General features: G+C 36.1%; 3 protein-coding genes and 4 long non-coding RNA genes across 8 annotated transcripts in view; 6 read left to right on the plus strand and 1 right to left on the minus strand.

Annotated features, from left to right (window-relative positions):
* Nucleotides 1–1,271, minus strand: part of LOC113040566 (zinc finger protein 879-like) — a 2,149-nt gene extending 878 nt beyond the window's left edge. The window contains exon 1 of the mRNA XM_026198870.1: nucleotides 1,259–1,271. Coding sequence (XP_026054655.1) covers nucleotides 1,259–1,271 — 13 coding nt within the window. The remainder of the gene's footprint in view (nucleotides 1–1,258) is intronic.
* Nucleotides 1,272–7,323: 6,052 nt separating this feature from the next.
* LOC113040272 (uncharacterized) lies at nucleotides 7,324–11,959 on the plus strand. Of its 2 annotated transcripts, none has more exons than XR_003275173.1 (3): nucleotides 7,324–7,657; nucleotides 9,657–9,985; nucleotides 11,606–11,959. It is a non-coding gene; the product is annotated as an uncharacterized LOC113040272 (long non-coding RNA). The 2 variants fall into 2 exon arrangements; XR_003275172.1 differs by lacking the exon at nucleotides 7,324–7,657 and adding an exon at nucleotides 9,129–9,321.
* A 1,503-nt stretch (nucleotides 11,960–13,462) lies between these two features.
* LOC113040271 (uncharacterized) lies at nucleotides 13,463–14,407 on the plus strand. The gene is made up of 3 exons (XR_003275171.1): nucleotides 13,463–13,572; nucleotides 13,657–13,788; nucleotides 14,388–14,407. It is a non-coding gene; the product is annotated as an uncharacterized LOC113040271 (long non-coding RNA).
* A 53-nt stretch (nucleotides 14,408–14,460) lies between these two features.
* LOC113040268 (protein NLRC3-like) lies at nucleotides 14,461–19,927 on the plus strand (the record flags this gene model as incomplete). Its single annotated transcript, XM_026198607.1, has 6 exons — nucleotides 14,461–14,498; nucleotides 15,851–15,958; nucleotides 16,254–16,361; nucleotides 17,579–17,663; nucleotides 17,805–18,000; nucleotides 18,093–19,927. Coding segments are annotated over 6 exons (2,370 nt in total), but the record flags the coding sequence as incomplete, so codon positions are not given.
* Nucleotides 19,928–26,474: 6,547 nt separating this feature from the next.
* On the plus strand, nucleotides 26,475–34,702 carry LOC113040269 (uncharacterized). The gene is made up of 3 exons (XR_003275169.1): nucleotides 26,475–26,536; nucleotides 30,197–30,367; nucleotides 34,638–34,702. It is a non-coding gene; the product is annotated as an uncharacterized LOC113040269 (long non-coding RNA).
* Nucleotides 34,703–38,071: 3,369 nt separating this feature from the next.
* LOC113040270 (uncharacterized) lies at nucleotides 38,072–42,173 on the plus strand. The gene is made up of 3 exons (XR_003275170.1): nucleotides 38,072–38,110; nucleotides 40,935–41,002; nucleotides 41,112–42,173. It is a non-coding gene; the product is annotated as an uncharacterized LOC113040270 (long non-coding RNA).
* Nucleotides 42,174–56,319: 14,146 nt separating this feature from the next.
* LOC113040567 (teneurin-3-like) overlaps nucleotides 56,320–60,090 on the plus strand; it is a 17,789-nt gene continuing 14,018 nt past the window's right edge. Inside the window, exon 1 of the mRNA XM_026198871.1 lies at nucleotides 56,320–56,340. Coding sequence (XP_026054656.1) covers nucleotides 56,320–56,340 — 21 coding nt within the window. The remainder of the gene's footprint in view (nucleotides 56,341–60,090) is intronic.

Raw genomic sequence — 60,090 nt, forward strand, 5'->3', positions numbered from 1 at the left:
ATGTGAAGTGAAAGTAGACAACAGCTGCACCAAATTATAATAATCTTGTTACAATTTTACAAAATAAGATACAATAATCTATATTACAAAATACACACTAATCAAATGTTTCTGAGAACTTTTCGATGCTTGATCGACTCCACAATTATAACACTATATTATACACATAATATTAGCATCAATATACTGTAATCAAAACTTACTTTGCGGTTAATAAATATTTTAAACTAAATAACTGACCAGTATTTTTCACTGACTACTGTTACAGCATCATTTTCATTCAATTTCTTCTTTTTTAAAATGAAAGCTTTTTTTTTTTTTATGGCAACACCCAGGAATCAATGTCATTTGAACATTCCAGTTTCAGTCCCTCTTTTGTACCCTGGAGATAGAAAGACTCCCCTATATTATTTATTGGATTGTTTTCTATTTTTTTTTACAACTCCTAGAGTATTTCTATGCTATAAACACTAAATCTGTTGATCTGCTGATAACTTTAATTGTTTTCCAGTCTCATTAATAAAGTATCAAGCATAAACACCAACCTGTTTGTTCTTCAGTGTGTTTGATTCTGCAGGGTTCTGGATCTCTCATGTTCTCTCTGTTCTTCAATAAACTCTGTCTCTGCAGATTTCTCTTCTTCATGATGCTTTGATACTCGTCTTCACTTGTAGACTGATGGGAATATTCCAGCATTTATTGATGAACTGCAGTGGGAGGAGCTTCACTGAAGGTGTGTTTGTTGTGGGAGGGGCTTCACTGAAGGTGTGCTTGTTGTGGGAGGGGCTTCACTAAAGGCGATACTGTTGTGGGAGGGGCTTCACTGAAAAAATCCCATGATACATTTCACTGATGGAGGAGCAGATCTGCCAGTTTGTGAGTTTGTTGTTCTACTAATTCACATATTAAGCATTTATGTTTATCTGGTATTTATACTAAAGTATCTGAATTTTTACACAAATGTACACATGCATTTCTGTTTTGTCTCTAAGATCTTAACATTTAATATTTACAAATATTAAAATGTTAAGAAAACAAGTAAAACAAGAATAAATAGAAGTACAGTTATGTAAACAAAAAAATCAGTGTTTCCATAATTCCTTTAATTTGAGTTAGAATTTTTGTTTATTTGTTTTTCCTTTTGTGTTGGTTTATATTAAACATAAGAAATGTTGTTATGAAGACATCATAATAGTAGGCTAACTGCATAGTTTCAGTCTGATGAGAAGAATGAAATGAACTTTTACTTGCAGTTTACAGGCGATCTCCATAATGAATGAGGTGAAAACAGGATCTATTATCATGAAATAAAGAGGATTTTGATCAGCTGATAATATTGATGAGTCTCAGACTATAAACACTCATTAAACAAGACATTCAGGATCAGCAGCAGATCAGCTCACTTTATTCTAGGTATTTTATTCTGAGTGCTTTCCATTAGCATTACAGAGCCCTTCTGAAAAAATTAATAAATAAATAAACATACTCCCCACACTGACATGTCTGACACACTTATCTTTACAGTTTATGTTTGTAGTCCTTTTCAAATGTATAAAATAATATAAAAAAGTAAAGCAACTGAAACTTTTTTATTGACAAACATTAATGAAAAGAAAGAAAGCTAAATAACATTGAAATCTTATCAGCATGTCTAATTAATTTTCCTCACAGATTCATCCTTTAATTTTTGGCTCCAAAACTTGAAACAATCATACACACGGATGTACAGAAAACAAACATTAGAAGGACAAAACAAAAATCAACCATGAATTTAAATGTAAAAAAAAATATATATATATATATATATATATATAAAATGCTTCTCACCAGGCGTACTGTATAAGACTGGTGATCCTGCTTATGTAACTAATTATAGACCTATCAGTATTCTATGAGTTGTTTCTAAAGTCACTGAAATGGTCATTCTCAATTAGTAAGTACAGTATTTATATCTTGGTCATTTTCCATTACATCCTATGAAGTTTGGATTTAGGGCACACACACCACTCTATGGAGACAGCGAACTGTTTTTTTTTTTTTTTTTCATTGAACAAATTATATCCAGGGGGATGTGTTGTTGGACCTATCTTCCTTGATTTTAAAAGGTATTTTATACCATTATTCAATGTTTTTTATCTAAATTATTAAGGTTTAATTTTTCTACTAATAAATTAACATGGATTGAGTACTTACATACTTAAATGGAAGAAAATAATGTACAAGAATGAATGATGCATGCTTACCATTTCTTGACTGTAATATTGGAGTCCCACAGGGGTCGGTTCTTGGACCAATTTTGTTCAGTTTATACATTAATGATCTGCCTACAGTTTGTCCAGAGGTCCAGGTTTGGATACAGTTCTTTATACTTATGCTAAGACAAAAAAAAAAACTTACTGCTGCATTGAACATAGTCATTCTTTTTCAGTTAGAGCAGCAGAATGATAGAAATTAATTACTGTTTATATTAGAGAGAATACAAAATGTAGTATTTTTTAAACTATGCTTAACGTAGGGCTTAAAGAAAGTCAAATTTGGGATCATTAACTTGACTTATTATACAGATTTGTGTATTATTTTTTAATTCTACGGTTTTTAATAGCATTCATTAAGTTTCTGACACAAAATATCAATATTCAAATCATTTGTAAATTAGATAACATAAAGGTATCACTAACCCCAGAAGAAACTGCTGGTCTTGAAGATTAACTTTATTCACTGTTGCAAATGTAAATGTTTTAAATTTTTGTTATGTCACTTCTTGTGGGTGCTTAGGACAGACTAATTCAGAATAATACAAGGTCACACACTCAAAAAAAATGGATTTGTGGCACTGTTCGTTTTACACATATATGTTTTGTTAAAACAACACAAATATATTTAGTTTTCCGCCAAAACACAATTGTATTGTGTTTAATCAACTTAAAATGTTTAATTTTAAATTTTACTTAATTATCAATCGTTAAAGTAACGTAAAGGGTTTAATTTCGTGATTAAAAAAAAAACGGAAGTTACGATTTCCAACGCATTTGATGACGGTGTGGAGGGGAGCAAGAGGTATCAGTCAGGTAAGAAAATCTAAAGTTTTTATTGTGTTAAGTCAAAGTCTTTAATTTCTCTTAGAGTTTCTGTTTTGAGGTGCTTTTGTTTTGCAGTCTAGTATTGTGTAATCGGTTTATTGCACCGTTAATAGATGATTTTGAAGCGTTGGGAGATGTGAAAGCGCACGACTCTCTGTAATGTATTTACTTTAGTATATATATATACACTAGGGCTGAAACAATTACTCGACATTATCGACAACGTCGACGATAAAAATAAAATTGTCAGCAAATGTTTTTGAGTAACGTTAGTGGTTTGATCTCGTATCTGCCTGATTTGAAAGCCTGCAATAATGCAGTTTGACCAGTGTGGCGCTGTAGCACAAGATTGTAATACACTCTCCTGATTCAATTAAAAAGAAGAAGATAGCACTTCAGTTTGAGGCAAACCGACCCGATCCGAACCTTGGATGAATATGTAAATATATACTGCACGCCTTTCTCTCAATAACTGCATAAACACAACAAAAACTGACCGCGATGTAAAAGCTCTTAAGAACACAGAGATATGGATGTTTGCACGAACTCTGAGGTTCTCCAGGCACTCCAGTAAAGAAAAGTCCAGTCACGTTTATTTATATAACAGTCCTTTATGCAATCGATAGCTTTTCAATATTAAACATGAAAATACAGAGTCAGTGTCGCTAGAATTATAACTTGATTTCCTTTTATAAAGCAGCTCTCCGGTATGGAGCTAGCTAATAATAAAATCATTTTATAAGTGGGGGAAATATTTCATTAAAGTCTTAGTTCTGCGCTAGATCAAACCAAACTGTTTTGATTATCATAACCCAATAAGGTATTTTAAGAGAGATTGTATTTATTAATAAAATGTTTATCCAAAAATAAAACGTCCTATCACTTACCTTTACTTTATATTATGCATATGGCTTACAATAAGAAATTGTTAAGAGACAGAATGATTTGTCATTCAGCTACTTCCTCCTATAGCTAGTCAAATGGCGAATAGGAGTTTCTCTCTTATCTCATTTTGTGTGCCAAATATATTTGTTTAAATTAATTGTATTAGTAATACATAATGACTTTCAAAAGTGGAAGTAATTACCTTTATTTGTTATAATATGTATATTTTAACTAATTTAAAAAGATAAATAATCAATAAATGTCTAACCATGAGATGTTGACCGAGTTTTGAGAGCCCTGGCTCAGCACAGTGAAAGTATTTGAAGCTTTGTTTATGAACATGGCGGTGTGGTCATACAATGACTTTAAACTGGACACTACTCTGAGCTGTTCACATTATACATATGCTCCAGATATGTAATCAGGTCCTCCTTTAGGAATGGTAAACATGACACTAGTCATCACTCACACAAATAAATCATTTAATATTTTTATCATTGAATTGGTTTTTGCTGTTCAATTTTTTTTTTTTTTTTTTTTTTAACACATTGCACTTCATGTGTACAGGTTTGTGCAGAATTTGAGACATCCAGAATTACCATAGGCCCATTAGAATCAACAATCTTTGCCAAACTGGATCCGCACTACAAAACTTACGAAGATGTTTTCATACTGAAGAAGAGACCTTGGACAAATACTGAAACCCTCTTGGTGCCCACTACACAGGTTAGAACAACTGCACTCAACGCAACCTTGTATTAAAACATTATTCTCTCACTGGTTACTGGAAATTGACAAAAAAAGACAGATAAGATAAGGTTTATTAATACAATAAATACAAAATATGTGGTATATCTATAAACTGATAGATTTATTTTGATGCAAGGCAGGGGAGTCCAGACCTGCTCTAGGAAAGCCAGTGTTCTGTGGGGTTCAGCTCTAACACACCTGACTGGAACTTCAGGTAAGACCTTTTTGTTTTAAAATTCCCAAGAACCTTGATTAGCTGGTTCAGGTGTGTTTAAATGGCTAGATCACCCAAAAATAAACATGTCATTACTCACCCTCATGTCGTTTCAAACCCGTAAGACCATCATTCATCTTCAGAGCACAAATTATGATATTTTTTAAGGATGCCCCGATCATGATTTTTCATGGCCGATACCGATTTCTTTTACAAGCAAACTGGACGATTTTTTTTTTTTATCTTTAAGCAACAAACAAGAAGGAAGGACAGTCCACAGTCTACAGTCCAATAATGAGGAAAAGCTCAATAAAGCCCCTTTCACACTGCGATTCCGGCAAATACAGGTCCCGTAACGACACGTGACATCAGGGCGTGACGTGTAATGTACGAGTCGAAAACATTAGGCAGGTAATACTTTCACTGAATCTGCCGAACGATCTCGATCTTTTTTTTTTCAGTGAACGTTGATCTTCCTTCAAAACAGCCGCTAAAAGAGTCGCACGATAAGGTGCGTCATCACTACGACACGGCATTAGATCTGGCTTTTGTTCACACAGCGCTTGTCCCGGGATTGAACCCAGCAATGTTACTACGTCCCCGACCCGAGTTCAATGCTGGAATCAATCCCGGGATGTGTTTGCTTTCACACAGAAGTAATGTAGTCGGAGCACGCGGGCGCACTTCCGGAAAAATCGGCTGAAAAAAATTCCAAAGACCGGCCGATTACCAATCGCGTATTTAAAGCAAAAACCGTCTGGTTTCCAATTTATGGCCGGTCAATTGGTGCATCCCTAATATTTTTATGAAAATGCGAGAGATTTCTGAACCTCCATAAAGGCTGCAATGCAACTGAAATGTTTCCAGAGTCATAGTAAGGACATCAGTAAAACAGTCCATGTGGCATCAATGCTTCAACCACAATTTTACAAAGGTACAAGAATACATTTTGTGCAAAGAAAACAAAAATATCGACTTTATTCAACAACTCTTCTCCAAATCACATATTCTGCCATTATGGAGAGTAACAAGAGGCATGAACATTGCTTTCCTCTGCGTGTAATCAAGGCTCAGCGCATGCGTGTTCTAGGTCAGCAGCACCATGCGCATGATTTATTTACGTGCTGTTGATAATGGTGGAAGATGCGATTTGGAGAAGAATTGTTGAATAAAGTCGCTGTTTTGGTTTTGTTTGCACAAAAAAGTATTTTTGTTTACTTTGTAAAATTATGGTTGAACCACTGGTGTCGCATGACTGTTTTACTGATGTCCTTACTATGTTTCTGGGTCTGGGAACATTCCAGTTTTGTTGCTTACCGTACAGGCTCCAGATGTGTGTACCATTTCCCACTGTAATGTTTGTGAGAATCCCATCTTGACTGCTTGCCTGTATTTCCCATAAGAAGATGAATGACTGACTTTTTTTTCATGTAATTTTAGAGAAAAAAAACAAAGGCTAAATTTTGTTGTTTTCATCTTCAGACTAATGAAATTGAAGTATCCAGTGAAGACCCTAGCAGTATGGAGTATATGGTGAGTTCAAGGTTAATAAATTATTTGTTAAAGTTAATACACAAGAATTTGAGTTCTCTATGCTTTTAAATACTTCTAGGATACAGAGGTTGCCAGCAATCAGGAGGTCATCCAGAAGACTCGTGGGAATCTATTTGAAGCTGCATCATTGAAGACTGTATTTTACTGTGTGTAATTATTTATTGCTTGTTTAACAAATACACTTTGATCATTTGTGACATCTTGTCTTTTGTCTCATTACAAGACAAAACATACAAAAAATGCTTTGTTGAAGGGAGTAACTTTAAATAGAAAATATTGTGTTAAAGTAACTAGAACTAATTGTGTGGAACCACTGTCCATAATTGAAATGAGTAATTTGAAACAAACCTCCTTATGTTGATAGAGTGAAACAAATTTGGCTAGATTGTAATAAACCAAAACATGTTGAGTTAACTTAACCAGTTTACGTTGAAGCAAAGTGAATAAATTGAGTTGGTTGGACATTACTATTTCACATAGATTCTACCTCATTCAGTTGTGTTGTCACAACACAAGGAGTTTGTATAGATTCAAAAAATTCCATTAATGTTATCAAAACACAATTTGGTTGTGTGGAACCACTGTCCATTATTGACTTAAGTAATTTAAAGAGTAATTTTTTTGAGTGAAGTGCACTAAATGTATAAATTAAATAACTGTTTTTCTATTTAATATTTTACTTATTGTCTTAGCTGTGGTCTTGATAGTTGTTTATCTAATTACCTTTTATGTGTTACACTGCCCCTTTACTGGTTTTATATACCTTACTGTAAACTGTACACATTTACCTCAATGTGATGCACAAATAATGAGATACAGAATTGATAAATTTTGCCATTTATTGTTGTAACAGGTGGTATGCAATATGCATAACAATGATAATGCTGTTCATGCATAGACAACATTTAATGTAAGGCTGTGAAAACAATTAATAGCATCCAAAATAAAAGTAGTTTATTTAAGGTACATTTCTGTATATGTATATAAATGCACATACATACACGTGTATATCACCCTCTTCACATGAACCCTGAGGTGATCTATCTGCCGTGTTTCCTCCACATCTTCTGCATCCAGCTGCGTCCTCTGGTGAATGCAGGTATTTTCACTTCTGCACACACGAGTCCAACACTGTCTCTGTCACATCCACCATCTGCCAACACCAAGTCTCCAGGTAATAGTTTATTAAGAAGGCCATTATTCTCAGCCACATGTTTGTCACTGACACGACCTCCCCACATGAAAGAGAGAGATCCTTGTGGTTTAATGCCAATGAGATACTTTAGGATGTGCTGGTGTTTGTAGAGGGGAAATGTCTGTGCTCCAGCTTTGAGATTTGATACTCTTTTAATGCAAATTTTTATAGCATCCAAAATAAAAGTAGTTTAGTTGTAAGCAACATCTCAAAATGACAGTCCTGACATTAATAAAGTGTGCGGTGTAACAATGACTCCATTGCTAGTGGTAAAAACAACAACAAAAGTTAAACGTGTTTTGTTTATAACTTACCACGTATAACTTAATATTTCACTGGAATCTGACTTGAGGGGTTTTTCAGTCTCTCAACAGTGACAAAAAGAGTACGAGTGTTATTTAAGTTACTGTTTATAAGGTCTGAGAAGAAATTCTGTCTAGCTGTGGCTAGTTTCACATTAAAAGCATGAAGGCTGTCTTTATAGATGCTATCGTGAATTTCAAGTTTCTTCTTTTCTGCATTGTCTTTTCATAGTCTGAACTGCTGTTGATCTTCTCCAAACTGATTTCTGTCTGTTTGTTTTCTTTCTGACTATTATTGGAGCAATATCATCAATAACATTCTTAACTTTTGAGTTGAAGGAATCAAGGAGAATATCAACAGAGTCTGCAGAAATGCTTGGTGTTAAAGATATAGCCTCCATAAATAGTTCACTTGTGTTCTCGTTAATGCATCTCCTTCTGACAGAGACAGATCTAGATTCAGTGCTAGCAGAGATCAATATATCAAAGAAAATACAGAAGTGATCAGATAGTGCTATGTCTTTAATAACAATGGATGAAATGTTTAGACCCGTACTGATGATTAAGTCTAGAGTGTGTCCATCTTTGTGTGTGTGTCCATCACACGCTGAATCAGGTCGTATAACACTGATAAATGCATGTAATTCACTAAATCTATCATGATCAAAAACATTTTGTGTTGTGATATATTTATATCTAATGTGGTTTGATCTGTTGTCTTGACAAACAGCTTCGACATCAGCATGTATATTATTAGATGAATGTGGTCAGTGTATCTTTTAGTAGTTTGAAGTCTTACTTTTTTTCTTCTGCTTATATGAACTAAACATTTTTACTTCCACTCCACACAAAATGCCATATGAAAATATGAGAGAGCACACAGTTACAACAAGTGATCTGTTCTGGATCCATAAAGCAGTTGGAGAATCTGTGAAATCAGTCTGAGAGGAGAAACTATTTGATCAGACACGAAGAACAAACCGACTGAAGACAGTTACAGGAGAAACCAGAGTCAAAGACTCTCAGGATCTCAGGATCAAACACTGCTTTAAGACATTTTTAACATCTATATTAGGCTCAGCTTATTTCTGTTGAAAATGACAGCATTGATCTCCAGGAAGCTCAGAAGAGCTGATGATCTTGTGCATCAATGCTGAATAAATAGAGGGTTATTTAGCTGACAGGAGAGTTTGACTTCACTTTACTACAGAGCAGCCTCACATCAGCTCATCTGTCTCATCTCTCATTACTGATCCAGTTTGTCTCTTCATATCTGTGGACTGAAACCGCTCAAGATGTCTGACAGAGTTTGCTTCTGGTTGTGTTCGTGGCATATGCTTGGTGAGTTTGAAATGAGTATTTTTCTTTTTCTCTCAAATATGTGTGTTTGTTTCTCTAAATATCCTTTCTATAAAAACAGTGAAGCTCAAACAGCAGCAGCTTTAGTTTCAGTCGTGACGTGATTCTCATCTGAAGAGTTTTCTGTGGATGAATTCAGCTCAAATCAACTTCAGTTCCTGTGTCGGCAAATGGGTTTTATTCAAAATCACCATGAAGATTTTTTTTTTCGTTTTGTTGTTTGGATATTATTGGTCCAAGATTTACATTTGACACTGTTTACTTCAGTAAACCTTGACCTTAATCTGTGACAAACTCTTTCTGTGTTTGTTCTTCAGGTGTGTTTCTGATTCAGATGAAGTGAAGTCAGTGTCTGTGATGGAGGGAGATTCAGTCTCTCTACAGACTAACACTGAACTACAGACAAATGATGAGGTATTCTGGACATGTGGACACTCAGAGACTCGTATAGCTGAAATTGATAAAGACACTGGAAGATTCTCCACATGTGATGTTCTTGATGTGAGATTCAGAGACAGACTGAAGCTGGATCATCAGACTGGATCTCTGATCATCACAAACACCAGAAACACAGACTCTGGACTTTATCAAGTGACCATCAGAGGGAGAAGATTGACCACATACAGATTCAATCTTACTGTCTCTGGTCAGTCACAATTACATTTGTGCTGACAGTTTTCATACAAATATTTTCATTGACCAAATCAAAAAGCAATAAAAAAAAACCTTTAAAAACATTTATTCAGAGACCATAAAGATGTCAATAGTGCTCAGTGCAGTATAACTTCAGAATGATCTTTATGGTCAGTTGAAGTATTTTTACACACCTAACACATTTAAAAGACGGTCCATGGTTTAATGTGAGATACAGATGAATATTTAAGTTGATGTAAACTCTTCTCTCCACTGCGTCTATCTGTCATCCTCCATTCAGCTTCAAACTGCATGTAACATATACGACAGTCAAGACAATCACATTCTCTCCCAGATGATTCACTCTTCCTATTATACTTGAACTGTAAATAAAGTGCAATGTTTTTATTTTATTTTATATAAAATAACTTTATCTTGCCAGAGTTTGGTGCTGTTTCTAAATCGTGTAACTTTCTGCCGGGTGTGTGTTATGTTAATGAGGAAACTTGCAAAGATGGGAATTCTGACGCGTATGTGTGTGTTTATGAAATCATTCAAAGCTAATAAATTAGCAAACAAACAATGCACACTCCTCTCACACAGAAACAGAGACGCACATACAGCTCTGGTGTTTGTGTTTCAATGGCTTAAAATCAGTTTTAAAACAAAAACACGTCTTAAAAATGTGTGTCCATGCTACAAATGTAGTCCCTCATTTAAAAGAGTTTTCTAACCTGCATTTGGGCCCAGACCCTGTTCTTTCTTCGGTGGTCTCTACCGCCCCGTGACAGAATTCAGCCAGCAACATGGGTCCAGCACGACCCTCCCGAGGCGACGGCGTCCGCTCACAAACCTGCCTGAGAAAACAAACATCTCATGAGCAGAAAGTTATCACTTCCAGTCATGTGCACACACTCTCAAGTCTGCAAGTGTAGGTATTTGGACAGACCCTGACCTCCTTCTAATGTTACTGAATTCTGACTCTTCTCAATAAACGTCCACAAAGCTATTTGCATAAAACACACCCAAACCATCTCCATTTAAGGGCTTTATGAACAAACCTGTGTTTCACGCTTATAGTCTTTGCAACTTTAGGGATCTTATCTCTTCACGAACACCTTGTAACACTCCAGAGAAAAAGAAAAGTTGAAATTGCATCATATCACCCCTTTAAGACCAAGTAGATTTCTCTTCCGTCTAGTCACAATCACTTCAGCTCACACCGAGTGGGACTTTAATTTCTGCAAATCAGTTTGGGGGAATGCAGAGATGTGATTATTGATGGGAAGCACAACATCCACATCTTTCACTATTGTTAGTTATCAATTAGTTAGTTAATCAATTTGAACTTTTAGTGTATTATTGAACTTGGACCTCATTATTAGTCCAGGGCCCTGCACACACACACACACACACACACACACACACACACACACACACACACACACACCTGTTTACTGTAAAAACACAAAACACAAATTGTGCACACAATTTAGAAATTGAGATAATGAATTAGCAAATTGAGGGAACAAAATAGTAACTGTCTTCACATTTTAGTACAATGAGGGAATGAATAAGTAAATCATGCACACAATTTTTTTTTTTTTTTGCATGTCATTTTTAAATCGTTCAGAGCTGAGCATCATGAGAGGCAGATCTGCGCCAGAGTGATCCTGACTGTCAGCTTCGATATGGTCAGCAGAGTTTCTGCTTGTCTCTAGTAAATGCATGTTCCTGTACTGTAACCTACACAGCAGCTAGAGACAAACACAGAGTTGCTCAGCATTATGAGCCGGCGGAGAGCAATCGCAGAGACTTTGGTCCTTCATGAGATTGATTCTTACTGTAGTTTAATCTCTATACTGTGGACCCTCTGTTATGCCGTTAATAATGTTAAAAGAATAATGGTGCAGTAGATTTTGGATATTTGACTGTTTTATTTGTAATTTTCTTTATTATTGACATGTATTACAACAAAAGCAGCCAAGATGGCTTCCAAATTGTTCCAAACTATATTCAGATGTGAAAAAACTGTACATCAATACACAGTAAGCTTCAAAGCAAAATAAATTAATTGTGCTGTTCAGTCTTTATGCTTTGTGTTTGTGCTTTGCTTTCTTTAACCTAAATTGATTTAGTTTTTTAGTTTTTTGTTTTCAATTATAAAATACATGTTATGTAAATGTTAAAATACCTTATCGATCTGTGATTTGTGTCGATGTGCACAAGAGAAAGAGGCGCTCGAACGGAGTACGTCCTCCGAAAGATGCCTTTTCAGAATTTGCTGCAGAATGGAGGGACAAAATGTGCTCAAACTGATTAACATTAGATATTAAACAATTATAAAGTAATTTGAATCATCTAACTTTTTGTAAACATTAGAAACATTTTGAAGTAAGAAGTATAAATGAGTACACCTGACCACATCTGAACATATAAAACATGTCCTAGATATAAAGATTCATTTCTAAATTGAGTTTCAGAGGGGTGTGATAATTCATGCTGTGTACTGTAATCTTTCTACAGGATAAAGTGCTGAAACCCTTTCATGCTGCATTTAATGGAAAATGAATGAAACTGACAATATATTAAACTGACAAAGAGTGATAACAAAAAGCTTACACAACAACTCTTTAGGATCATAGTTACAGCTATTCAATGGACACTTTTCACATTTCTGTAGTTGTCAGAACTGATATAATTGTGTCTGGGTAAACAGAGATACTGTTTAGTGGAAGTATAACGTTAGTGGTAATGTAGCAGGATATTACTATGTGATATATAAAATAAAACAAAAACAAACAGAAAAAAATCTCTTCTTTATCAAAGTGATTTTGCCATTTGTAAGGAAGGATGTAAATGAGCGAATTACTCTAGCCAGTGCTGTCATGTCACGGGACAATCATGTTTGGGTCAAATTGTAATACTCTGCTTCACAATGGTGAGGTACTGCCTAAATTTCTGCCATACTCATTGAATATCTGTCCATGTGAGAACAGATAAAGGTTGATCTCTCTCATCTCTCACACTTTTTACAGTCTAATGATTGAGATTCGAGTCTCAAACAAGATCTTTCTTCTGTGTTCCTGGGGTTTCTCTTCATCAGATCCAGAAATGTCTCTGTCTAAAAGCACATATATCTACATCACAGCAACCGGAGATGATAAATTCAGAAAATAAGATGAAAATAACTGGACATTTTCTATTTGTATGTAGTTCTGAACAATTTCAGTGAATCATACATTTCATATATCTTAATTATTCATCATAACCTACAGAATAACTGAATAAATCCTTCAATCTGAATTCATAGACTATTGCTGTAATGAAAGAAATGTAATGAAATTTCTTCAAATAAAAACAGGACTGTATATGATTCTGTTATATAGCATATAATCATTATCTTTCAGATTGATATGTTTGTCCTGGATTATTTGATATGATTTGTTATTATTCATTAACCCTTCAGAGTAGTCAAATGTAGCAGAAGGAGGTGAATGGAGCAGATTGAGAGGGAGAATGTGAAGAAACAGCAGGTGGCGCTAGTGCACTGTTTTAGTTTGGGATCTGCTGTTAGAAGGAAGAAGAAGGAGAAAGCAGGTGTGTTTGTGCTTCACATTCCTGTCCAGTTGGTGGCGCTGATGCACGAGATCTGTTGTTAACTGGACTTTGATTTTCTCCAAGATGAAGTCGTGTCAGGTGACAAACATCAATCGTGAAGATCGCACAGGTGTTTAACAGCGATCACAAACCGGAAGTGTGTGAAAGACTTCTGGATTCTGTTCCTGCAGCACAAGATCGTCTGAACTACTGCAAGTAAGTCTGAATACTTTCACCATTACACTTATTTAGGAGAATGATGAACGCGTTTCAGAGCTGGATGAAGCGGGATTTGTTCAGGTATAACTTATACCTGTCGACGAATAATAAACCACCGAGAAACAGAGAGATATTAATAAAACAAACCGTTTAAAGACGATGAATGTAAAAACATTTTTACACGTTTTTAAAAATATCTCTAAAAAATATAGACTAGCAGTCCGAATAATTCTAAAAGTGTTATTTCATTTCCTCCTTCTTTGTATTTTAAGACGCGAGACCGAAAGTGTTTTGTGATCAAATCAAACCTGTTCTTCTGGACAGACAGGTTAATAAACATGAGCAAAACAAATCTTCTTTTAAACTTCTTAATGCTCCGAAGCTTAATATATAGTAACTTATTACTGATAGTAACGTGTATGTAAATAAAGAAGTGTGTTGTTCGTGATCTGAAGAGATTATTACATGGCAGTATATGTGTAGCAGATTTTATTTGTATATTGATTGCTTGATAAGTCAGAGATTCAGCACTAGTTATTTTCTTCATCATTTGTTCCTCTGAACTCTCATGATCTTGATCTGATTGTCATGTCCAGGTCATGATGAGCATCTGATCTTCTTCAGAGACACAAAGATCTCAGTGTTGAGCTGTTCATCTGCAGTCTGTCAGAGAAGAGAGGAAAGATGAGTCTCTCACACAAACAGAGGTAAGACTGAGTCTGTCTTTTCAACAAGCAGTGTTTTCTCTCACTGTTGTCAGGTCAAATGATTTACATAACAAAGCAGAACTTCCTCTAAATGTTTTTATATTGTCTCGGGTTAAAAACAGCTGGAAACTTGTTAAATGTCTAATATACAGGAATATTTAAATCCTGTACAACCCCAGAATTAAAATGTTTTTCACTTTAGTTTCAGGTTGCACTTTTAGTGGATAGAAAATGTTAATAATATGGTAACTTAAGCGAGTCAAAATAATCATTTCAAACTGAAGTATATTTTGCTGTAAAGTGTTAAATAAACTAAAATGAGTAATAATTTCTTGTGGCTCAAGTGGTAGAGCATTGTGTCAGCAGCGGAAGGTTGTGGGCTCGATTCCCAGGGATCACATGTTAGGTAAAAAATGTTAGCCTGAATCTAGTCTTTTTTTTATGTCTCTACTGGAGCGTTCTTTGATCCATAGCATTGAATAACTCAAATATTATGGATAGGCCTATAAATATAATATTAAGGTTAGATAATCCACAAACTAATTTCAGAAGGAATCTCAGTGATTTGACTCTGGAGACAGATCTGTAATTATTTAACATAACACGCTGAATGTCTTAATTTTGCCCATATAACAAGTCTGTCTGTGATGGGCATCATTGCATTAATAAAACATCTACTAATACTACAGCAATAAATATTATGTATAGCAGTCAGAACATTGTTTATTTTTTGGCTCCGGAAAGATACTGTTTGTATTGTTTCTTCACTTTAATCTCTTTTATTCTTTAATTTCAATTAATAAGAAATAGCATCAATGTGTAACGAGACTTTGATGTTATGAGAGGCAATATCCAGTGAATTTCCAAATCAAAAAGATCCCACTTGACTGTAAAACTCTGTCATTCGTTTCAGATGACAGGTTTACATGGTCTTGAAGTATGATGCAGATGAATCTGATTTTGATTAGTTGGTTGATATAATGGAAGAGCACATCAGAAATGTCTGTGCTGAGAAACTGAATGATGCTGAAGCTGTAAATAATGAAGGATGTGAGAGTGGTAAAGCTGGGGTCTGTGTCACGATTGCTAGAGAAGATATAAACGAGGAAGGTGAGAGAAGTGAGATGACTGAGACTGAGGAGAATGAAGCTGAATGTGGCACAATGTTAGAAATGAAGCTTGTGTGTTACATGAGGATGATACTGATGTGACAGAAGAGAGCTTGGACTATACTCTGATGGAAGGGGACTTTTCTTTTTTTTTTTTTTACATTGTGGTTTCTTTTTTTAATTTATGAAATCAATTGTAATAATGTTTTAAAAATGTTCCCACTCTCTTCTTTGTGTCATTAGTGTAAGATCAGGCTCACATGTGTCCAGCTCTGTGTCTGTGACGAGTGACCGGTCAAAAGAAGGTGTGCCACCAGGATTCAGTGAGAAAACCCCATCAGATACTGAAAGGTATTTCATTTGGTTTGTTACAACATAGCATTAGCTAATGTCTTCAGTAGGATGTCTGTGATAGAAAATAAGTAAATAACACAATAAATCACAGAGTTTCTGCTTCTTTCTTCACTGAACTGTGTCAAGAGCTTCTTTCCAGTAATACAGTTACACAGACAGACACTAGAGAGCATAAATTCAATAATGTGACAATCAAACATGAATGTGCTCATCTATCTACAGAAATGATTGTTTACAACATTAAACCTTTTCCAATGAGACTGAAGAATCTCTCTCTTCTTTGTGTCATTAGTGTAAGATCAGACTCACATGTGTCCAGCTCTGTGTCTGTGACGAGTGACCGGTCAAAAGAAGGTGTGCCACCAGGATTCAGTGAGAAAACCCCATCAGATACTGAAAGGTATTTCATTTGGTTTGTTACAACATAGCATTAGCTAATGTCTTCAGTAGGATGTCTGTGATAGAAAATAAGTAAATAACACAATAAATCACAGAGTTTCTGCTTCTTTCTTCACTGAACTGTGTCAAGAGCTTCTTTCCAGTAATACAGTTACACAGACAGACACTAGAGAGCATAAATTCAATAATGTGACAATCAAACATGAATGTGCTCATCTATCTACAGAAATGATTGTTTACAACATTAAACCTTTTCCAATGAGACTGAAGAATCTCTCTCTTCTTTGTGTCATTAGTGTAAGATCAGACTCACATGTGTCCAGCTCTGTGTCTGTGACGAGTGACCGGTCAAAAGAAGGTGTGCCACCAGGATTCAGTGAGAAAACCCCATCAGATACTGAAAGGTATTTCATTTGGTTTGTTACAACATAGCATTAGCTAATGTCTTCAGTAGGATGTCTGTGATAGAAAATAAGTAAATAACACAATAAATCACAGAGTTTCTGCTTCTTTCTTCACTGAACTGTGTCAAGAGCTTCTTTCCAGTAATACAGTTACACAGACAGACACTAGAGAGCATAAATTCAATAATGTGACAATCAAACATGAATGTGCTCATCTATCTACAGAAATGATTGTTTACAACATTAAACCTTTTCCAATGAGACTGAAGAATCTCTCTCTTCTTTGTGTCATTAGTGTAAGATCAGACTCACATGTGTCCAGCTCTGTGTCTGTGACGAGTGACTGGTCAAAAGAAGGTGTGCCACCAGGATTCAGTGAGAAAACCCCATCAGATACTGAAAGGTATTTCATGTGTTTTGTATTATGGCACTAGCTAATTTCTCCACTAGGATATTTGTGATAGAAATTAAATAAAACCATAAATCAAAGAACAATATCTGCTTTGCTTTTTATTGATCTCAGTCTGGAGCTTCTTTCCAGTAAAACAATTACACAAGCAGCAGGAACGAGCCATAAATTCCCCATAGAGACATGAATATGTCTTTCCATCTTTCTGTTATTACTGTCAATAGTTTTTTCCATATAGGACATAAAAACTTACATTTGTACTTGAGTAGAACCTTCTTTTTAAAAGAATTAACTTATAGCTGCAGCATTAACAGCTAAAGTTTGCTCTGTGTTTGATTAAAAAAAAAAGAGATTTGTTTAATATATTGCCTTAACCACATTTAATTTTATTCACCATTTTAACAGTCTGCATTATGAGACATTAGACTCAGACTTCCAGATTAACAGGAACCGCAAGAATTTCACAGACAATCTCCTAGGAATCTTCCAGGTGAAAAATATTCAATTAATGATTCTATTTATAACAAATAAATTGATTATTGGACAATGTTTCTTGTTTCTTTTACAAATATTTTTATTTATGGATCATATAGTGTTCTTTTGCCTCTGTTTTTTGTTCTTTTGTTTGTAGGATCTTGAGAAGAAAATAATCACATTTCTAAAAAATGAACTGGACATGTTTAAGAAAATATTACAAAAAGAAGACATGCAGTACTTTGTGAAGGACTTTAATGAGAACAGATGCAGTATGAAAGAAGCAGCTCTTGATCTCACGCTCTACTTCCTGAGAGAGATGAAGCAAGATGAAGCTGCTGATACTCTAGAAGGTAAGAGACTCATGATCATCTGTAAACACTGTCACTTATAAATGTAGAGAGAAAATATGATTAATCTATATCTGTATTTTGTTTCTGTTTAGATGAACTGTTCTTCATTCATCAACTAAAGTGTAGCCTAAAGAAGAAGTATCAATGTGTGTCTGAAGGAATTGCAAAGCAAGGTGACTCTACACTTCTGAAGAACATCTACACAGATCTCTATATCACTCAGGGTTGTAGTGAACAGGTCAATACTGAACATGAGGTGAGACAGATTGAAGTTGCTTCCAGACATCATGAATCACAGGAGATACAGGTTGAGTGCAAACATTTGTTTGAAGCACCTGAACAAGACAAGCAGATCAGAACTGTACTGACAAAAGGAGTTGCTGGCATCGGAAAATCAGTCTCTGTGCAGAAGTTTGTTCTGGATTGGGCCGAAGGAAAAGAAAATCAAGATATCAGCTTCATATTTCCTCTTCCATTTAGAGAGATGAACTTAAAGGAAAAAGAAAAACTAAGTTTGATGGACCTTATAACTCAGTTTTTCCCAGAGACAAAAGGACTGAACCTTACAAGAAGAAATCAATTCAAAGTCTTGTTCATTCTTGATGGATTGGATGAATGTCGACTTCCTGTAAACTTTAGGGATAATGAGACGTGGTCTGATGTATCATCACCAGTCTCTCTGGATGTTCTCCTGACGAACCTCATCAAGGGAAATCTGCTTCCTTCTGCTCTCATCTGGATCACCAGCAGACCAGCAGCTGCCAGTAAGATTCCTCCTGACTGTATCGACCGGCTGACAGAGATACGAGGATTCAATGATGCACAAAAGGAGGAGTACTTCAGAAAAAGATTCACGGATGAGAATCAGGCCAAAGAAATCATTGATCATGTTAAACAATCAAAGAGTCTCTTTATCATGTGCCACATCCCAGTCTTCTGCTGGATTTCAGCCACTGTTCTCCAGAACATTTTAGAGGAGAAAAGAAATAATGTTGTGAAAAACAATCAGGCTGATGATGCCTCCAAAACACTGCAGGAGTCAAATACTGAAGACACTCCTAAGACTCTGATACAAATGTACACCCACTTCCTCAGATTTCAGATCCAGCAGAGCAGACGAAAGTATGATGGAGAACATACACCAGATGTTTCCTGGGATAAAGATGCCATCTTTTCACTGGGGAAACTGGCATTTGATCAGCTGGAAAGAAACAATGTGATCTTCTATGACACAGATCTGGAAGCCTGTGGTATTGACGTCTATAAGGCATCAGTGTACTCAGGCATGTGTACCCAGATCTTTAAGGAGGAAACAGGGATCACTCTTGGTACCATGTACTGCTTCGTTCACTTGAGCATTCAAGAGTTTATTGCAGCCCTTTATGCACATCTGTTTCTAGACATTAACAAGAAAAGTATATTTGTTCATGCGTCTACAAAATGGAAATATAAAAGTAAAACCATCATTGATTTGCTCAAGACTGCAGTGGACAAGGCATTAGAGAGTGATAATGGACACCTGGATCTTTTTCTTCGCTTCCTCCTTGGTTTGTCACTCCAGTCCAATCAGAGACTCTTACAGGGTCTGTTGAAACAGAAAAATAGAAATGAGAAGAGCAAAAAGGAAATAGTTCAGTACATCAAGCAGAAATTAGAGTCTAATCTGTCTCCAGAGAGATCCATCAATCTGTTCTACTGTCTGAATGAACTGAACGACCAAACTCTGGTGAAAGACATTCAGACCCACCTTAGCAAAGGAAGTCTATCATCTGCTGATCTTTCTCCTGCCCAGTGGTCTGCTTTGGTCTTTGTGTTGTTGACATCAGAGGAGGAGCTGGAGGAGTTTGAGCTTCAGAAATTCAAGAAATCAGACGAGTGTCTCATTAGATTATCAGCAGTCATCAAAACCTGCAAAAGAGCTCTGTAAGTTATTTAATATATTTTGTCATGTTTTGTTCTCATCTTAAAATTGCATTAATCTACACTGATACTAGGGGTGAAACGGTTCAGCTTTTTCATGGTTTGGATTGTTTCATGGTTTTAGGGTCATGGTTTCAGTACAGTTCGGTATGTGCTATGTTTATGGAAAAACTATACTTTCAAACAAAAGTAACGAAAATAAGAATATTCTAACTACAAACAACAGCACAAATGAATACAATGGAGATAAAAATAAAAGATTTGTATTAAATACAGATAAAATAAACTGTGATTTCAAGGCTGTGATTTTTTTTTATTTATACAGCACATTTCGTACACAATGGTAATTCAAAGTGCTTTACATAAAAGACAGTAAAATAATCAAGAAGAACAAAAATAAAAAAGCAATTAAAAAAAATTGAAAGTAATTTAAAAATTGACTTGAATGAATTTAAAACAGTTAGAAATGGAAAATGATTTTACATAAAATTCAGTTAATATGTAAAATACAATGCAATCAGTTCGGACATCACACAGTGCTCATTCAGTAAATGCACCGCTAAACAGATGAGTTTTGAGTCTAGATTTAAACGTGACTAGTGTTTTAGCACATCTGATCTCTTCTTGAAGCTGATTCCAACTGTGGGCGGCCATAGTAGCTAGAGGCGGACTCCCCTTGTTTTGTGTGAACTCTTGGTATTTCTAACTGACTTGATCCTAATGATCTAAGTGGTCTGTTAGGTATATATTCAGTGAACATATCTGCAATGTATTTCGGTCCTAGGTCACTGAGTGACTTATAGGTCCCTATCATACACCCGGCGCAATGTTACGCAAGGCGCAGTGCAAGTGTGTTTGCTAGTTTCAGTCTGGCGCCATTCGCATTTTCCCGTCCAGCGCCACACAGTGCCCATTGACTTTGCTTATTACACACAGGGATGTGCATCACACAAATATGCCAAATATTAGAAACAAAAGGATTACAGTGAAAATAATATTATTGTGAAGGCTACATGAGTATAACATTTTAATGATGGATAGTCATTGCGTGTATTAGAATTAGGCTACCTATTTGCAATTCAGCCTATTACTACTTATAATGATGAATGAAATTGGCAAATTAATTGAAAAAAATGTGCCAATACACACACACATTTATGAACTGACTCCTTGCGTGGAGCTTTGGTGGATTCCTGCTTGTCCCATAGATGATCTGCTCGTGCGTTTTAACTTCGTGCACGAGCAGATTGGTTTCTTCGCTTGAGAAGCGTTCAGCTTTTCCGACAACAAATTCCGCCATGTAAATAGCGACCCGCCATGTTGCGAGCGCATCTCGATCTTAAAGGGAATGGGAGATGACACTCTGATTGGATTATTGAACGTTACGCCCGTTACTTATTAAGAGAATAGGGACAACCCATTCCAAAAATGCGCCCCGGCACACGGACCGTTTTCCGTCTTTAAAATAGCAAAAGTGGATTTTGACACACCCTGAGTGCACCTGCGCTGTGCGCTTTACACTTTGCATTTAGATAGTTAAAATAGGGCCCATAGACGAGTAAATGTACTGTAAAATCAATCCTAAATGTAACTGGAAGCCAGTGTATGGACCTGAGGACTGGTGTGATATGCTCAGATTTTCAGAGCGGAATATTGAGAGGAGCGTCAAACCACGCAGACGAGGAGAGTGAAACATGCGTGCTGAACACTGCCATTTATTATTATTATTATTATTATTATATGTAGCCTGTCTTTTTTGCTCGCATTTTTGGCCATTTTTCTCTTCGATAATTTGCAGCTGTCGGTGCAAACCTAAACTGAACAAAATTATAAATGCAACACTTTTGTTTTTGCTCCCATTTGTCATGAACTGAACTCAGAGATCTCAGACTTTTTCTGTGTACACAAAAGTCCTATTTCTTGCAAATATTGTTCACAAATCTGTCTTAATTTGTGTTAGTGAAAACTTCTCCTTTGCTGAGATAATTCATCCACCTCACAGTTGTGGCATATCTATATGTGGCATATCAGGATGTGTTTGCCTTCACACAGAAAGGGGAACTGGCAATTTACTGGGTCCAACGTTCAGTGTGAAAGGGGCTTTAGGCTGGCCACAATAAAAGGCCATTATGAAATGTGCAGTTTTTACTGTATTGATTATTGGGGGGTATCCCGTCATCTTTATTTTACTAACTTACTGCATGCAGAACGTGTCCCAGCTGACCTCATCAGAAAAAAAAAACTCAACACTATATGCAGTTCAACTTCTTAAACAACTGCTTTAAAGAAGATATACTCTTGCATAACCTCAATGCATAAATTATTAAGCTCCACATCTCCACCTCAAGAAACTCATCAAGATAGAGCAGCCCTTTAAATATATACAGTCTTGTTCAAAATAATAGCAGTACAATGTGACTAACCAGAATAATCAAGGTTTTTAGTATATTTTTTATTGCTACGTGGCAAACAAGTTACCAGTAGGTTCAGTAGATTGTCAGAAAACAAACAAGACCCAGCATTCATGATATGCACGCTCTTAGGCTGTGCAATTGGGCAATTAGTTGAAAGGGGTGTGTTCAAAAAAATAGCAGTGGTCTACCTTTGACTGTACAAACTCAAAACTATTTTGTACAAACATTTTTTTTTCTGGGATTTAGCAATCCTGTGAATCACTAAAACTAATATTTAGTTGTATGACCACAGTTTTTTAAAACTGCTTGACATCTGTGTGGCATGGAGTCAACCAACTTGTGGCACCTCTCAGCTGTTATTCCACTCCATGATTCTTTAACAACATTCCACAATTCATTCACATTTCTTGGTTTTTGCTTCAGAAACAGCATTTTTGATATCACCCCACAAGTTCTCAATTGGATTAAGGTCTGGAAATTGGGCTGGCCACTCCATAACATTAATTTTGTTGGTTTGGAACCAAGACTTTGCCCGTTTACTAGTGTGTTTTGGGTCATTGTCTTGTTGAAACAACCATTTCAAGGGCATGTCCTCTTCAGCATAGGGCAACATGACCTCTTCAAGTATTTTAACATATGCAAACTGATCCATGATCCCTGGTATGCGATAAATAGGCCCAACACCATAGTAGGAGAAACATGCCCATATCATGATGCTTGCACCTCCATGCTTCACTGTCTTCACTGTGTACTGTTGCTTGAATTCAGAGTTTGGGGGTCGTCTCACAAACTGCCTGTGGCCCTTGGACCCAAAAAGAACAATTTTACTCTCATCAGTCCACAAAATGTTCCCCCCATTTCTCTTTAGGCCAGTTGATGTGTTCTTTGGCAAATTGTAACCTCTTCTGCACATGCCTTTTTTTTAACAGAGGGACTTTGCGGGGGATTCTTGAAAATAGATTAGCTTCACACAGACGTCTTCTAACTGTCACAGTACTTACAGGTAACTCCAGACTGTCTTTGATCATCCTGGAGGTGATCATTGGCTGAGCCTTTGCCATTCTGGTTATTCTTCTATCCATTTTGATGGTTGTCTTCCGTTTTCTTCCACGTCTCTCTGGTTTTGCTCTCCATTTTAAGGCATTGGAGATCATTTTAGCTGAACAGCCTATCATTTTTTGCACCTCTTTATAGGTTTTCCCCTCTCTAATCAACTTTTTAATCAAAGTACGCTGTTCTTCTGAACAATGTCTTGAACGACCCATTTTCCTCAGCTTTTCAAATGCATGTTCAACAAGTGTTGGCTTCATCCTTAAATAGGGGCCACCTGATTCACACCTGTTTCTTCACAAAATTGATGACCTCAGTGATTGAATGCCACACTGCTATTTTTTTGAACACACCCCTTTCAACTAATTCAACTAATTGCCCAATTGCACAGCCTTAAGAGCGTGCATATCATGAATGCTGGGTCTCATTTGTTTTCTGAGAATCTACTGAACCTACTGGTAACTTGTTTGCCACGTAGCAATAAAAAATATACTAAAAACCTTGATTATTCTGGTTAGTCACATTGTACTGCTATTATTTTGAACAAGACTGTAACTCATTGCCATTAATGATATAAGCCTATTATTAATTTACATATTTTATTAAGTTTTATTCAAGCATGCTAGTTTGTTTCATGTAGGAAATTTTATCAATACAATTCTAATATATATGCAGTGTATTTTCTGTTAATCTAAAAATAATTGGTTATAAAATTACATTTTTGTATTTAACAAATGTATTTTCATGTATCGAACCCTGTGATTTAATTTATTTCTCTTTTAGGCTAAATGATTGTGGCTTAACTGAAAAAATCTGTCCAGCTTTGGCTTCAGTTCTTGGATCAGATACCAATCTGAAAGAGCTGAACATGAACAATAATAATCTGCAGGATTCAGGAGTGAAGCTGCTCTGCACTGGACTTAAGGATATCAATTGCAAACTAGAGATACTGAGGTAAGTTTTGTGACAATCATTAATGTTTTGTTAAAATTTAGATCCATCTGTTAACATGGACCTAGATAATTTGCCACAGAATTTAGGACAGAACTACTTCAGCTCAGTGAAATTTGCAGGCTTTAATTCTAGCATGAACTCTAACTTCCAGTGACAGTTCGGACTCATTTATCAACAGTACATACACGCAGATGTGTGTGTTATGCGTGCGTAAGATCAGTCTCAAGCAAAGTGTGGGATCTACCAACTTGTACTTAAACGTAGGAATGTGTGTAAATATAAGCAGAACTCTGAGCATGCTTAAGCAGAGAATCTAGTGCTAGAATGGCAATACTACAAAAAGAAAGTGCTACTGTGTTTCCTGTGTTCTTTAATTGCAAATACTAAATTTATAAATTAATAGTTCCAGTTAGATAACATAATTTTATGAAAACAATTTAACAAAGGCATCAGTAAAGTGTTAAAAAAGTTTGTTAATACACTTTTGAGTGATTCTCAGAATGGAACATTGATGAATCATGATGAAATTCTAATTGGCTTTAAAGTGAAAAGTGAAAGTGAAAAAGTGATGTGACATTCAGCCAAGTATGGTGACCCATACTCAGAATTTGTGCTCTGCATTTAACCCATCACAGAGTAGTGAACACACACACACTGTGAACACACACCCGGAGCAGTGGGCAGCCATTTATGCTGCGGCGCCCGGGGAGCAGTTGGGGGTTCGATGCCTTGCTCAAGGGCACCTAAGTCTCTAAGGAGAGAGAACTGTACATGCACTCCCCCCACCCACAGTTCCTGCCGGCCCGGGACTCGAACTCACAACCTTTCGATTGGGAGTCCGACTCTCTAACCGTTAGGCCACAACTTCCCACTTTTCACTTTCACTTTTTCTAAACATCCATGCTCAAGATTATTCAACCCCCCAAAAAGTCCAGCAATAAACGCTGCCTGTAAGTACTAAGAAGCTTCTGTCACATCTCTACTACAGTCTTGGTCCATTCCTCACCTGAAAAAAATTCCAGATCACTGATAATCTTTGGTTTCCACTTTGCCACAGCTTTCTTCAAATTTAACCAGATATTTTCAATAGGAATTAAATCTGGAGACTGAACAGGCCACTCATCTACATTCTATGACTGATCCCTGAACCAAGCAGAAGTAGATCTGGATGTGTACTTTGGGATAACTGTCCTGAAGGAAAGTCCATTGATCCTCAGCTTCAATCTTTGCACTAGGGGCATCACAATTCTTGTCAAAATGGCCTGATACTTCAAATTATACATGATGTCCTTCATACAGTCATGGTTTCCACTTCCTGCTGCAGTAAAGCAAGCCCATAACTGGACTGTTTGATGATGGAGATGGTGTTCTTCTGCTTATGAGCTTTGCATGGGTTAACTCTGTGTATGTGTAACAGCTCAAGCTAATTATGTTTTTAATAGAGTTTCTAAAGACATAATTGTGTTTTATTCCCCACCATGCAAATAAGAGATAAGAGATACTCCACTCCAAAATGAAAATTTACCCCCATGTCCTTCCAAACCCGTAAAAGCTTTGTTCGCCTTTGGAACACAATTGAATAAAAATTTGGTTGAAAACCTGGAGACTTCAGACTGCTAAGTAAAACAGCAATGTTGAATAAGGGTTGAATAATTGTGACATAGCTCTGTTATTAAAATCTTAAAACTCATTATGACTTCTATTTATGCAATTATATATGCAATTTTTATTTTATCCAGGATCTTCAGAAAAGCTTATATTTGTAAAGTACAGCAGTCTCTGAGCGTTTGAGTAATTTTGATTGCAACTGTACTTTATAATTGTGGAAAATTAAAACTACAAATATTAAAAATAGCATTTGTTGTAGTTTGAGTTCTCCAGTATATAACTTTACCAGCTTTACTGTGAAAAGAGTCCATTGAGGCCAAAATTCCTGTAGTGCATCTTTTTATTTTTTTCATTCTAGAACATGTACTTGTGTGACAATCTGTGATATAATGAAGAATAAAATATTTTTCTAATAGACTTTCAGACTGCAGTATCAGTGAAGAAGGTTATAAAGCTCTGTCTTCAGCTCTGAGATCAAACCCTTCACACCTAATAGAGCTGGATCTCACAGGAAATGATCCTGGAGAATCAGGAGTGAAGCAGCTCAGTGATTTACTACAGGATCCAAACTGTCAACTCAAGACTCTGAGGTGAGACCTATATATGTAATAATATTAACTCCATAATCATCGGGAAGAAGGAGGCGGGAACCGGCGGACAATCAAAACGAAACTTTAATAATCACAAAATAAACACAAAACAGCGCATCAGCCCCTCACGGACGACTGATGCGTGCAAATAAAAAGCAAACATAAAATAAAGCCCAGGCCTGGTCCTCTCTCGTCCTTCACTGTCGTCGCTCCAGTTTTATATCCTTCCATCTCCTCCGTGGGCCTCAAGACCGGTGGGTCGAACAGGTGTAGCTCATCTCCAATCACTCCACCGGCCTCGCTCCTCCCACGTCCCTCGGCCCCGCCCCAATCGTCACATACCCCCATCGCCCCTCGCAGGCCGGGGGGTACCCACGAGACTGCGCTCTACTCAGCCCCCCCCCCCTCCCTCCGTGGGTGGGGACCGCTCACGGGAACCTGGGGGTAGGACAGACGAGGCGAGAGAAAAGGAGATGGAAGGAGGAGCGACAGAGGGGAGAGAGGGGAGAGAGGGAAAAAAAATAATAATAAAATTCCGGTTCCCAGACGCACAGCTGCTCGGCCCTCCACCAGCTGGGTGATCTCCTCCGCGGTGCCTGGCGGTGGCACTGGATGCCCCTCGGCGGACGGCACGACACTCCTCCACCGCCCGGTGGACGGCGATGGCTCCTCCGGTTTTGGGCAGCCGGCAGGAGTCCCCCGTTCCCTGCTCCTCCCCGTTCCGGCAGATGGCAGCCTCGCTCCTCCCACGCCACAATATATATAATATTTCACTAATTCAGCAAGGTACACAATTTGTTGTTGAAAAGGATCAAACATGAAAGATCAGATGCTTCAGCTGCTGTTTTTTTATGATAAATGTCTGCACACTTTAGTTGTGTTAAAAGTTACAGGTTAATCAGACATTTTGAGTCACTAGATGTGCTGGTGTTCAGTAGTTTGGTGTCTAAATAGTTAACATTTATGATTGTGTTATTGTGTACATTTGTGTATGTAACTCATGTAATGAGTTCTGATTGTGCCAGCGGTTCCTGTGTTGTGATTCGACAGCAGCTTAGCGCACGCTGCCCTCCTGGAAACGTGATTGGGCTAGTTTTGGAGTAGTTTTTAGAAGCAAGTGGGCAGAATTTGTTTTGAAAACATGGCAATCCTGATCTGAATGCACGTGCTGGAGATGTACTTATAATCACAGAATGCCTTTACTGACGTGATGCGCATGAAAATCGCATTCGATTTTTTGCACAGCCCTACCATCTAGTTAACAAAGCTAAACAGCGTTGCCCTTTGTGTAATAAGTTACAGAAACTGTTAAATGCACCAACTTAATAAAATACACTTGTAAAATATACAACAACGCCTTCTCCAGACAAAGAGGGAACTGCTCCATCTTTCAAGAATAATCTTTGTGCGAATCCGGCATTAAACTGATTGAGATTGAGGAAGCTGTCCTCAGCAAAATGTGCTGCACATAGTTTTACATGTGGATTCTAATTTTTGGGAACCAAGTTGACCTGTTAGCCAGCACCCCCCATTATGGGACTCACAGTTGAAAGTGCTCTACCAAACTTATAATTGTAACAGTTTCCTACTTCAGTGTTACAAACATAATTTTGGTGTCTTTGGAAAGAAGACCCTTTGGGCTTTACTTTTTATCAACCAGATTTGATAATGCTCAAAAATATTAAAAGTTATAGACACTGAAGTGCCTTGAATCTGAATAAGATATCATGAAAAATGAGACTCCTGCTAATATTTTTATGAGACTATGTCTACACCCCCCACCCCCAAATATATAAAAAAAAATACCAACAGCATTGAAGTTTTCTATAAGAATATTCAATAAGAATATTTGAGTAAGAAAAATAAGAATAACAAGAAAAAAAATATTTAACTTTGTTTGCCAATTACAGAAAATACTAAAATACTAATACTAAAATGTTCTGAAAAAAAATCCCTGTTATTGCACAAAGTTCCGTTTTTTTTTTTTTTTTTTTTACTGTTTTGTGTGTTTCATAATAACTTTACAACTTTTTAAGTATGGAATAATACAAATCCATTAAACGACAACACCATTTGATAAAGGTATTTCAGACAGGAACCACTTTGGCATGTTTACTTGAGTTTATTGAACAAAATTTATCTTTGGGGGTATGGTTCCTTATGGGGGTTCTTGCTCCCAGAATAATTGAACATACAAGAGCTTTAACATTAATCCCCTGGAACCATGAGTTTAGAAATACATGACAATTAAGACTTTTAGTAATGTCTTTAAAGCAAACAGTGATAATCATGTGGATGTGGCAGTGGGACGTCTATCCTGTAGCCTTATTATGAAGATGAGTGTCTCTCAGCAGTGAGGTCCATGCCAGCTAAGAATTTGAAAGCCTTAGTGATCTGAAACCAAGACGACGACGACAGCCAGAAGATGCACATTAATGTGCTCATGCTTATAATGGGGAGGGAGGGAGGGTTGCGAGCCATTGAGCATACTTATACCGAGCATTGGTGCTACATATATATGTCCCGTGTCTAGTAGGAGAGAGGTGGTGATTGGAGCGATTGACAGCTGACCGCATCAGCTGTTCACAGCCTTGCCTCCGTGGCCTGACTGAACTAATGCTGCGCTCGATAAACGGCGCAGGTGCACTCAGGGCGTGTCCAAATCCACTTTTGCTATTTTAATGATGGAAAAAATGGTTTGCGCGCCCGGGCGCATGGTCTAAACGGGTTGTCACTATTCTCTAAACGAGTAATGGGTGTTTTTAGGCGTAACGTGCAATAAACCAATCAGAGTCTCATTTTCCATTCCCTTAAATAGCCAGTTGCGCTCGTGCTATGACAGATTTGCTATTTACACAGCGGAATTTGACAAACGCAAAGACAGAACGCATCTCTGAGATTAAACAGCGCTGCTCTAGTGCGAGTAAATAGCCTAATTCTGAGACATGCAATGGCTATCCATTATGACATGTAGGCATTTATATTTATCTGTAAATATATCACGACCTGTATCGTGATATGTATCGTAACTAGATTCTTGGCAATACACAAGCCCTACTGAATGCACTGTACATAAATATCAGTCGAGCTAAGATTCACAACACTGTAGATCTACTACAGCAGATCGATCACAGACCACAAACATGTGATGTGTGTCAGGAGAGGATCAGTGATACACACACACACACACACACGTCTGAACCTGCAGGTCCTCTCATAATGAGCAGAATTACTGTAGCATCAACACAGACATCAGTTAAATAAAACTATCCAGAAATGATGTTAGTGGATCAGCAATCCAGTGTTTGGTGAATTCTGCTACATAATAATAGGAAGAGAGCAGACATCAAAAGATCAACTAAATATATCACTATGAATGCTTAGCTGTCACAAGCTAGTTCTCTCTTTGCTAATTTTTTTTTCATCTCCTGCTTAAAAGCCAGAAAGATCTTCAGATTTTTGAGAATCATGATCTGATGAGCTTTTGCCCCCGAGTTTCTTTTAAATAATTTACTTTTGACTTTTTTGAAATATTTGTATATTTAAATGTTCAACTGTTTAAAGAGAGTTTTTTTATTACAAACAATGTTTGATAATCTTTAAATGTTTTGTAATGCAATGCACAATGAATTGATTCCAGATTCATCTTTTTTTCTGCAGGTTTTTGGGTCCTGCTGCAGATGAAGGCTGTCAGTATGTGACTGGAATTGTGGGTAAAAACCCGTTACTCCTGAGAGAGCTGAATCTGAGGAGACGTAAACTAGGAGACTCAGGAGTGAATCAGATCTCTGCTCTACTGCAGGATAAACACTGTACACTCAACACACTGAAGTGAGTATCTTACATCATTTCACATGTTACATGACTAGTAATGTTACAGTCGTCTATTTTAATTCTCATTTGAGTCCGACCTCACGCTATAAAGCTTGGAAGAGCCAGGACATTTTTAATATAACTCTGATTATATTTGTCTGAAAGAAGAAATTCATATACATCTAGGATGTCTTGAGGGTGAGTAAATCATGGGGTAATTTTCATTTTTGGGTGAACTATCCCTTTAAGTGCACAGGGGTGGAGAAAATAATGTGAACACATTAGAAATAGACAGTATTTTATTAATGTGTTTAACATTGTCTTCAATACAGCTTCCAACCTTGTTATAATAGATTCATACAACTTTTGAATAGACTTCAGTTAAATTCTGTCTCTAACTTCTGCTGTGACTGCTGAATGTGATCATGTTTACTGACTACAAACTGAAGATTGAAGAATAACTTTAAAAAATGTATACATGTGTATGTATATGCATGTTTCTATATTTAAATGTAATTTCATAAAGGCAGGGTCAGTCTGGTGTCTGTCACTTCTGGGGCTTGATTGTCCAGGCTTCCTCTGGGACAACGGCCAGGGTTTTTTGGCCAACTGGGTCTCTGAGTTTAGGTTAGAGGAGGTTATGAATGAAGGTGGAGTTTCTCTGCGTCTGGAGAGCATCAGTGCAGAGGATCATTTCATAAATTTAACCTGTTAGCCTGCACCCCGATGCCCTCGTCCTGAAAGCCTTACAACTCGCACGTGTCAGTGATTATGAATAGATTAAATGAAACGGGACAAATTTAATCTTGACAAACTATGTATCATTATAAAGATCTAAGCCTCAAGCATCGATGACAGATCGCTGTTTTTCAATGTAAAGCTTATAAATACTTTGCTACATTTGTGTAAGCAGTACACATAAAAACATAAGCAATGAAAACCCTGTACACAGGGGCGCTGCATAGGCAGTCCTAATGGTTTTACCCCCAGTCCAGCGCCCCTGCCTGTACATACCAGATCCCTCGTAATAACGAGTCATAAACACATCCACAGCTGTAAATCCCGGTTTAGTTAGGAAGGTAAGGGTCCACTGAACGACATCTCATGAAGCACGTGTAGTCCAACGAAGCAATAACATTGTAATATGGATCATAATTCCTTTGTTTATGTTTCAGTTCTTCAGTGACAGAACTGTTTTTGTCCGTTATGGAGACACCAAAATTATGTTTGTAACACACTGAAGTAGGAAACTGTTACAATTATAAGTTAGGTAGAGCACTTTCAGCTTTGAGTCCCATAATGGGGGGTGCTGGCTAACAGGTTAAAGACATTAATAATAATAGCTCAGAACTCACTTTTAGACAGCAGCGAGTGTTTGCAATAACTTCTGTTTGAGATCTGACGTGTATTATGACTTGTCACCTTATAAGTCTGAAATATTTTTAAGAGATAAAGACTCTGCACACTAGCCATTAACATTACCATAGTAAACATGGTAAGACCGCTTGAAGAAATCAGACGTCAGCTTCTCATTCAGACGATCACAATAGTGTATTATTTAGTGTAGTGTATATTAACATGTTTTATCGGTCCTAACTCTTCTACGCTCCATGTATATCTTTAACAAAGCATGCAAACAAACATATGCTTTTATCATGTTTGTTTTGTGATCGTGCTGGTTCCAGTGACTTATCTATTATTAGTTTTCTGATAACTTCTTTGTTGGTGAAATGATGGAGTTGTGTGACGTTGTTCCAGAGAGGTGTGTAAAGGGTGTTTTAATGAAGCTTTGAGGAGTTTCTGACCCGACGGTGGAAACACAGCGTGATTCTGGGCTCGGTGCTACAGGTCTGAATAATTATGAGACACTGACACATCATCGAAGTATTATAGTCCTTTGACGCATCACAAAACTGTGTTTTAAACAATTAAAATTAATGAATGCTAACATTGTCTTCTATGAAGTGCAACACACACACCTCTGATACAATCTCAGAAAAAAGTAGTCTGGGGTTTCATGACCCTTTAAAAACTATCTTCCCATCACCCTCACTGACCGTTACCAGTGATGCGCGGGTCAATGTATAAACAACCCGCACCTGACCGATGTTTTAAACTAACCTGCCCGCAACTCAGAACGCAAAAACACACAAAAAAACATAATCTATCCTAATTTTGTCAAGAATTATATAAAAAAAAAACATCAATAAGCTCATAATTTGTACACAAATATTCTAGTCTGGCTATGTCTATTTAGATGTTTCTACAAGTTCAGCAGACCGTGAGGTTCGGGTTTGTTCTGATCAGAGCTTGTGAGCGGAGAGCACATTTCTGAATATCCCGCTCCGGTCACTCATTCCATGGGGTCGCTCGCTCCACTATTAGTTGTTCATTTAAGCCATTCATGGAGAAATCGCCCATTTATATTAATTAAATTACTTATATAGGCTATAGCCTACAGGATAATAAGTGTTATGACCGCACACATAAAGCTTACCACAAATAACCGGTTAAAGTAATGATTATGAATGTGTCTGAATTAGCAAGGAGACATTTAATTTAGTAATAAACTGGTGTTTTCTGTGTCGCTGTGGACTCGCCATGAACACCAGAGAGAAATGCACAGTTCATATGGATTACATAATCAGAGAGTAGCCTATTTATTTTGGTTTGAATATTTTCATTTAAAAGTTGTCATTTAAAGCTTTCTGTAATATATAGCCTATATTTCTCAAATCTGTGAGGCACATCAATGCAAGTGTTCGTGCCGGCGCTTCATTACGTTGTCTGCTATATATTTGCTTCTTATTTATTAAATACGGGCGATTGATTGATAAAACATTGATCAAAATTAAGATACAATTTATACAAAACGAAAATCTTTTTTAAAAGCGTTTTCTATAAAGCAAAACTTAATGAAGTCGTCAAAATCATGTTTTACCAAAAACAGCGCCGTTGCTCCCCAGTCTTCACCTTTTCTCTGTCCGCCTCCATCTCTTCCTGCAGACTGAGCTCGTGCGTCATCTTCACCAGTTATTCAGCAAATAAAGTGTAGGCTTATGGATTTCAAAATTGTGTCTAGTAATATATAACTTACAAAGGTTTAATTGGCATATTTATATCAAACGACCCGACCGACCGCGACCCGAATATCATTAAAAATGATGACTCGTAACCACAGGCACCCGCTCATTTTGGATCAACCTTGCATCACTGACTGTTATCTTGTTTTTTTGCACTATATATATATATATATGTATATTTTTTGTATAGTTAATCTGTCTATATTCTGTACTGTATATTTTACTTGTAAAGTTAGTTGTTGTGTGATCTAAACATTTGAAAGTTGTAATGAGTGTTTCTTGTTGCTCATACAGCAGGTCAAATACACAATCCAATATCCAATCATTTCAGTTAATAATAGCAAAAATACACAAACATTTCTCTTTTATCCAGTGGGACAGAACTGTTTTCATTGTGTTTATTAATGGGACACAACAGAATAGCTGCTGTATCAGAACATATTCATAGTGTTTATTGATTCTTCATATCATCTGTCATCAAACACCAGATTAATGAATGTGTAACACAACTGAACAGAACCGGTCCAGACTGGGCTTTATTCTGTGCAGGCATTGCTACTTCAGTCTGACCTGTTTCAGAGAAATATTACTGTACTTCACATCTACACACACAGACAAACCTACAGTTTTATTTAGATGTGTTGAATCTGTGTAGCAAAGCTGATCAAGTCACTGGACCGAGCAGAGCGAATGCATTTACGTTGTAGTGATGTGCAGACCAGAATCAGTTTAAACACAAATACACAGCAGTCAGGACTTTTATTTTAGACAATATGATCAGTTTGAGACAAAAGATGAAATAAGAATTATATGACAGAAATAAAAAAGATATGAAAGATTTTAACAGCTTTCACACAAGGTTGTTAGGAATTAAAACTTTGTTCTATTTCTATCAAGAATCAGGAGAAATTGTACATAAATCATGAGAAGTGTTAATTACTTTATTACGGTAAATTAACAACTTATTTGTTTTTTTCTGTTTTGAAGACCAAATTTGTGGGAAATTATCCAAAGGTGTTCAGACACTCTTCCTCTGTTTTTTGTTTTATCAAGACATTGTGACTTTATTAAATAGTTTTCTTCTATCTTCTCTCTTTCTCTCAATGTAGGTTAAGATGCTGTGGTTTGACAGATGAAGGTTGTTCTGCTGTGACTTCATGAACATAACGTGTCTGATTGATTGTGTTTTCTCTTTCTGTCTTCAGTCTGTGTGGATGCAGTATTACAGAGAAACAGTGTCTCATCCTGACTTCAGCTCTGAAATCAAACCCATCACACCTGAGAGAACTGAACCTGAGCTGGAATGAACTACTAGGAGACTCTGGAGTGAAACACCTCAGTGATCTACTGATGAACACACAATTCAAGCTGGAGAAACTAGAGTTAGTATCATTATACTCTACAGCAGTTACAGTCAGATTGATTTATCAGGGCACATAATTTATTTCCAAAAATGAATGTATCCTTGTGATCTTTAATGAAAATAACCATCACTTTCTCTCATAAACACATCTCTTCTCTCGTCTGATGATGTGAAGAAGGGAAAACCTGTCAGTCACATGAGATCACAGCAATAACAAACAATTATCAGCTTTTCATCTAAAATTAATTCCTGACCTGCAGTTAAAAGAAGAACAAAATATGATCATAAAATGTACTTGTTGACTGTAAACTTCAATCTTAAAATGTCTTGAAGTAAATTTAGATTTATGAACAGAATTTTCTTGATTTGTTACATTTAAAATCAATTTTTTAATGTTTTAATGTTATTGTAAAGTGGTTCTATAGTTGATCCTGTATCTTATTTTTTATTTTTTGGTCTGACTAAAGATTCTTCAGACTTGAAATGTAACTAATATCCTCAAATCCTGTTTTGTTTTAGATTAAGTTTATGGCTGAATGATTATTTATTTACTTATATTGTTTTTAGGTTTTATTTATCACACTGTATGGTGTTAACACATGATGAATTACTCCCACATGAACATAACGTGTCTGATTCATTGTGTTTTCTCTTTCTGTCTTCAGTCTGTGTAGATGCAGTATTACAGAGAAACAGTGTCTCATCCTGACTTCAGCTCTGAAATCAAACCCATCACACCTGAGAGAACTGAACCTGAGCTGGAATCAAATAAAAAACACAGGACTGAATCACTTATGTGACGTACTGAAGGATTCACGCTGTAAACTGGAGAGATTGAGGTCAGTAACATTCACAGACAAGAATCAAAATGATGAAAATCACTTTGTTAAACTCTTATGTGCTGTTCAAGGTCTTTTGAGACCCCAAATGATGTTTGCTGAAATAAAAACAAATGTTCCATTTATCTAAATGGCATGAGACTTTGTACGGTTGTCAACACTTGGTGCTCTACAAATAGAAAATTAAATTGGATTGATATCTGGTTGTGTGTTAGTGCGAAAAAAGTCACTCTCTGGAGACTCACATTGAAATTAATGAGGAAATGATCAAATCAATACTTTTTCTTCTTAATTTATCAAATAAAATCAATAAATCCACCACAATTCAGAACACAAAATACACAAAAGTGAAGTGCACAATGGAGAATGATTAAACTCGTAGATAAATTATGTTACATAATTAGTCAAAATGTCCGTCACAACACAGAAAACACACACAGTCTGAAGAGGAGACAGCAGCACATCCACGATGGAGGAAAACACACACGCCATGTTATCCACATTAATCACAATTAGGAATGAGGGTCTTAATAAAGACAATTTTACATAAAAAGCTATTTTTATATAAAAACCTATTTAAAATATATATTTTAATTAATACATTTTATACATTTAAAAAATATCATAAATCCTTAAAAAAAAAACTACATAAATGTAGAGTAAAAACATTAATAAATGACACATTTTGTAACAAAGTCGTTTTGTTGGCTGTGTTCTCTGGAGAGCCCAAACAGCACGAGTGTCGTCCCCAAATGAACAGCACATAAGAGTTCAACAAAACACTTTATACTCAATATCTCATGATGAATGTGTTCACATTATATTTGTGAAAGATTCTTCATCTTAATGATTTGTTTGTAAGATGATCTTTCTTCCTCTGTTTGTCTCTTTCTAGTCTTCAGTTCTGTGACATTACAGATGTTTCTTCTTTAACTCCGTCTTTGAGAAACACAAAAGCTCTGCAGTTTCTAAAAGAGCTTGATCTGAGAGTTAATAAGATTGGAGACTCAAAGCAGAAGCTCATTGATGTGCTACGAGACTCAAACTGTAAACTGATGTGAGTAAACTTCACTTTGTGATATTAAAGAGATTCATTTACCTCTGATATCTGAACAAATATATACTTTCAGATATTAGTGAAAAGAGTTGATCAAATGATCATCAAGCTTTATTTCAAAGGGTTTGTGTCTGAATGAAATGTAAAGTTGATAAAAATGTTGAACACAAAGGAGGAAAGAGAAGAAAAGCAGACTGTCACAGCTTTCTACAGCAACAGCTGCTTTATTAATGAGATCAGTAATAGTGAATCATTAGAGTTTGAAATAGATTTGTTCAGATTGTAGGAAAACGCTGGTAAAATCTGAGCAGATTCAGCTTCAGCTCACAGTCGTCCAGCATCACATGATCAATGTCTCTGTCTCTTGTGTGTTTTTACTTTGACAAGCAACACGTCACATTACTTTACACTTACTTTCTGTAAGAGATAATGTACCTCCAGCCGCTTGTTATCACAGAATAAACCCGACAGGGTGATCAGGACTTGTGTCCTCCTGAAGAGACTTATTCTGTGATAACATCCGACTGCATCTGCATTATCACACTTATTATATGCTTTCTTGACACACAAGTGAAGAATTAGACACAATTTAGATTCAGCTAAACACTTCTGCTCAGTTAGCAACAACTTGAACAACAAGACACACTTTGAACAATGTCTCCTCAAGTCTACTATTAACAGGAATCTCCTGCGGTTTGGTTTGAGGGTAAATCCAGTCAGTAACTGAGGCACAAGCTAATAGCAGTTGTGTTTGAATGAAACGAGTGAGAGCGCGGTGCTGTGATACGAGAGAAGTCAAAGAAACGCCCGACTCAAATACCGTATGACTGTGTGTTATTCTGCTGCTAATGACACACACCTAATGAATAACACACCTCCGAATGTCACGACTGACCAATCAGAATCCAGTATTCCAGCGAGCTGTGCAATCATTTCACTTATTTACTGAGACCAATACAAACATGTTTAAACTAGAGACAAACAGCTTTAACTAGTGACACATTTAACTGAAAGATTTGTGTTTTAAGACTAAATCACATTTGTGTTTGTTCCTTGTCATTGATTATATTTGCTGTACACTCGCTAGTGTGTGTTTCTCTTTATATTGACTCAATAGAGACACAAACATATGAAGCATGAAACATATGATAGTAACTATTTTGTACTTTGATGATTTTATTTTCTGTTCTACCTTACAGTGTTGATGAAGATTAGAATCTCTGATAGAGTTCAGTCACCAGAAGAAAGAAATACCTCATTGAGTTAAATCACCAGAAGCTGATGAATGCTGTGTCTCATAAAGCGAAGTGATCTTGAGAGGAGCAGTAAACATCAGCTGAAGATCCACAGAAGAGCTTCACTACTGTGTCTATGAGGAGAAATAAATGTGTGATAAATGTGTAAATGTGATCCATACAGGTGAAGAGACTCAGACTTTACAATCAAATAATGCAGCATGTGTGTTAGAAACATGATATTGAATGATTAATGTTGCTTTAGTATTCAAGCAGATGATCATTGTGTTTAATGTAAAGCTGGAACAGAGGAGGAAGAAGCTCAGATGAGTCTGTCTGGCTCTTCAGTTTAATAATATTTCTATTAAACTCATTCATAATGATTCAGATGTTTAAATGTGATTGTCAAGTGCAGCTCTTAAATGTGTCAAAAGATATAAAGCAAATATACAATGTGTGAAACTTCTCATGTTTTATACACATTATTATTCTATTTTACTTTATATTTAGTTGTGTGTCTTGTTAATGTACATATATCCAGTATATAGTCTTTGTTCTGTGGATGGAGTCTCTCCTTCATCAAATCAACATTAAACATTTTCACAAGTTAACAGCATTTGTGTCTTTCACTCTCCTCTAAATACTCAAACACATTTACTCTTTTTAACACTTTTATATTTTCATGTAAATAAAATGCTACATACAGATAAAAACAAGTGAAAAGTTTACTTGGCTGTTTTAAGTATTATTAAACGGTTTTAAATATAGTCTAACTTGTAGACATGAAACTTAAAGCATAAATAGCTAATGCATAATAACAGAAATGTTCCCGTTATATGTACAGCAGGTAAAAGAAGTCAGCATTTTTATTTAATTTATTTGTATTTTTCTCAGTTATTATATTTCTAAAGGTGCTGTACTTTCTTAATTGCGCCGCATGAGTAGTTGTTGGTCAGAGATGTTTTGGAGCAGAAGATCTACAGGATTCTGGAGGTTCATCATGTGGAAAGTTGATAGTTAGGTAAAGTGCTTCTGTCGTTCTCTAACATTCAGATCTGTAAAGTAAGGTGGAAAGGACACAGCTCTGATACAGAGTCATTCTAGTGTTGGACCTCCACATATTGTTCAGTGTTATAAAGCTGTTTCTGCTCTTGCTAATGCGTCTCTTGATGTAATTGTCTGTCCTCCACCATGTCTAATGATGAAGCCCAGGTCTACAAACTCCTCATTTCTACAGAGGTCTGCTCCTGTACTTTAATTGCTGAGGGGTTTGAGGTGTTCAGTGTTATCATCTCTGTTTTCTGCTTGTTGATCTTGGAGTCTAGTTGTCTGAGTCCAGATGTTTTCTCTGGTGAGGGTGTAAGAACAAAAGCTAATCATCAGTGAAGTCAAGATCTTCTCTGGATAATGCTCGACTTAAACAGACAAACACTTAATGAGTCAACTGTCAGCTTTCCTCACAACGGAGAGCTCAGACTCAGATGTTGATAAAATAATCTTATAATATTCATACACCAGACAGTTGAGTATCTAGAGTACAGTATGCACAGTGTGTAGTGTGTCATTCAGGATTTCATCTGGATAGAAATTAAATCCAAGCAATGGCCATTTAGTTTTATTAATGAATCAAATGAGCTTAATGAACTTTGATGCTTGAGCAGCAAATCAGCATATTGGTATGATTTATTTTTTCAGATCGCAAGCAGGACAAACAAATATAACTGGGACTGTCATAAACGCACTGTAAAACCCGTTGTTTAAATTGTTGAAACAGATTACATCGATCAAGTCAAATTAACTTAATATTTTTTAGTTCAGTAAAATATATATTTGTAAGTGTCTGTTACCATACACTTTAAACCCTAATAAGATCACAGAACTCTTAAGTTTAAAAATTACATTACATTAAAAATTACATTTCCAGTTGCCTTAAATTATCTCAGTTATCTTATAAATATTGATATTTCTCAACTTATAATTAGAGAATGCTTCACTCAAAATTTTCTTTATTTTTCAACTCATATAATGTAGGAAATACCCTCAAATATAGTCTGTTGTTGTCCATCCTAAACCTAACCACAGGCTCTACTCTTCACCACAACGGTAACACTACAAAAACAACATAATAGAAACCTTTGTAAGTTCTGACATAACACAACATTTAAGTACTAACTCCAGTCCCTCTATGTTAATCTTGTGTAAAAACACACAAAATAACACTTAATTTCTACATTTATTTTCCTTGTTTTCTGATGCAAAGCATGCTGGGAACTTGAAAACGCAATAATTTTAAAGTTCACCTTACTACAACAATTTTGAGTTTACAGAACTTATTTAAATATTTAAATTTACAGACTGTGGGATCGAGGTCGCTGTGTGATTGGCTGACAGAGTGGTCCTTCCACACATGCATTGATTATTACACCGAAGAAAAACATGCAGATCAACCGTTTTTGTTATGAATTGTATCCTATTTTCCGTTATTGTGTATAGCCTAATAAAATTAGTGTAGTATTTAAGGTTAAATGGAGAAAAGGGTTTTAAATTCAATGCAAAGAGGCAAATTAAAGTCATTCTGTGGCATTTGTTTACCCACTCTAATAAATATACATCTATGTACCGTATTTTTCGGACTATGAGTCCAAAAATATGTCATGATGAGGAAAAAAAACATACGGTAAATCGCACTGGACTATAAATCGCATTTATTTAGATCCAAGAACCAAGAGATAACATTACCGTCTCCAGCCGCGAGAGGGCGCTCTATGTCTTCAGTGTAGACTACAGGAGAACTGAGCAGCGTAGAGCGCACTCTGGCGGCTGGAGATGGTAATGTTTTCTCTTAGTTCATTTCTCTTGGTTCATGTCAAATTAATTTTGATAATTATAAATTATATAATTTATAATGGTTTGTGTATTCTAAAATATATTCCTTTTTGGGTGTTAATTTTGGTCACATTTACATAATGCTTTAAAGAAATCAAAATTATTTTCTTTATTTCTTGTAGGTGCAAAGAAAAGCAGCTGAAGTGGAGAAATGTTTGATGCTTCAAGACTCTGAAGCTGATTTTATTAGGTAATGTATTAGTTATTTAAATAATTTGATAAACTTGTAATTAAGATTACATTTTATATTGAAATACTGCATTGTAGGTTACATTATTGCTTATGTTTCTTAATTTCAGGTCCACCCAGTGGCTTTTGACTATTTGAGGGTAAGATGGTTGTGAATTCATACCTCAACTTTGTAGCTGGATTTACAGTCTGGCGTCCCGGGAGCAGGCATCTTTTGCACAGATCTATCTATCAAAATACTTCAAACTTTTTCAAGCCAACTTCAAAGTTGATCTAGTTTAGATTAGTCTTTTTTTATTTTATCAGAACAGAAGCACTTCTCTTATGGAGGCCACACGAGAAATAAAGATGACAATTGAGGTGTTGAAGGCTTTCAAGATCACCCCAGGGAAGTCAATGGAGAAAGCAGCGGAAGCTGTTAAAGTAGGAGAATTCAAACAAGTGCCCTTACGTTCAAGCAAGGAAAATGTAAATAGATTCCTATCGCCTTCAAGTCAGGAGCCTCTCTGAGGTACTTTTCATTGACATTAATGGCCCCCCTCTCAAGATGTTTGACGCTTACCCGTATATTCAGTCTTGGCTTAGGGAGAAGAGCTTTGACACAATTCGAACACTGTATAAGTCCTAGTATTAACGTTATGCTGTATTAATAAAATAAGGGATAAATGATGAGTTAAATCCCGTTTAAAAACCTGCTATCAGATGCTTCATTAGTGGCTGGGTTTCTCGACAACGATTGATCTGAGAGTTTAAGAGCATTTTCTGAGTCATTTTACGATCTTTCGTTATTGATTCACGTGTGTTTCCCAGAAATGCACTTAACACAATCTTAGGTATCTGTGCTTTAAGAGCTGCTTAGAGTCGCTGTCCGTTTGTCAAGTGCTGAAATCTCATCTTATAGAGTGACTCGTGATTGTAGCACACGCTCGTTTACTGAAATGTTCATCTAATGCTGTGTTCAGACTCTGTCAGCAGATTGTCATTTGACTGACAGCTTCTGATCAATGTGGAAGCAGCCAAATATCTCCAAATGAAAGAAAACTCGGGTTTATCTTTGCAACAATACCCTTCACAAGGTGTTCAGATGAAGAAAAAAAGAGGATAAAACTCCAGAAGAAGGACACAGATTCAGTTCACATTAAGAGGAGCATCCAGCAGGACACACAGAAGATCAAAAAAAAAAGAATTAAAAAAAAAAAATTTGGTAAATGTAACGTGTTTATATCTGTAGATATATTGGGATTAATCAGAGGATTACATCTTAAAGTTACTGAAATATTGAAGAAAACGTATCGTAAAGTCATCAAAGACATGAGAAGACATTTACAATTACCCATAGAAGGTAACTCAAAAAATACAGCTACATTTGTTGCAAATATTTTATGTATTTATTTATTTTGATAGCTCCCTCTTATAGATATGAAGATTTGTAATACATTTTTTTTTTTTTTTTACAATATAGCCAGAAGTGTCAATAATAAATGTCCAAGCACAGTGGCTTTTGTAGATGATACAGTTATATACTTCTAAAGGCCATGTCTCTTTTCTAATAAGAATCTTTAGGTGTCTAGTTTTAGAAATATTATTCCATTTAATACATTAAAATTATTCACATTTTATATTCACTTTCCTTTAGTTGGCCATATATTCAGTCATAGTTGGTGACATAAGTTTTCAATATCATTAGGATATAAAAATATTAATGATAGTATGTATTTTCGAGATTGTAATATATTACATTTTGGGAAATAAATATTTCTATGCATTTTTTACTACAAGTGAACTATTTACCATTTTCACAGTCTTTAAATTGTGATCTAAAAGAGTTTGTTGTGTGATTTCCTCTAGTGGACAACATTAGTATTACATCCTTCATCTCTGTTAGCTCCCTGAGCAGCAGAAATTCATCAAACTTGACTTATTTACTCAGAATGTCTTGTCCATGTGTATGAATTTCTGAGAAATTATGGATCCATCCCTTTATAACTTAAAACTGGTCATGTTTAATTGTTTCAGCTGAAATTGACATTTTGTGATCACTGCATCATGTTTGTTTTCCTCCTTCACTCTCTAGGTCTGTGATACCATACTCTCACACACCATGGACCAGTTCTCCTACACAAACACCTTGTTAGTGTCACTGTGCTTCAAGCAGACAATGGTGTTTCCTGAAGATGCACTGAGCAGGACTTTGAAGGTCTATCCAGAGCTCAGTGAGAGTAAGCTGAAGACAGAGCTTAGTCTCATCTACTGCAAGGAAGAGTTCAGAAGCTCTCGTGCTGCTGTGGACCTTCTCCAGCTGTTTATGGAGAACAATCTTGAGGAATATTTTAAGAGGAGGAAATATGATGAGGAAAAAAGGGAAATGATTCAAATAAAGACAGACATTGTAAATGATAATGTTCAGAAGCTTTAAGAAGGAAATACTTGTGTTCAAACATCTCATGATTTACCCCCAAACATACAGGATTGATGGAAAGAATAATATTAATTTCTAAATGTCCTATTTTGTCATACACTTCTCCACACTCCAGTCTCGTGTGTGGCATTAATGCACCTTTAAAATCAGCCACCAATCAAATCAAAAGAAGAAGAAGAAGCTTTTCCTACAAGAAAAATCCTGATCCATACTTTATTCCAGTTGGTGGCGGTAATGAAACAGTTTGGCTGCAATCCGCAAATAAACACCAGAGAAGAAGAAGTAGAGCCGATGACGTCAGCACTCGCGCACGCTTCAGTTTAGCGGTTTTCTGAGGTGAGTACTGTAGTTCGTGATTTACACCTTTTGTTTTGAGCAAACTCTTTAAATAGAAAACGGTAAGATGTGGAAATACTCTGATGTTATGAATGCGGTAAATAACATTAGAAATGTGTTCAGATTGATAAGGACAAATCACAATGTTTGATAAAGATGTGTTTCTATCAGCAAACAGTCAGAAAAAAGTGAGTTGATCTGCTGCTGATCCTGAATGTCTTGTTTAATGAGTGTTTATAGTCTGAGACTCATCAATATTATCAGCTGATCAAAATCCTCTTTATTTCATGATAATAGATCCTGTTTTCACCTCATTCATTACACTGATGACTTCAGATCTGTTCATTGACACATTAAGATCATTTTATTGCTGTCAAGATCAGAAAACAACACGGTTATCAGTTATTGTGACATTACAAGATGAAACTATCACAACAGCATTTATTAATTAGTCTGTGATAAACCATGTTTCATATAAAACACAAAACTAAAACACATTCAGTTCAACTCAATTCAGTGCTGCTTTATTTTTACCTTGCAAATTTGTTAAATTATAGAGTGAAGTTTTCCCTGGAAACCACAATTGAAAATTTGACATTTTTAAGTGTTAAAACGAGTAGTTCATATACATTTTAGTTTTATATTTGATATATTGTCTAAGTTGACTGTTTTTGCTCCATTTGGTTAATGAAAACGCTTCTCTGAGCAACACACAGCAGTGTTTCGTTACTGAAGGATTCGTGTTTGTGAATTTTGAATCATTTGAGACAATGATTCAGTTCTCCATTTATAAAGACATTCCCTGTGTCTCAATGTTCATACTATCCATCCTAAATAGTGTGTGAGATTAGAAGAAGTGTATAGAAATATAATGTAGGAACCAGTTAAATGTCCTTGTTAGTTTTTATCATATTTAGTCAACCTTATCCTGTTTAGTTTTAGTCGACTGAAAGTCTCAACATTTTAGTCTAGTTTTAGTCAATGAAAACTTGACATTTTAGCAGTAAGATTATTATTAATTAACCGCACAGCAGTATTAAGTTTGGCAGCCATTTTTTAATTCAGTCTTAGTTTTACTCAAATGTACATTTTAGTAATCATATTTAGTCAACCCTGTCCTGTTTTTGTTTAGTCAAGTTTAAGAAAAGGAAATGTATGAGCATTTTAGTCAGGTTGTATAATGGCTAAACCGATCAGAATTATTTTTGCTCTAGATTATAATCGTAAAGTTTGTTGTTATTTGAGAAATGTACTTTTGTGTTTCAGGTATTGCTCTTTCACCAGTAAACACAAGGCAATAGAACGTGGACTCATACACATGGTTTATTTAATCTCATGTTATGTGCTGATTTATTAGACTTTTTATTATATAAAATATCACCAAAGACTTCTGCACTCAGTCTGTCTATAATATGAAAACTGCTGAAACAAAGAAAAATATGATAACAGTGAAATCCCTAATAGTTATTCCATTATTTACAAATTGCAGCGTTGCATTGTCAGTGACAGCATTTGAAGATTGATTTATAAAAATCATTTCAGGTTTAAGAAGTGTTTCAACATTGCATCAACTACTGATGAACACATTGACTTTATTTAAATAATCACTCTGTAGTTTATTTAACCATGTGTTACTGTGTATTTGGAAGGCGTTTGTCTTTCAAACACATTAAAACACACAAATTTACAAACTTTTGTCATCTGATCCTCATAATTATCACATTTGCATGTTCATGATTCTTTGATGTTGGTTATGTCCACATGACATGCAGGTAAACAAATGAAATGTTAAACTTTTTTAGTAAGATTTTATTTTGATTGGTTTTAAAATTATTTATTTTAATGTATCCTTTTTTTATGATTTAATTAATTAGCTTTTTATTAAAGTCACAAACCCTAGTTTGGGAAACCTTGATGTAATGTTTAATGCACTTCATGTTAATAACAACAAATGGAATATATATATTTATTAGGCATGGGCAGGTATGAGATTTTGATGGTATGATAACCTTAAGCAAACATATCACGGTTTCACAGTATTGTTCTTACAGCTCTGAAATGATTGAGAATCATGAGTCAGTTCGGGAGTTCGGAGCGAGTTCGCGGATCATTTGAGTCAGTTCGGGAGTTCAAAGCGGGTTCGCGAATCATTTGAGTCAGTTTGGGGATCGCGAATCATTTGAATCAGTTCGGGAGTTCGTAGCGGGATCGCGAATCATTTGAATCAGTTCGGGAGTTCGTAGCGGGATTGCGAATCATTTGAGTCAGTTCGGGAGTTCGAAGCGGCTTCGCGAATCATTTGAATCAGTTCGGGAGTTCGGAGCGGTTTCGTGAATCATTTGAGTCGGTTCGGGAGTTCAAAGCGGGTTCGCGAATCATTTGAGTCAGTTTGGAGATCGCGAATCATACACAGCAAAAATTGGAGTTTATTTCAACACCCAAAGAGTAATTTTAACACATTCAGAGTAAAATGGTGTTTGGTGTTGGAGTTATTTCACAGAGTTGATCATCAGTGTTAAACAAACTCCACAGAGACGTAATTAGACTCCGCCCACGCATTTCCAATCGTCACTGGTGAAATCCATGAAGACGTTGCCATTATCCTCGTGTGGCTTTGAAAGGTAAGATAAATTTAATCATATTTTTACATTTATGATTGGTGCTTATTCAGTAGAGAATGTACAGCATAACGTGCTATGGAGCACTGTGCATAAACGTATATTAGGCTGTGTGTGTGCATTCGCTTCCACATTTCAAGTTAACGTACATCGTGGCAGCGGTTTACGCTCGAGCTTTTCGATTTAACAGCTTGGTCTCTAATAAATATGCTTTACCGAATTAATAAAACGAGCGATCTTTTACAAAGCCTCGTTTATTGCCATCGTCGACGTGATTAGCTTCGTTAGCTAGCTAAGTTACTGTACGAACAGCAGAAGTATGTGAAGCTGGACTGCATTTAAGAGAGGTTTAACTTTATGCAATTTCACATCAAAGGTTGTTTTTTTTTTTCTTACTCCTTTAAAATAACTAAGAATTTGATTAAAATCTGATAAATTCTGTGTATTGTGTTGTTGCCTCATTTCTGTATTTGCCTTTATCACATAATTTTCTGTAGAAGGGAATGTATTGATAAAATAAAAATTATTCATATTTACATTTTGCTTGCATCATAAAAAAAACATGTTTTCGGATCAGACATTTGTTGTGAAGCAAGAAAGGGCGTCAACTTAAATAATTTTTTCTTCTTTTTTCAGTCATTGAGAAATTTTGCTTGCCACCTAATGCAAAAGTTACATACAAGGATGCAACAGGGACAGAAGTCGATGCAGAAATATTCAGCGACCTCATTGGACAAGGCAATGTGGTGCTGACTGTTTTCTCAAATGATGGTGAGCTTTATTGAATGTTTATGTTGTGTTATCAAGCAACTCTGGATAAATATGATAAATTGGCTATTTCTGATTCTTGTGCTGGTCATCACAATATTTGTAATATTTTAATACTTTATTTATAATTTTCAGACTCTTTGTCTTCCATATCTGAGAAGTCTGACAAAAGCAACAGTTCAAGTGCATCGACTGTAATCTTTCATGAGGTCCCTAACAAGAGACAAAGAAAAGAGGACACGTCTGCACTGTCTGCAAAACAGGTTAGAACAAAGCTTTTTATGTCCTTTTGTGTCCTAAAGGTTCTGTTCACCCAGAAATGAAAATTATCCAAAATATAAAAATAAAATTTAACCCCTTTGAGTCTGTGTTAATTAATGAATCACCAAGGTCATTTTTTATTTTAATTTATTATTATTAACTTTTTATAAAAAAATTAGCTGCATGACCATTGTATAATTTAAGACCAATTTGATATCTTCTCTTAGGCAACTCCCTACTTAAGCTATCGGAGAACAGTATGCTGTTTGCATAGTGATACTGTTCCCTCAAAGATACATATTCCAAGAAAGGCTACGTAAGTCATCGTCTGCATGACCCTTTCATGTTATAATTGCAATGTTATGATATCGATATCTGACATAGAAATGTGATTCTTTTAAGGAACACTTTTATGATGCTGCAAGCAACATAGGATACATTGCTTGGCATATGAAAACAGTCCACAGGAAGATGAGACGAGGATCTTTGCCACTAGACAGCCCTCGTGATGTTTCTCCAGGAGGCCCAAAATGCTAAAAAGCTACTAATTTTGAAGGGCAACTTGATGGGAGTTCTTGCAGAGAGGCCATTTCTTTGCTCAGCCAAACCACAGAGAATTCCCTAATATTCCAAAAGATGAGAGAGACCTTTCAGCATCGCCAAGAGCTTATTAAAGATCCAGGCTCTAGTGTTGATATCCTCTCCACATTCCCATGATTCATAGATACAAAAGGCCTGGTAAGTTTGGAATAACATGTTTTCACAAGAATTCAATTTGAGAACATTGTTTATAGTTTAATATCTTCTTAAAGGTTGGTCAAGACTTCACTCTCCTGTTTGACACCGAGACATCCTCCAGGCTGCTTCAGAAGAGGGACACATTCTTCAGGCCAAATGTCATTAAAGACACCAAGCAACTTACTTCAACAGCAGAGATGAGTCAGTTGTTGCTCTCAGCAGAACGTCCTGAAGGAAGTGACCTTCATGAGACAAGTAAGTCATATTTGATTTGCTTGTTTTTACACATCTGCTATATTTGCAGTTACAGTTACAATATATTTAGTTTTGATGAATTTTTTAAAAAAAATTTTAGGAACTTCAGAACCTATGAGATTGGATGTTTTCCATATTAACAAATAAATAACTTGCACTACATAAAATCTTTAAAAAGACTACATTAACCAGGTGAATGTTTAAAATGCTTTCTATTCTTCAACTGAAAATATTTAATTAGAAGGTTTAGAATAATTAATTCATGTGTTGTTTTTTTGTTTAGTTTTTTCTTCATGTGAATTTCGTCTCTAGTTTACGACCGGGAAATGGCATCCCTTCTTTAACTGATACATCTCCTTCCACCATCACCAGGAGGATTGAAGTCTCCAAAAACAGTCCATGTGATGCTGCTGAAAGACTTGTAATCTTTCATAAGGTATTGACATTTTAATATTGTGTTTTGGTTTGCTCTAACATGGAGATTTAAAATCATTCATATGCATTCTCATATTGCACCAGCCGTTGAGTTTCTTTGAACAGTCACTTTTATACTGTTGTTTTTTCTAACTGGACATTATGTTTGTGTCTAATATTCAATGTTCATTTTTAACTTTAGTCATGCTGCAGTTTGGAGGAGCCCCTCAACAACATCCAGCATCAGCATCCCTACCTCCTTGCTGTTGGACGCCAGAAAAGCAAGACTGAGTGCTTCTACATCATCTTGGATAAGCATCTCATCCCATGCCAGGCAAACCGCTCCCTTGGAGCATTTGATGAACTTTTCAAGGCACATTTTGTGTTAAATTTGTCCTATGATGGTGCACTTCTGAACTTTTTTACACATTCCTGCAGACAACAGTGTATAACATTGATGAAGGTAAAATGAAGGAGTCTCCCAGGGTTAGAGATTTGAGAGCAGTATGATGTTGACAGAATGCTAATTTATTTGTCAAAAAGAGCACCCAGACAGTCAACAGTTGATTTCATATTTAAGAGGTGAGAATTACAAATAAACAAGTCATTGGCAAATATTTTGTGTGCTGTTGTTTATTTAACACTATTTTGTATATCTTTGGAGACTGTACAGATTTAACCACCTAAAACATGCAACTCTGAACAGTGTTGTTTTTCTGTATCCCTTTTAATGTTGTTTTAACACTTTTTTTTGGAGTCAAATTAGGAACTCCGGCATTGTGTTAAATATTTAACTATTTTGAAAGTGTTATTTTAACTCCGGAGAGTGTGGAGCTATATAAACTCTTAAAAAGTTGAAATCAACTCTGTGAGAGTTAATTTAACACTGGACTTTTTGCTGTGTAGCTGTATATGGATAGGCATTTTTAACTAATTTAGTAGCTAGTTCTAATTACTTTTTCCACGCGTGTTTAGGTGCGATATGTGAACTCGTATTTGTTTTTTTTAATAATGTGTTATTTTTAAAAGAATAGTTAAAAAAAAAAAAAAAAAACTTGACAAAATATATATTTTGCTTTTGAGCAACATACAGAATATTAGAAACAGAATTAGTTTATTTTTTTTCTTTGATTTGTTTCCTAAAAAGAAAAAAATAAAGACTGACATCTTTATTTAACCTAAATCTGTTATTAGAGTTATTTAATTTGTTATATAATTAATATACATATAATTTATATGATTTCAGATCATTTAGTTATATAATAATAATCATACACATAATTTGATTTAATAATAACCCAATGTGAAGCAAAAACAGAATGTTCTGACAAGCTTTGTGAAATTATATATATATGTATATATTACTCTTTGTATTTTTATGTCAATATGGTAGAATATCATCCTATTTAAATCAAGTTAGGTGAAAAGTAATCTAAAGTAGTCTGATTAGATTATCTAAAATGTGTAATGTAATGGATTATGTTACTAACTATAATTTTTGTCATGTAATTTGGAATCAGTACCGGATTACAGTTTACATAGCTAGACTATTTTAGTTCCCCTCACTCCACAACAGATAATTTTAATTAACAGTATTTAGAAAAGAACAAGAATTAAGAATATAAGAAGCTATAGCAATATAGACGACAAGCCAAAACAAATTAATTTAAAACAAAACGAAACTGAAACCAACATTGGTACAGTGATAACACTTAATGGCACAGATTTTACTATATATTTAAACTGCGCAGTGTTTATGTATTTTATTATGGTAATGAAGAGACTGCATTGTCAAAGTAACTGTGGGATTATATTATATATATTATATATATTGTGTAGGATTATATACACATTATGAACAGAGCAATGTAGGATTATATACACATTATGAACAGCAGGAACGTGAGAGCTGTGGTAATAAATACAGTTGGATTGAGTGTGCAAACGTATTGTTAAACAATGTATTATATGCAAAATAACAGTAATGCAATGATATTTTTATAGAAATAGTTTACTGTGCTTTGTACAGAAGTACTGTGAGGAGTGCAGTAAAAGAGCAGGAGCAGGTTAGATTGGTGTTGTGGAGTTCAGAAGTGTCACAGTCTCGGGGAAGAAGCTCTTCCTGAGTCTTCTAGTGCGAGAGCGTAGGCTCCTGTAACTCCTGCTGGATGGAAGGAGGATGAAGAGTTCATAGTGAAGATGAGAGGCATCCTTGATCATGTTTCTTGCCCTGCCCAGACAGCGCTTCTGATAAATGTTCTCAATGGAAGTAAACTGGGTGTCAGTGATCCATTGAGCAGTTTAAGGCTCCGTAAGAAGTAAAGGTGCTGCTGTGCCTTTTTGACCAGGGTGGAGGTGTTTTAGTTTTCTCCACACACTGGAGTGCTTTGTGGTCAGATGCAGAGCAACTGCTGTGTCATACTGAGATGCAGTTTGTGAGTATGCTCTCAATGGTACAGCGGTAGATTTCCACAAGTTCTTCAGTGATTCTGTTTGTTAACAGCAGCTGTTCATCACTAATGCTCAATTATCACTCAATTAATCACTTCATTATTTAATTGCAACGTATATCTTCTTTCAGTGAACTCAACTGAATTAAGTTCAGAGTACTCACAACTATTAGTTTTAAAACTTAAATGGTTTAAGGCAATCAGTTGCCTCAAATGGTTTGAGTAAACCTAATTTGTCAGGTTTTTAAGGGGGGGGGGGGGTGAAATGCTATTTCGTGCATACTGAGTTTTTTACACTGTTAAAGAGTTGGATTCCCATGCTAAACATGGACAAGGTTTCAAAAATTAAGTTGTACATTTGAAGGAGTATTTCTGTTCCAAAAATACTCCTTCCGGTTTGTCACAAGTTTCGTAAAGTTTTTTTCGAGTATGGCTCTGTGTGACGTTAGATGGAGCGGTATTTCCTTATATGCAATCCCAACGAAAAAGGTTCACGATCGTGTGTTGGAACCGCAGGCGGTGAGTAAAACTGCTTCAAATATCTCTGCCTCCTTGTTAGTGTGTCCCCTCCCATGCCGGAGACCCAGGTTCGAGCCCCGCTCGGAGCGAGTCGTTGCTGCTGCTCCTCTCGTTTAGTTTCAGCCTCGGGATCTGATTCTGGATCATACATAAACGGCTAAATCTGACTGTTAGCCATGGTTTATTTTGGATGATGGTTTTTTCCTCAAGGTAATGTCAGAGCCGTTAAATATGTTTTTCAATGGCTCTGGGTAATGTCACAGCTTCCAAACGCTCTCAATGCAAAAGCCTATAGCTCCGCCCACACGTCACGCCTCCAGACGGTCGTGTTTTTCCGGGAAAAATCGGTACAGACTATCTTTCTCTTATGAATATAATAAAACTAAAGACTTTTTGGAGTTATGAAGGATGCAGTACTACTCTATAGGTACTCAAGATTAACAGGATTTTGAGTGAAAACGAGCATTTCACCCCCCCCCCCCCCCTTTAAGGATATCTGTTGACTCAAACGGGATGAGTTAAGTCACTTGTCAGGTTTTACAGTGAAGGGTGGTCTGATGATCTTAATGAGCTAACGCTCGTAATCTTCATCGATGTATTTTCTTTCCTTGTTTGTAGTGTCAGTGCGTAATGTTACACATCTGAACAATTAAAAAATGTGAAATCTCTCGAGGTCCACCTGCAATTTACAAATATGATGAGTGCAGGAGCTTCAGACTTTCTGTGTCAATGAGCAGAAAATGGTTGTTCACTCAAAGGTCTTGAATTAATTAGTTTTAATAATTGTCTTTCCATTTACCGTTTTTCCTTCACTTATTGCATTATCTATGTTCTTGATACTTGAAGGTTACACTGTTGTTACAAGTTACTCCTGTTGTATTAGCACTACAAGTGCACTAAATGTATAAATTAAATAAGAAAAACACCCAGCACATTTAATTTATTTTTATAAATATTAAAAATATCATAAATGCTTAAATTACACAAATGTGGAGTAAAAATATTAATAAACAGAGTAAAATTACTGGAGAGCCCAAACAGCACGAGTGTCGTCCCCAAACGAACAGCACATAAGAGTTCAACAAAACACTTTATACTCAATATCTCATGATGAATGTGTTCACATTATATTTGTGAAAGATTCTTCATCTTAATGATTTGTTTGTAAGATGATCTCTCTTCCTCTGTTTGTCTCTTTCTAGTCTTTATGAATGTGGCATTACAGATGTTTCTTCTTTAACTCAGTCTTTGACAAACACAAAAGCTCTGCAGTTTCTAAAAGAGCTTGATCTGAGTGTTAATAAGATTGGAGACTCAAAGCAGAAGCTCATTGATGTGCTACGAGACTCAAACTGTAAACTGATGTGAGTAAACTTCACTTTGTGATATTAAAGAGATTCATTTACCTCTGATATGTGAACAAATATATACTTTCAGATATTAGTGAAAAGAGTTGATCAAATAATCATCAAGCTTTATTTCAAAGGGTTTGTGTCAGAATGAAATGTAAAGTTGATAAAAATGTTGAACACAAAGGAGGAAAGAGAAGAAAAGCAGACTGTCACAGCTTTCTACAGCAACAGCTGCTTTATTAATGAGATCAGTAATAGTGAATCATTAGAGTTTGAAATAGATTTGTTCAGATTGTAGGAAAACGCTGGTAAAATCAGAGCAGATTCGGCTTCAGCTCACAGTCGTCCAGCATCACATGATCAATGTTTCTGTCTCTTGTGTGTTTTTACTTTGACAAGCAACACGTCACATTACTTTACACTTACTTTCTGTAAGAGATAATGTAGCTCCAGCCGCTTGTTATCACAGAATAAACCCGACAGGGTGATCAGGACTTGTGTCCTCCTGAAGAGACTTATTCTGTGATAACATCCGGCTGCATCTGCATTATCACACTTATTATATGCTTTCTTGACACACAAGTGAAGAATTAGACACAATTTAGATTCAGCTAAACACTTCTGCTCAGTTAGCAACAACTTTGATTACAGGATTTTAATGTAATTTTTTTTACTGTGATTTGAAATATAGTAACTAATTAGTACTTCACTGAACTCTGATTATCTTCTCTTCTGTTCAATCTTAGAGTATAGACGGAGTTCAATCACCGAAATCTGATAAAAGCTGTATCTCATAATGTGAAGTGATCTTGAAGAGGAGCAGTAAAGAAGATCCACAGAAGAGCTTCACTACTGTGTCTATGAGGAGAAATAAATGTGTGATAAATGTGTAAATGTGATCCATACAGGTGAAGAGACTCAGACTTTACAATCAAATAATGCAGCATGTGTGTTAGAAACATGATATTGAATGATTAATGTTGCTTTAGTATTCAAGCAGATGATCATTGTGTTTAATGTAAAGCTGGAACAGAGGAGGAAGAAGCTCAGATGAGTCTGTCTGGCTCTTCAGTTTAATAATATTTCTATTAAACTCATTCATAATGATTCAAATGTTTAAATGTGATTGTCAAGTGCAGCACTTAAATGTGTCAAAAGATATAAACCAAATCTACAATGTGTGAAACTTATCTCATGTTTTCTACACATTATTATTCTATTTTACTTTATATTTAGTTGTGTTTCTGTTGTTAATGTACATGTATCCAGTATATAGTCTTTGTTCTGTGGATGGAGTCTCTCCTTCATCAAATCAACTAAACATTTTCACAAGTTAACAGCATTTGTGTCTTTCACTCTCCTCTAAATACTCAACACATTTAGTCTTTTTAACACTTTTATATTTTCATGTAAATAAAATGCCACATACAGTTAAAAACAAGTGAAAAGTTTACTTGTCTGTTTTAAGTATTATTAAACGGTTTTAAATATAGTCTAACTTGTAGACATGAAACATAAAGCATAAATAGCTAATGCATAATAACAGAAATGTTCCCATTATATGTACAGCAGGTAAAAAAGTCAGCATTTTTTTATTTAAATTTTTCTCAGTTAATATTTTCTAAAGGTGCTGTACTTTCTTAATTGCGCCGCATGATAGTTGTTGGTCAGAGATTGTTTTGGAGCAGAAGATCTGCAGGGATTCTGGAGGTTCATCATGTGGAAAGTTGATAGTTAGGTAAAGTGCTTCTGTCGTTCTCTAAACATTCAGATCTGTAAAGTAAGGTGGAAAGGACACAGCTCTGATACAGAGTCATTCTAGTGTTGGACCTCCACATATTGTTCAGTGTTATAAAGCTTTTTCTGCTCTTGCTAATGCGTCTCTTGATGTCATTGTCTGTCCTCCATCATGTCTAATGATGAAGCCAGGTCTACAAACTCCTCATTTCTACAGAGGTCTGCTCCTGTACTTTAATTGCTGAGGGGTTTGAGGTGTTCAGTGTTATCATCTCTGTTTTCTGCTTGTTGATCTTGGAGTCTAGTTGTCTGAGTCCAGATGTTTTCTCTGGTGAGGGTTGTAAGAACAACAGCTAATCATCAGTGAAGTCAAGATCTTCTCTGGATAATGCTCGACTTAAACAGACAAACACTTCATGAGTCAACTGTCAGCTTTCCTCACAACGCAGAGCTCAGACTCAGATGTTAATAAAATAATCTTATAATATTCATACAGCAGACAGTTGAGTATCTAGAGTACAGTATGCTCAGTGTGTAGTGTGTCATTTAGGATTTCATTTGGATATAAATTAAATCCAAGCAATGGCCATTTAGTTTTATTAATGAATCTAAATGGTCAGCAAATGAACTTAATGAACTTTGATGCTTGAGGCAGCAAATCAGCATATTAGTATGATTTTTTTTTTTTTCATATAGCGAGCAGGACAAACAACTATGACTGGGACTGTCATACACACACTTTAAAAAACATCGAAATGTTTAAGTCAAAGTAACTTAATATTTTTTAGTTCAATAAAATATATATTTTTAAGTGTCTGTTACCATACACTGTAAACCCTATTATAATAAACGCTGTGAATGTTTAGAGTTTAGTTGTCGTGTTTCTGCTTGTTGTTGTGTGGAGAACGCTTCCACAAAAGGAGTTTTCCCCACCAGGTCCTTGGTGGGGGCTTGTAGTCCGTAATGGTCTGTATCCCCTGCCACAAGTTCCTAGTGTCTCTGCTGTCACTGAATTGATGGGCTATCCTCCTGGAGTGCTGTCTCTTAGCCTCTCTGATGCCACGGGACAGGTTGGCCCTAGCTGTTCTCAGGCCCACCTCATCTCCAGCTCTGAAGGCAGTGTTCCGTGTCTTCAGGAGTCTGTAGACCTCCCCTGTCATCCACAGCTTCTGGTTGGCCCGGACAGTGATGGTTTTTGTGACCATTACATCATCAATACACTTATTGATGTAGGCAGTGACAGTCTCTGAGTACTCCTGGAGGTCAGTGGTGTTATTGCATGTGGCAGCCTGTTTAAACATGTCCCAGTCAGTTGTGTTGAAGCAGTCCTGAAGAACCTCTGATGATCCTTCTGGCCACACTTTAATCTGTTTTTGAACTGGTTTGGCGACTTTAATGAGTGGTCTGTATGCAGGTATTAGCATAACAGTGATGTGTTCTGAGGCTCCGAGATGGGGGAGGGGGAGGGCTTTGTAAGCTCCTCTCTGTGTGGTGTAAACAAAGTCCAAAATGTTATTACCTCGTGATGGAAAGTTAATGTGTTGTTTTATTTTTGGAAACACACTCTCTAGGTCAGCATGGTTGAAAATCCCCAGCTATGATGAGAAAAGCATCGGGGTGTGCTGTCTGCTGCTCACTGATGTGCTGGTACAGTTCATTTAGTGCGTCGTTCCTGTTGCTGATGATGTTGAACGGGGGAATGTACACCAAAATGAGCAGTATAGCAGTATATTCCCTCGGCAGATAGCACGGCCCGCACTTAACAATCATAAACTCCACCAGGGGTGAGCAGTGTTTGCAGATCACAAGAGTATCGCGGCACCACGCGTCATTGATGTAACACAAAGGCCGACGCCGTGGGTTTTTCCTCCCGCGACGAGAGCTCTGTCCGCTCGATAGCACATCAGCTGTCGAGCTGAATAGCGCCCGCCTGGAACGCTGTTGCTGAGCCATGTTTCCCGTCAACACAAAAAAACACAACAGTCTCTTACAGTCCTCGGAGTTGAGCGTAGTAATCGAATGTAATCCAGTTTATTGTCCAACGAGCTTACGTTTGCAAGTACGATGGTGGGGATAGATGGCTTGTGTGGGTTAGCCGTTAGCCTAGCCCGGATACCTCCGCGCTTCCCCCTCTTCTGCTTCCTCTCACACCGCTTGTGGCGCCTCCGCTGCGGGCGAGATGCAGTAGCGAGGGTCGGTGATGGTGAAGGCCCCCGTAGCAGACCTAGATCCCGTAGCCGTTCCGCGTGCTCAGAGTTTAACTAAAAAAAATTCAGTTCTGCCGACATCGAGCAGAAACTCGCGACTGTATGCGCGCTTACAGACAGGTAGACGCGATGACGACGTACAAAACTCTGTGACTCACAAGACATAAAACACGAAAACACCGTTCTGTCGGGACAGAGAGAAGCCGCTGCGTGTGGACGCACCGCCATCTTGTTTAGAATGTGTGTGTGTGTGTGTGAAACTGATACTGATAATAAAACTACTACTTTTTTCAACTGTTATATTTATTCTAGCAGTAATGATACATAATCACCTGATAAATGGCTGTTTACAGTCCTGCAATACTAACATTTTTAATTTTTCAGTTTGTTTGTGCACCCACAAAAGTGTTTTTTAGCACCAGCCGTCACTGATTCACACGTTATAGAAACGAAAATGATGTGTATAAAATGTATTTTTATAATCATTTATAATATTCAGGAGAAAGTCTGTGAAATTAGGTTTTGTTCTCTCTTAGAATAGGACACGCTGGACTGAATCAGACACTGTTCAAAACAGACAAACATCAACAGGTTTTGTGTGAAAACTGAGGAAACGGAGTCAGTGTTACGTGTGTTATTGGAGTGGAGGAAATATGAGGAGGAAAGAAGGGAAATGATTCCAATGATAAACGACAGACATTGTAAACATTAATGATCAGAAGCTTTAAGAAGGAAGTACTTGTGTTCAAACATCTCATGATTTACCTAAAAAATACCAGGATTGATGGAAAGAATATGATTAATTTCTAAATGTACACGTTTATCATACACTGCTCCACAGTCTAGTCTCGTAAGTGGTATTAATGCACCTTTAACATTAGTTGTCAGCCACCAATCAAATGAAAAAAGAAGAAGCTTTTCTACAAGCAAAATCCTGACCCATACTTTATTCAGTTTGGTGGCGGTAATGCAACAGTTTTGGCTGCAACCGCAAATAAACACCGAGAAGAAGAAGTAGAGCTGAGCCAATGATGTCAGCTGTTTTTCTAAGGTGAGTAATTCACTATTTCCACGAAAGTTGTCAAATCCTCTTTACACCTTTTGTTTTGAGGCAAACCTTTACATAGGAAAACGGTTAAGATGTGGAATACCTGATGTTAAGATGCGGTAACTAACTTAGAAATGGCTGTTCAGACTTCATAAGGACAAATCAAAATTGTTTGATAAAGAAAGTGGTTTCTATCAGCAAACAGTCCAGAATAAAGTGAGCTGATCGCTAGCATGATCCTGAATGTCTTGTTTAATGACGTGTTATAGTCTGAGACTCATCAATATTACAGCTGATCAAAATCCTCTTTATTTCAATGATAATAGATCCTGTTCTTACACCTCATTCATTTACACTGATGACTTCCAGATCTGTTCATTGATACATTAAGATCATTTTATTGCTGTCAAAATCAGAAACAACACGGTTATCAGTTAATTGTGACATTACAAGGATGAAACTATCACACAGCATTTATTCATTAAGTCTGTGATAAACCATGTTTCATATAAAACACAAAACTAAAACACATTCAGTTCAACTCAATTCAGTGGTGCTTTATTTGTACCTTGCAAATTTTGAAAAATTAATATTCTAAGTGTGTTTATTCTTCCACTTTTTAAATTAATCTTACATTGCTTATATTGGCATCTTTTATTTTTTTTCTTATATATTTGTGTGTCTGTATATTAATGAAAGAGAAGATTAATAATAATATAAAAAATATTATTATGTATCAGCTTAAAGTATGAGCATCAAAGCGTCATGAAGAAGATAAATCTGCAGAGACAGAGTTTACTGAAGAACAGAGAGAACATGAGAGATCTAGAACCCTGCAGAACCAAACACACTGAAGAACTAACCAGGTTGTGTTTATTCTTCATCCTTCAGTGATGAGGCTCAAAAATGTTTGTGTGTGTATAGTTGTGGATTTCATCAGTGGGCGGGTCACATGTTCACTCCTACTATGATGTTTCTGATTTTATTACATTCGTGTAAACAGTGATTTATAACGGATCAGTAAAACAAAGATCACAGTTGAAGTTCACACAGTCTGTCTGAGAGAGAATCTCCTGGAGAAATCAAAACAAATAAACACAACTGCACACAGAAGAAACATAACCCATACAGCCCAGTTAAGCAACATGAAGAACGACCAATTTAACATTTTAAAGCGTTGAAACGAGTAGTTCATATACATGTTAGTTCAATATTTTATATTATTGTCAAAGTTGACTGTTTTTGCTCCATTTGGTTAATGAAAACGCTTCCAAACGCTTCTCTGAGCAACACACCAGCAGTGTTTCGTTACTGAAGGATTCGTGTTTGTGAATTTTTGAATCATTTGAGTCAATGATTCAGTTCTCCATTTATAAAGACATGCCCTGTGTCTCAATGTTCATACTATCATCCTAAATAGTGTGTGAGATTAGAAGAAGTGTATAGAAAATATAATGCAGGAACCAGTTAAATGTCCTTGTTAGTTTTTATCATATTTAGTCAACCTTATCCTGTTTAGTTTTAGTCGACTGAAAGTCTCAACATTTTAGTCTAGTTTTAGTCAATGAAAACTTGACATTTTTAGCAGTAAGATTATTTATTAATTAACCCACAGCAGTATTAAGTTTGGCAGCCATTTTTTTAATTCAGTCTTAGTTTTACTCAAATGTACATTTTAGTAATCATATTTAGTCAACCCTATCCTGTTTTTGTTTAGTCAAGTTTAAGACAACGAAATGTATGAGCATTTTAGTCCAGGTTGTATAATGGGCTAAACCGATCAGAATTATTTTTGCTCAAAATTATAATCGTAAAGTTTGTTGTTATTTGGAGAAATGTACTTTTGTGTTTCAGGTATTGCTCTTTCACCAGTAACACAAAGCAACAGAATGTGGACTCATACACATGGTTTATTTAATCTCATGTAATGTGCTGATTTATTAGGCTTTTTATTATATAAAATAACA

The sequence above is a fragment of the Carassius auratus genome, chromosome 22, assembly GCF_003368295.1.
Source record: "Carassius auratus strain Wakin chromosome 22, ASM336829v1, whole genome shotgun sequence".
In the NCBI taxonomy this organism is placed as follows: domain Eukaryota; kingdom Metazoa; phylum Chordata; class Actinopteri; order Cypriniformes; family Cyprinidae; genus Carassius; species Carassius auratus.